The sequence below is a fragment of the Oncorhynchus tshawytscha genome, linkage group LG04, assembly GCF_018296145.1.
Source record: "Oncorhynchus tshawytscha isolate Ot180627B linkage group LG04, Otsh_v2.0, whole genome shotgun sequence".
NCBI lineage: Eukaryota > Metazoa > Chordata > Actinopteri > Salmoniformes > Salmonidae > Oncorhynchus > Oncorhynchus tshawytscha.
Genome location: NC_056432.1, coordinates 16,543,854 through 16,615,942, shown reverse-complemented (window position 1 = coordinate 16,615,942; position 72,089 = coordinate 16,543,854). Strand labels below are relative to the sequence as shown.

The window sequence follows — 72,089 nt, the reverse complement described above, 5'->3', positions numbered from 1 at the left end:
TGTGTGTGTCTCCTCAAAGTCTGCGTTATTCCATAAGGTGTAGTCTTACCTGTTTTTACTGCTTGCATGAGTTACTTGATGTGCAATAGAGTTCCATGAAATCGTGGCTCTGTGTAGTATTGTGCATTTCCGGGAGTTTTTCCTGGACTTGGGAACTGTGAAGGGACCCCTGGTGGCATGACGGCCTAGAAACAGTGGGTTAACTGCCTTGTTCAGGGGCAGAATGACAGATTTGTACTTTGTCAGCTCGGGGATTTGCTCTCACAACCTTTTGGTTACTAGTCCAATGCTCTAACCACTAGGCTACTTCCCACGAGCTGGGTTGTGACAAACTCACACTCGTTCTTATATTTAATAAATGTATTGCATAGTGTGTGTGGCAGGCTTACAATGACGGCAGAAACAACATTTGAGAGTGTGCTGAATCTGGTGCTAGAGGAGGTACGCAGCTGGAACTTTCAAAAGTTTGGGAACCACTGATCTAGGCTATAGATTAAGGGTTAGGAATAAGGTTAGGGTTAAGTTTAGGAGTTAGGTTAAAGGGTTAAGGTTAAAGTTAAAGTTAGGGAGAGGATTAGATTAAAGGGTTAGGGGAAGGGTTAGCTAACCTGCTAAGTAGTTGCAAAGTAGCTAAAAAAATTAGTATGATGTTGAAAAATAGCTAATTAGCTAAAATGCTAAAGTTGTCCCTGATGAGATTCAAACTTACAACCTTTGGGTTGCTAGGCATTCATGTTATATGCCCACTCTACCTGGATTATGTTGGAGAGGCTTCCATTAAAGAACCCCCTGTGTGTTCTCTTAGACAGGTAACTCTCGATCCACGATTTAGCAGGGAATGTAAAGCCATAGCACCTATGTTTTTCCAGCAGCAGATAATGATCGATAATGTTAAAAGCTGCACTGAAGTCTAACAGCTCCCTCAATCTTCTTATTATCAATTTCTTTCAGCCAATCATCAGTCATTTGTGTAAGTGCTGTACATGTTGAGTGCCCTTCCCTATAAGCATGCTGAAAGTCAGATGTTAATTTGGTTACTGGAAAAGAGTATTGTATCTGGTCAAACACAATTGGTAGCAGGCTGGTTGGTTGACTGCTTGAGCCAGTAAAGGGTGCTTTGCTTTTATTGCATATCGGAATTACTTTTGCTTCCCTCCAGGCCTGAGGATACACTTTGCTGTAAGCTTAGATTGAAGAGATAGAAAATAGGAGTGGAAATCTAGTCAATTTCAGACCCAATCATTTTTTCACCTCTTCCACACTTGCTTTACATGATAAAAAATGACAATGCTCGTCTTTCATAATTTGGTCAGTTATGAATAGATGTGTAGATTCAGAGTTGTTGTTGTCATGTCTAAGGTTACTAATCTGTCCAATTAAAAAATTAAAGTTTTTTTTAGTGAATGTGCCATCTGATTCAATAAAGCACGGAATTGAGTTTGCCTTTTTGGCCAACAAATCATTTAAGGTGCTACAAAACTTTTTACTATCATTCATCTTTGTTTCATAGTGTCACGATCGTCGTTGTAATCATACTCAGACCAAAGCGTAGGGTGGAATGGGTTCGACATCTTTTTATTATAAGAGAGAACCAAACAAAAAAAACAAAAAAGAATAAACGATACGTGAAGCTCAAGCAGTGCTCACAGGCAACTACACAGAAGCAAGATCCCACAAAACACAGTGGTGAAGTGGCTGCCTAAATATGATCCCCAATCAGAGACAACGATAAACAGCTGTCTCTGATTGGGAATCATACCAGGCCAACATAGAAATCAACACACTAGATCACCCACCCTAGTCACACCCCAACCTACCCAAAATAGAGAATAAAAGGCTCTCTATGGTCAGGGCGTGAAACATGGTACAGTTTCTTCTTCTTTTTGTTTTGTTTAGTCACATGATTTCTCAATTTACAGTATGTTTGATGATCCGCTGTGCAGCCAGACTTATTTGCCATTCCTTTTTGACTCGACCCACTCAACCATAACATTTTTTCAATTCCTCATCAAACCACAGGGATTTAACAGTTTTTACACTCAATTTCTTAATGGGTGAATGCTTATTAGTAACTGGAATAAGCAATTTCATAAATGTGTCAAGTGCAGTGTCTGGTTTGTCCTCATTACACACAACAGATCAGCAAATATTCTTTACATCTTCAACATAGGAATCCCTACAAAACCTAATCTATGATCTCTTATGCACCATTTTAGGCCCAGCCTTAGGAACTATGGTTTTCCTAGATATGGCTACTATAGTATGATCACTACATCCGATGGATTTGGATACCGCTTTACAGCAGATTTCTGGAGCATTAGTGAAGATGTGATCAATACATGTGGATGATTTCAATCCTGTGCTGTTTGTAAATACCCTGGTAGGTTGAATGATAACCTGAACCAGATTGGAGGTGCTGGTTATAGTTTTAAGCTTTTTTCATGAAACCTGTCAATATTTAGGTCAGCCAGAAAATATACCTCTCTGTTGCTATCACATACGTACATTATCAAGCCTTTCACAAATATTATCCAAATACTGACTGTTAACACTTGGTGGTCTATAGCAACTTCCCACAAGTATAGGCTTTAGGTGAGGCAGGTGAACCTGTAGCCATATTACTTCAACAGCATTTGACATGAGATCCTCACTAAGCTTACAGGAATATGACTCTAAATATTAACAGCAATACCTCATCCAGTGGCAATTCTGTCTCTTCTGTAGATGTTATAAACATATATTGCTACCACTGTACAGTATCATCAAAATAATTATCTAAGTGATATTCAGAGATAGCCTGTATATGAATGCTTTCTGTTTCTAGCAAGTTATCGATTTCATAAACCTGGTTTCTTAGGCTACATATGTTAATGTGGGCTATTTTTTGCACTTCTCTATTGGGAGGCTTATCAGAAGTAGACGTGACAGTGATATTTATAATTGAGCCGATAGTGCAGGGTGAATTGTTCACAGTGGGATTCCTACTAGGGCAATCCTTCTCAGTGCTAAAAGTATAATGACTGTACGCCTGTTTACTCCATGTGGAACTCTGTGCTTTGCTTTATCTTGGCCAGGTCACAGTTGTAAATGAGTACTTGTTCTCAACTAGCCTACCTGGTTAAATAAAGGTGAAATAAAAAAATAAAAACTCAGGTTCATAGACACATGATTACTGAGGATGGTAGGTTAACAGAGGCAGTTAGAGGAACATAAATTAGGTTACTTACATTATGACTGACCGTTAAGTACAATTTAGTACAATACATTATAATATAACGAAGTACAATGTATTGTAGTACAATACATTATACAGTACCTACACTGCAATCATGTACGCTGCACTAGTTCCAATGTAAATACATACAGTAGGTATTAGGACATCCTTATGTGAAGTGTGTCCATTATTTAGAAAAGCACCTCTTACAAGCGTCTAAATGATGAATATAACAATTAAATTAGTGATATAATAGTCCTACTACACATCAGAGGCAATGTGGAGGAAAACTGATTTGTATGCAGTCAGATGATTTCACCTTTGAGTCATCACTTTGCCAAACACAGAAGTGAAGAAGTGTGTGCGTGTGTGTGTGCCCGTGTGCATGTGTGTGTGTGTGTATATGCCTGTTGCTAGTCAAGAAACACTGCAGCCACAAGCAGCTCATCGAATTTAGACATGTCATATCTGACCTCTTCTGGACAGTTGATGGTACTGCCTCCATTTATTCTGTATCATTTCACCACAGAAAACCCTTGGAAAGGTATTTGCCTGTAAACGAAAATGGTTGGAACAGTCATTTTTACATGTTTAAAGAGTATATGTTTATATGTATGGTACTCTGTTTAAAGAGTATATGTTTATATGTATGGTACTCTGTTTAAAGAGTATATGTTTATATGTATGGTACTCTGTTTAAAGAGTATATGTTTATATGTATGGTACTCTGTTTAAAGAGTGCCATACAAATTGGGCTTTTCACACAATTCAACATGTGGTGTTTAGTGAGCAGGCAGGAGCAGACTGAGAGAGCTTATTGTCTTTGTGTTGTTGTTTGTCATGTTTCCCAACAGGATGACTCAGTAATTCTGCTCTTCAAGGGATCTGCTTTCCGGAGTTAGAACGAGGTAGGAAGGAAAACTAGAACAACAAAGTTGTGTTGTACAGAGGAGCTCACAGCAGGCAGTGTCAGACATTCTCACTCTTGACAGCAACAGAACAAGGCTAAAATCTGATGCAGCATGTCCTAAAGTTTCACGGCAGTTCAAGTTCTTTTCACTCGTGTTGGAAAAACAGACTCAGAAAATGTTTTCAACTTTCAATGAGTGAGTAGATTTAATGGTCCCTGTCCCTCTCCCTGTCCTGTGTCCCTGTACTGTGTCCCTGCTACTTTTCCCTGTCCTCTGTTCCTGCCACCTTCCCTGTCCCTGTGCTGTGTCCTCTGTCCCTGTCCTCTTCCCTGTCCTCTGTCTCTGTGCTTTTCTTTGCCTCTACCACTGTCCCTGCTACTGTCCCTGACCCCTGTCTCCGACCCTGTCCTTGCCACAGTTTCCTGTCCTTGTCTCTGTCTCTATCCCTGTCTCCTCCATATCACACAAAACTGACACATCAAGGATCAGTCCCAGTGTGGTGCTGAAGTAGCCTGACCTCCACATCTAAAGAGGGAATTTCAAACCCCATGCAGTGCTATTGTGTCAAATATAGATTAGATAGGAGCTCATTTCCGTCAGGGAAAGACTCCCTTTAATTGATGTTCGCCTACTGAAACGATTCCTCGCCTTCTGGTTTCCATTTCTCTCTCAAAGCCAACATCTCAAGAATGTCACTTGAGTAATTTATTTTCTTCATATGATTCCTCTTTTCAATGCCAAACCCACCTCTGTTGTGTGGCCAAAGAGCTCTATGTTCAAGTCATCCAACAAATGTAAATTCCTGGAGTTTGCTAAATGGCATTGGCACCTGAATTGGAACCAGTGCTATGGTCAGACGACATGAAAATAGAACTCTTTGGCAACGCACACCGGTGGTGGGTTTGGTATGGAAAATAGAAATTATATGCAGAAAAGAACCCCCATATCTACTATAAAATGCACTCCCGGTCAAAAGTTTTAGAACACCTACACATTCAAGGGTTTTTCTTTATTTTTACTATTTTCTACATTGTATAATAATAGTGAAGATATCAAAACTATGAAATAACACATATGGAATCATGTAGTAACCAAAAACGTGTTAAACAAATCAAAATAACAGATGATCTCTGCATGAGTGGTTCCCACCGTGAAGCACGGAGGAGGAGGTGTTATGGTGTGTTGTTTTTTGCTGGTGACACTGCCTGTAATGTATTTAGAATTCAAAGCCTACTTAACCAGCATGGCTACCACAGCATTTTGCAGCGATACGCCATCCCATCTGGTTTGGGCTTAGTGGGACCATCATTTGTTTTTCAACAGGACAATGACCCAACAGAAGCACAGTATTTGTATTATTTATTTCATACAGTATTTTTTTATTTATCAAGGGTGCCAATAATTTTTGTTCTGACTGTATATTTTACATGGTAGAGGAATTTAACATTTGTGTCACATTTTTTAATATGATTGGTTTCCCACATTATCAAAATAGCTGGTAGTCTCTAGGTCACATGTATGCTTCAAGTTCAAGTATCCAGTTTCCAATGTACCTGCTATAATGTAATATACAGTTGAAGTCGGAAGTTTACATACACCTTAGCCAAATACATTTAAACTCAGTTTTTCACAATTCCTGACTTTAATCCTAGTAAAAAAAAATCCTGTCTTAGGTCAGTTAGGATCACAGGTTTATTTTAAGAATGTGAAATGTCAGAATAATAGTAGAGAGAATTATTTATTTCAGCTTTTATTTCTTTCATCACATTCCCAGTGGGTCAGAAGTTTACATACACTCAATTAGTATTTGGTAGCATTGCCTTTAAATTGTTTAACTTGGTCAAATGTTTTGGGTAACCTTCCACAAGCTTCCCACAATAAGTTGAGTGAATTTTGGCCCATTCCTCCTGACAGAGCTGGTGAAACCGAGTCAGGTTTGTAGGCCTCCTTGCTCTCACACGCTTTTTCATTTCTTCCCACACATATTCTATAGGATTGAGGTCAGGGCTTTGTGATGACCACTCCAATACCTTGACTTTGTTGTCCTTAAGCCATTTTGCCACAACTTTGGAAGTATGCTTGGGGTCATTGTCCATTTGGAAGACTCATTTGCGACCAAGCTTTAACTCCATGACTGATGTCTTGAGATGTTGCTTCAATATATCCACATCATTTTCCTCCCTCATGATGCCATCTATTTTGTGAAGTGCATCAGTCCCCTCATGCAGCAAAGCACCCCACAACATGATGCTGCCACCCCCGTGCTTCACGGTTGGGATGGTGTTCTTCGGCTTGCAAGCCTCCTCCTTTTTCCTCCAAACATAACAATGGTAATTATGGCCAAACAGTTATATTTTTGTTTCATCAGACCAGAGTACATTTCTCCATAAAGTAGGATCTTTGTCCCCATGTGCAGTTGCAAACCGTAGTCAGGCTTTTTTATGGCGGTTTTGGAGCAGTGGCTTCTTCCTTGCTGAGTGGCCTTTCAGGTTATGTCGATATAGGACTCGTTTTACTGTGGATATAGATACTTTTGTACCAGTTTCCTCTAGCATCTTCACAAGGTCCTTTGCTGTTGTTCTGGAATTGATTTGCACTTTTCTCACCAAAGTACATTCATCTCTGGGAGACAGAACACGTTTCCTTCCTGAGCTGTATGACAGCTGTGTGGTCGTATGGTGTTTATACTTGCATACTATTGTTTATACAGATGAATGTGGTACCTTCGGGCGTTTGGAAATTGCTCCCAAGGATGAACCAGACTTGTGGAGGTCTACAATTATTTTTCTGAGGTCTTGGCTGATTTCTTTTGATTTCCCCATGACGTCAAGCAAAGAGGCACTGAGTTTGAAGGTAGGCCTTGAAATACATTCACAGGTACACCTCTAATTAACTCAAAGGATGTCAATTAGCCTATCAGAAGCTTCTAAAGCCAAGCCATCATTTTCTGGAATTTTCCAAGCTGGTTAAAGGCACAGTCAACTTAGTGTATGTAAACTTCTGACCCACTGGAATTGATATAAGTGAAATAATCTGTCTGTAAACAATTGTTGGAACATTTACTTGTGTCATGCACAAAGTAGATGTTCTAACTGACTCGCCAAAACTATAGTTTGTTTAACAAAAAATGTGTGGAGTGGTTGAAAAACAAGATTTAATGTCTCCAAACTAAGTGTATGTAAACTTCTGACTTCAACTGTATACCTGTACATTGAAACTTTTACTCACCAGAGCTCTCACAATAAAACAGCATTACTTTATCATGTGACTATGAATGAAAATGTGGATGTGAATGCTGGTTCCTTAGCCACTCCAATTAGATCTACCATTACACACCACCCAGTGCAATGCTGTGGGGGGGGTTCTGAGAGAAGTGGTTTATGTCTTAAGTTTCCAGAGAGACTTACTAGAGGGACTTACTCTCCAGGGTATTACGGGTGAGCAGCGGCCTTTTCTCTCTCTTGCTCTCTCACCACTCAGCTCACAGTTCTGTCTAACCATTGACAGGACAGCACCCATGACTCAACTAACCGGGCTAGTGCATGGATTTGGACTGTGCTATTTGTTAACACTGCCTCTAATATTTTCACATGGTAAGTGTGTACCGGAAAGTGTGTAGAACGTTTAGAGAGTGTGTGTGTGTGTGTGTGTGTGTGTGTGTGTGTGAGCAAAAGAGAGAGAGAGAGAGAGATACAGAAACACAGATAGAAAGACAGACAGAACACTAGCATGTGTCTGTGAGCAACATTGAGAACATAAGACAGTTGATCTTAGTATTGATGTTACAATTTCTTTAAAAGTTTGCTCTACGACTGAAAATGAAAAGTCATATTTTATATGTAAATAATGTTATATATAACAATACCGCTTTTTAAAATTGTGAATACAGTATTTACACAGAGCTACATCCTATTTCTAATTTCAACAGTTTTTCTGTTGCTTACCTTTCTCACTGCCATCCTCAGGCTTGTTGAGTTAAAAAACATTCCTCTTAACCTTATTTCTTTCTATAATTTATAACGTTTTATCCCAGCCTTAATGTTAATGATGAGAAGAAGTGGGAAGCCCAGTCCAGTTTGGAGTCATAAAACATTCAACACAGGAGTGAGGCATCATGAAGTCCATGAATTGGAATATTCTCACAAGGGGATTGATAGTGTTATCCTTGCTGAACTCAGGTTATTTTCTTGCAGCATGTTATTACAATGTTGTGCTAATGTTCCTTATGTGTTGTGGAAGGCGAGGCGCTGCAGTGCTACGGCTGTAACATCCTCCAGGGCCAGAAGTACGTGGACGTGGGCTGCTCCAGCCCAGAGGTCATCACTTGCTCCCACTCCCACAAAGGCTTCAAGCACCGCTTCTGCATTAGGACTGAGAGCAGTGAGTACACTCCTCCTCACCCTCTCCCCCTTGACCTCTCCCTCACTTATATGGTCTACCCCACGGTCATTCACTATCACGTGTTCATTTAGAATACACCCTACATGCATAGAGTTCCAGACCTGGGTTAAAATAGTAGAATAATTACATTCTATAGCTCTCCTCTGTCATGACATCTTCGTTTTTTAACGTTTTTATTTGACCTTTATTTAACCAGGTAGGCCAGTCGAGAGCAAGTTCTCATTTACAACTGCGACATGGCCAAGATAGAGCAAAGCAGTGCGACACAAACAACACAGAGTTACACATGGGATAAACAAACGTACAGTCAATAACACAATAGAAAAGTCTATATACAGTGTGTGCAAATGTTGTAAGATTAGGGAGGTAAGGCAATAAATAGGCCATAGTGGCAAAATAATTACAATCTGGGTCAAGGAATCTTAATCTGGGTAAAGGAATCTTAATCTGAATCAAGCTGTCTTAATCGGTGTCAAATAATCTCAATCTGGGTCAAGGAACTTAATCTGGGTCAAGGAATCTTAATCTGGGTCAAGGAATCTTATTCTGGGTCAAGAAATCTTAATCTGGGTCAATGACAATAACATAGACCATGATAACAAGATTGCAGTGACACAGAAATCCCCCATCTGATTGAGATTTTTCCAGGGAGACCTGGGGTCATGGATAAGTAAGGGGCTGTGATATGATAAATCCTGGACTGTGTTAAACAGGAAGCATTGCTGGAGAGATTAGAGGGGATTGCTCCCTGAGTCCCAGGTCTAATCCTGCACAGTAACTCTCTCATCCCTGTCCTGGCAGCTGCTCTCTCATAATATGTTTATAGCATCCCTCCCGTCTCCTTCTACCTATCCACTATCTCTCCTCCTCAGTGCCCAGTACTCAGTTCAGTGTGTCCCCTGCTTGTCTCAAATACCTGTCTTTTTCAGTTACAGAATCTCTCACTGTCTGTACAACTTTATTATGTGTATGTATGTGCATGCGTGTTATCACTGCAGGTGCCCTGGGCATCGTGCTGACCAGTGGTTGTGCCACGTCTCGACACTGCCAACAACAGGAGCTACCTGGGGTGCTGATCCATTGCTGTGGCTCAGACCTCTGCAACAACACCCCCGACTGGAGCAGAACGACATTACACTGGCTGTGCTCGGTTGCTACACTGCTGCTCATACTCTGGCTGCAATTGTGAGAGAGAGTCGCTGAGCAGAATCACACTGACTAGGGCCCACTTCTGCCCTACTGGTCAATCCTGTGGCTGTGTCCTGGATCAGTGGTTTCCAACCAGGGGAACTAGGCGCCTGGGGGTACTTGGCTATCCACAGGGTGTACTTGAGAAGACTCATTAGACAGTAGGTCTACTGGTAAAATGTACTTCAGAGGTACTCCAGAGCAGAGCAACATTTGGTTGGTGGTACGGTAACCAAAAAGGGTTGGAAACCATTGTCCTAGAGAAAAGCTAAGGCTAAAATGAGATTATGAAGGTAGCTAGCCAAATAAGGGTTTTTGTGGTGAATAGGTGACAGTAATGATGTGGATCATATGCTGGGGGGGAGGGGTCATGGGGTAGGGGTGGGGTGGGGTAGACAGAATGGAATGGAGATTGGGAGATGTCTTGGAGAAAAATGTAATGTTGAAAGGGCTAAATATTATGTTTCTCTTGGCAAGAAGTACATGATTCGTTAGATGATGTTGTTAATTTTTATTGTTTAAGACGTTTAAGCCAGTTAGGTATGCTGTGTCTCCACTACGCTGTGTCTCCACTAGAGGGCAGCATCTTCTAATTATTTGACATATACTACATGACCAAAAGTATGTGGACACCTGCTTGTGCAAAATCATAGGTATTACTATGGAATTTGTCCCCCCTTTGCTGCTATAACAGCCTCCACTCTTCTGGGAAGGCTTTCCACAAGATGTTGTAACATTGCTGCAGGGAATTGCTTCCATTCAGCCACAAGAGCATTAGTGAGGTAAAGCACGATTAGGCCTGGCTTGCAGTCGGCATTCTAATTCATCTCTAAGGTGTTTGATGTGGTTGAGGTCAGGGCTTTGTGCAGGCTAGTCAAGTTCTTTCACACCGATCTTCACAACCCATTTCTGTATGGACCTTGCTTTGTGGACAGGGGCATAGTCATGTTGAAACAGGAAACAGGAAATGGCCTTCCACAAACTGTTGCCACAAAGTTGGAAGCACAGAATCATCTAGAATGTCATTGTATGCTGTAGCGTTAAGAGCCCCAGACCATTATTCCTCCTCCATCAAACTTTACAGTTGGCACTATGCATTCAGGCAGGTAGAGGTCTCCTGGCATCTACCAAACCCAGATTTGTCCGTCGGACTGCCAGATGGTGAAGAGTTATTCATCACTCCAGAGAACGCGTTTCCACTGCTCCAGAGTCCAATGGCGGCAAGCTTTACACCACACCACTCTGATCGTATGCTTGTGTGCGGCTGCTCGGCTATGGAAACCCATTTCACGAAGCTCCCGAAAAACAGTGGGACAGCTTTAAATTATGAACAGTATTTTGAAAGCCTGAGCTGTACAGTATGTATTAAATATAGTAACAGTTCCTGATATTCCGTAGCAGATGGGATGCATCAGTGAAATTAGGAGGATGCATTGTTGAAATTATGGGTTAATGCATTGTTTTAAACAAATTGACAACTTAGGTTAACAAGAAGACAACCTCTTGAGTTTCTTGATACTGATTTGATGTTAAAAAGTTACATTTTCCTCTTCAGAAAGGTCTTCTAAATGCATACAAATGTCTAAAATGAGCTTGTCTTTGGCTTTTCTCTCTTTTGTTTTAGTTTTTTCTTTTGTCTGGCAAATCAGGTTTCAATGGGAAAAACAGAGAGAGAGAGGGGTGAGTGAGAGAGAGACGTGGGGGGAGGAGAAAAAGGGAGAGAGGTGGGAGAGCCTCTTCTACACAGTATAGGAAAAAGCTTTGCACTCTCATCCATTTCCTCACACGCTGCCTGTCTCATCTTGAATCCATCCAGTCTGATGCCATCAAAACCATAGGCCAAAAAAACGGAGGAAACAGACAACTTAACATGCCTTCATTAATAAGGAGAAGTGAAAAATATTTTCAAATAATATCCCAACTGAAGTGCTCTTCTGGCTGACTGTCAGACATGGATGTTCTACATACTGTACATAACTAACCTAATGAGTAGAGTCGTGGCTGGCGGAGTGCAGCTCAATTATGAATGGTGACACATGTCACTCTGAGTCAGCTTGTGTGTGGAGTCCCGTTCCTATGTGGTTTCCGCATTAATGATGGTCAGGCAGCTCTGCGAGAAGGTGAAAAGTTGCAACCTTATTCCCTATACCAGGGTCCCCATTTTCATTGAGCCGTGGGCAGATTTTTCCTTGAGCGCAAGAATACTATATAAGATTAGAATATATAAGAATAGTATGTAAGATTAGAATATATAAGAATAGTATGTAAGAATAGTATATAAGATTAGAATATATAAGAATAGTATGTAAGAATAGTATATAAGATTAGAATATATAAGAATAGTATGTAAGAATAGTATATAAGATTAGAATATATAAGAATAGTATGTAAGAATAGTATAGAATAGTATGTAAGAATAGTATAGAATAGTATATAAGATTAGAATATATAAGAATAGTATATAAGAATAGTATGTAAGATTAGAATATATAAGAATGTAAGAATAGTATAGAATAGTATGTAAGAATAGTATAGAATAGTATTTGACAAAAACATAATTATTTCAAACCTTGATTCAATTTGGATGCGATCACATAGGCCTATGCCTCTCTATTAATGCATGGGAATGATTGGGAACAGATTTCTTGAATTAAAATAACTTTGAGCTGATTTATTGATGATTTTGGAGTCTTTTATGTCCAACAACGAAATGTTGTAATTTTTTTCTCAGGAAGCTGGGTATCAAATAAAATGGAATTTGGCCCGACGGCCGCATATTAGGGAACCATGCCCTATAGAAGGCACTACCTTCGGGCCCTGGTTAGAAGTAGTGCACTATACTGCATAGGGAACAATGTGCCATTTCAGACGCAGCCAGGCAGGGTGTTCATTCATGGTTTATTTGAGTTACATGAGAGGCATGAAAGAACCGTGTGAGAAGAAGGGAGGTAGTGGCGAGCACAGAGCCAAACCTGTTGGCAGCAGGCAGGCAGGCCCCAGAGCATTCTGGGAGCCCGAGCAGCCATATTATAAATCACAGCAAGATGTTGAAAAGGTATCATTGTGGAGGGTCATAAAAATGATGCAGGTGTGTTATTGTGAACTTCATGTCTCTATTTCCCAGGGATCTGTAACAGGTTTTATGTTGGGCCAGCAGTTCAAGCCCAGGCACTATGTGATTACAGTCATGCTCAAGCCCTAATTGTTTTTCTTCCTTTTATTGGAGCCCTATTCCAAGACTGTGGCACCACTCAAATAACTTACAGCTTAATACTGTATCAAGGTTAGGTTGTGTGGGCTGGGAAAGAGTGGACATGAGGTGAGGGGATTATCGTGGGCCTCTTTTACAGGTTTTACCGTAATGCTGTGTAGGACTTGGTAAATGCACTGGATCAACCTCACTGTTGGTAAAGCGTTCAATACTACAGCAATGACAGTCTATCATATGGATGAAAGGTACATTGTATTGTCCTGTGAAGATACAATGAGAACTCAGTGTAATTGTTTTACATTAACCCATATTTACTATAGTTGCAAGTTGTAGGATATTCAAGTCTACCCGATTTTTAGCCTAAATGACAACAAAGGGCTGAATATGAAAAGCTGATTATGGCAAACTGCACCTTGACAAACACTGTACTTTCCCCTACTTTGGTCTGTCACGACACACACAAAACAAATGAACTAATCTAGACAAGATCGAATTGACTAGTCAGAAATAACAGTAGAGAGAAAAGGAGGTAGGGATTGGATGGAGCGATTACTGTACCAATCAGGCTATCTATATGTTGATGTAGATTACAGGAGTGTCTGGTTTCACACTGTTGGGAGGGAGAGGCCTTTCATGTAGCCGGGCTGGGCCTGAGATAATCAAAGCCCCAGGCTTCAGACACATGAGTCAAACAGGCAGGAACCACAGGAGCTGTCACTCCTAATCAAGCTGAAGTCAAGGCTCCACACAGGCATGCACACGCGCCGACACACACGCGTACACACACGCGTACACACACGCGTACACACACACACACACACACACACACACACACACACACACACACACACACACACACACACACACACACTGTTCTGAAGGCAAAATAATTCACAGCTTCAGGAGGGCAGTTTCATAATGTGTGAAACAGTGTCTGAAAAAAGCAATGAGCATAGAAACCCGGAATAATGTCTTGCCCCATGGACGGAGAGGCTTGACCATCTGCAATGACACTTAGGAACAGGCACAGCTTTTATATCAACTTAAATAAGGGCACCAACAGGCATGGAGGCCATCACACAAATAAACAAACACAAACTTGGCCAGCATCATATGTATACCTCACCAGGGGTGCAACTTTGGTTTTTATTTATAATTGTTTATTTTTTTAAATCTAGTCGGATAAACACTCCAAACATCCTACCCGACTGCTCGGGGGCGTCCGCATGGTCCTAAAGCACACCGTTACCTCGTTTTGTATCACATTCCAATGATAACACTGGTGGGACAAAAATGTAATTTCAGAATGTGGTGAGGGGGTGACATGTCCCCCCGTCCCTAGTGAAAGTTGCGCCCCTGTACCTCACCACCACTTCTTGTGGTGTGCATGCCTTCCCTTGAGCAGGGCAATGCCCCAGGGCATTGATTGGGGACACTGCCCTGTGTAGGGTGCCATCTTTTGGATGGGATGTTAAACGGGTGTCCTGACGCTCTGAGGTCATTAAAGATCCCATGGCACTTATTGTAAGAGTAGGGGTATTAACCCCGGTGTCCTGGCTAAATTCCCATCTGGCTCTCAAACCATCATGGTCACCTAATAATCCCCAGTTTACAATTGGCTCATTCATCCCGCTCCTCTCCCCTGTAACTATTCCCCAGGTCCTTGCTGCAAATGAGAACATGTTCTCAGTCAATTTAACTGGCAAAATAATGGATAAATAAAAAATCAATTAATTAATTTGCCAATGTCAATAACGCATTTCTCGCATAAAGGGAACTGTTATATTCTCGGATCCTACCCTTACTTAGCTACATATGACAAGGATTTTGATTTCATTCAGCAGACTAATTGGTATGTACAGTCCATTCATGAAGGATTTGTAGAACAAAGTCCACTCAGTATTGAACTGCCTGTCACTACAGTAGGGACTGGCCTCTTGATCAGTGGTGGTGACTAGATGGAGTACAGCTACGACTGGAACAAAGTCCCCTCAGTATTGAACTGCCTGTCACTACAGTAGGGACTGGCCTCTTGATCAGTGGTTGTGACTAGATGGAGTACAGCTACGACCGGAACAAAGTCCACTCAGTATTGAACTGCCTGTCACTACAGTAGGGAATGGCGTCCTGATCAGTGCTGGTGACTAGATGGAGTACAGCTACGACCGGAACAAAGTCCACTCAGTATTGAACTGCCTGTCACTTCAGTAGGGAATGGCGTCCTGATCAGTGATGGTGAATATATGGAGTACAGCTACGACTGGTAGTGACTTTTCGTAGCAGGTTAGGAGAGCATTTTAGCTAACACTAACCATGACCCTTTTCCAAACCTAATTCTCCTAACCTGCTATGTTAATTCTCCCAACTGGAAGTAAAAATTAACTTCTAGTCTTAGCTGTATGTCAGCAGAGTATGATCCCAGCAGGGCTGATTACCTCCGTGATTACGGACATGCCAATTCCAGTCATTGATTACAGACATGCCAATTCAAGACATTGATTACAAACATGCCAATTCAAGTCATTGATTACAGACATGCCAATTCAAGTCATTGATTACAGACATGCCAATTCAAGTCATTGATTACAGACATGCCAATTCAAGTCATTGATTACAGACATGCCAATTCAAGTCATTGATTATGGACATGCCAATTCAAGTCATTGATTACAGACATGCCAATTCAAGTCATTGATTACAGACATGCCAATTCAAGTCATTGATTACAGACATGCCAATTCAAATCATTGATTACAGACATGCCAATTCAAGTAATTGATTACAGACATGCCAATTCAAGTCATTGATTACAGACATGCCAATTCAAGTCATTGATTACAGACATGCCAATTCAAGTCATTGATTACAGACATGCCAATTCAAGTCATTGATTACAGACATGCCAATTCAAGTCATTGATTACAGACATGCCAATTCAAGTCATTGATTACAGACATGCCAATTCAAATCATTGATTACAGACATGCCAATTCAAGTCATTGATTACAGACATGCCAATTCAAGTCATTGATTACAGACATGCCAATTCAAGTCATTGATTACAGACATGCCAATTCAAGTCATTGATTACAGACATGCCAATTCAAGTCATTGATTACAGACATGCCAATTCAAGACATTGATTACAAACATGCCAATTCAAGTCATTGATTACAGACATGCCAATTCAAGTCATTGATTACAGACATGCCAATTCAAGTCATTGATTACAGACATGCCAATTCAAGTCATTGATTACAGACATGCCAATTCAAGTCATTGATTATGGACATGCCAATTCAAGTCATTGATTACAGACATGCCAATTCAAGTCATTGATTACAGACATGCCAATTCAAGTCATTGATTACAGACATGCCAATTCAAATCATTGATTACAGACATGCCAATTCAAGTAATTGATTACAGACATGCCAATTCAAGTCATTGATTACAGACATGCCAATTCAAGTCATTGATTACAGACATGCCAATTCAAGTCATTGATTACAGACATGCCAATTCAAGTCATTGATTACAGACATGCCAATTCAAGTCATTGATTACAGACATGCCAATTCAAGTCATTGATTACAGACATGCCAATTCAAATCATTGATTACAGACATGCCAATTCAAGTCATTGATTACAGACATGCCAATTCAAGTCATTGATTACAGACATGCCAATTCAAGTCATTGATTACAGACATGCCAATTCAAGTCATTGATTACAGACATGCCAATTCAAGTCATTGATTACAGACATGCCAATTCAAATCATTGATTACGGACATGCCAATTCAAGTCATTGATTACAGACATGCCAATTCAAGTCATTGATTACAGACATGCCAATTCAAGTCATTGATTACAGACATGCCAATTCAAGTCATTGATTACAGACATGCCAATTCAAGTCATTGATTACAGACATGCCAATTCAAGTCATTGATTACAGACATGCCTATTCAAGTCATTGATTACAGACATGTCTATTCAAGTCATTGATTACAGACATGCCAATTCAAGTCATTGATTACAGACATGCCAATTCAAGTCATTGATTACAGACATGCCAATTCAAGTCATTGATTACAGACATGCCAATTCAAATCATTGATTACAGACATGCCAATTCAAGTCATTGATTACAGACATGCCTATTCAAGTCATTGATTACAGACATGCCTATTTAAGTCATTGATTACAGACATGCCTATTCAAGTCATTGTTTCATGATGGTTGGCATCAATGGACTTATTTTTCTTGATCTTCTTGTGATTATGGCAGCACCTTAACTCTTGTTGGTCGAGCGCTGTGTACTCCCCTCTTAAAAATTATAGTAAAAAAATACAAGTAATTATGTGTTTAGCATTGATAGTTAGGAAAACTTATGAAAGCAGAAAGCTGCTTGTTAACTCTGCTGGTTACTTACGTTTTTCACACTGAGACGATCCGAGCACCATAGTTGTTGTAACCGTGCCAGAACGGATCATGTGAAAACAAATGATCAGAGTTAGCACAACCCTGCTCGGTTAAGCACTGTATTGTGAAAATTGCATTGGTGTGAATTTGCAGAATTAAACATCAGAAGCTTAAGAGTTCAAGTGTATTTGATATGGCCATGAAACTGTTGGGATCAGAGGAAAGGCAAGCATCCCATCGATTTTCAGTAATCTAAGTATTTGATCAGCCTAGTAGCTGACCTCAGGAATGGTGGGTTTTCCTATCCCTATTAGTCTAGTGGTTTTAAGTGACTACAACTGCAAGCAATGAACCAAAAGCTGTTTTCTGTTTTCAGAATGTACCACTGCTCCACTATATTTTAGATAATTCCAACTACCGTGTGTTGAGTGAACCTACAGGTGTAAGATTTGAATTGGATTACTCTTTTGTTGCTGAGAATTTTCCTGCACAACAGGAAATGCAGATGAACCTTGTAATTAAGATCAATTCACTTAAAACCCAAATTAACACATGGTTATATTAACAGTACTGCACTTTTCATGTAGCCTACTTTTGGCCAAGCTAATAGCCTAACCACCGATCAAACAACATTATGGAATAAACATTCAAATCCTGTTACTGTAGGATTATTTCGCTGTGACAATAGTGGTCAAATGAAGATCCTACATCTGTAATCCACATCTGGTTTTTCTCTCAGGTTTATTCTAGATTGTTTGAATCTTACAAAAAAGTCAGTAAAGGAAAACAGACTGAGTGCTACTCCTGGTTGTTTCCTCTCACTGAAAAAGATCCATTCATCCAAACCACCAGGGAAACTCCAGCTGAGGCGTTGTCTATTTCCATCTCAGAATAATGCTTCTCTCTATACATTCAGGAAACAGAGAACAGCAGGAATATGGTAGGTATGCAAATCCTCAGTTTAAAACAGACACATCCAAGAGAGGGGAAGAAGGAGGGATTACATTTTCAAAATGTAAATATAAAAAAGACTGTGTGGAAAAACAATACTTATAAACTGATTTCAATTGCGAAATTGCAATTATCACAGTTCGCACTCCTATATTTGATTACACTCCAAAGTGCTAGAGGCGAAAGAAACGCACATCTGTCTAGGCATGGTGCTGGCTAGCGGAGTAGAACACTTAAAAAATAAAGGAGAGCCGCACACTAGGAGCTCAGATGCAAAAATATAATACCCTAATGTCCAACGTTTCAACAGACAAGCTGTCTTCATCAGGATATAATGACAAACACTGCGGGGTGACTCATTAATATAGTTTCAAAAGACACTCACAGGTGTCTGTAGTCATGGCCGGGTGTGGCCTGATATCATTGGTTAAGTCTCATATATTAAAATAGCATACCAAAAAAATAAATGGATAGCATGCGATCATAGATACAATTTGGCTACACAAGCCTACAAAAATTTGCAATAGCAGAATCACAATAATCACAAGAATGGCTTCAGATCAAAGTCTACGTTGAGATCAAAGGGAGCAAGGGTCTTTAAATTAAAGATCCAGGCAGCCTCTCGTTTTAACAATAAATTATTGAGGCCACCCTCTCTCCTAGGGAGGGTGACATGTCCGATGCCAATATAACGTAGAGACGAAATCGAGTAGTTTGCTTCCAAAAGGTGGGCCGCATCTAGGGTAAGTCCAGTTTTTGCACCAAATGGTGCTACGATGCTCCGATATTCGTACTTTTACTTCGCGCTCCAAAGTGCACCTTCTTAAGATAACCAATCTGGTACAGTAGTAGGGCAATTCGTCTGAGTTTTATCTTGACAGTATTACCTCTGCCTCTCCGAGGAATGATTACATGCATAGACGTCTACTTACATTGGGATTGCTTTGTTAACGGCTTTTGGAATACACAGGGACAGTAATCATACCTTGGTTGTTTGGTGTGCTGGACAGTATCAGTGAAAGCCTTCGAGTGATACTGCTGCCTTCGTTTGTCTATTCCTAAATGGAATGTTTTGGGCACTAATCTGTGCTCAAAAAGTGAGTGTAATATTTTGTGATATCACCCAGAAAATATTATTTAATATCCCCAAAAGACAGAAACTGATCATGGACTGCATAGCTATAGGAAAGTTGCAAGTCCAGTGTTATTCAAGGCTGGAGTGACTTTGAGACTTAAAGATGCAGTCCGGGATCTTAAGCACTTAAAAATTCGTAACATATTGTGAAAATTCGAATTCTTAACATATCATACGAAACAGACTACGTAGTGCACAATTATTTGGAGCAAGCATTTCACTGTAAAATCTACACCAATTGTATTTTGCGCATGTGATGAATAAAATCTAATATTATTTGATTGTGCACAATTTTTGGGGACCCGTTTTGGCTCGTGAACACCAAATTCAAAACTACTGGCTGAAATTTTACCAAACCTTCGGAACATCAAATTAAAGCAGCTCACAGATCACTGCACCTGTACATAGCCCATCTGTAAATAGCCCATCCAACTACCTCATCCCCATACTGTTATTTATTTTGTTCCTTTGCACCCCAGTATCTCTACTTGCACACTCATCTTCTGCACATCGATCAGTGTTTAATTGCTATATTTGAATTATTTCGACCACTATGGCCTATTTATTGCCTTACCTCCCTTATCCTACCTCATTTGCACACATTGTATATAGACATTTCCTATTATATTATTGACTGTATGTTTGTTTATTCCATGTGTAATTCTGTGTTGTTGTTTGTGTCGTACTGCTTTGCTTTATCTTGTCCAGGTTCCAGTTGTAAATGAGAACTTGTTCTCAACTAGCCTACCTGGTTAAATAAAGGTGAAATAAAATAAATAAAAAGACTCAATTTTGGCTCTTAAAGCATTTAACTCCCTAGGGATTAATGCTTGGCTAGTCTTCCATCACAGTGTGCCGTTCATCATCACAGGGAAACATTCATCGGATTATGACAGGCAGGCAGGGAGAGGGAATGAAACATCCCTTCATTCAGCTAGCTTTAATTATGCACAGTGCCACAGACAGAGTTGACACAGTCAGCAGCATGTAGGTCCTCAACTAATGAATTTCACCGTAATGGATTAGAGGAGTCACAGTGGGGTTAATTTTGTTCAGAAAGCCATACGGGGTCGGTTCTGACATAACTGGCGGTGTGATGACATCTGTGTGAAATGACTGTAGTATAGTTGTGGTGGATTAGAATGGGGATATCTGAAGCAACCACTTCAAGACTCGACTGTACAGTAGGACTACATTTGAAGTGTAGCAACTGAACATGCACCCATTGATTGGTAGCCGGTGGCTAAAGTTAACTGAAGTTTGTAGTGGCTGTTTAGAGAGAACCAAACCATGTATTACAGTTTCTTCTGGCCCATAGATTACTTTCAGGGAGAGGAACCATCTCTCAAGCTGTAACATCCTGAACTTTCCCTTTAACATTTCCCCCTGCTATGTAAAGTTTAAAATAAATAAACACACCTCCTTATTAATGGTGAGAGGTTAGCATGCTTTGGGGCCATGATCTCTGTGCATCTGTACCTTTATCCCTTATGAATATTTACCATTCATTCATGATTATCCGTAATCATGGCAGCATCCACATTAATGTAGAAGTGTACAGAAACATTATATTCCCCATTTACAATAAAAGTGACTCCAAAGATCCATTATTTAGCATTCATTTATATTGGGCACATTATAATCTGAAACACAATCAAATTGCAAATGCATCCAACAAGTTTGATGTAATCATTTGTTGCTAGGAATATGGGTTCAAATACTAAACTTTTTACAAAAAGGTAAGTGAATTCGTCCAAACATTTATGATACCTTCAAACAGGGGAACCAAATACATGAAATGCATCCCTTTCTAAATGGTAAAACTGATTTGCATGAAAATACCTCAAATAAAAGGTGAAATTCTGTTCTGTCACCTACTAAAATATTTGATCTCAAATCCAAATTGCTGGAGTATCGAGCCAAATGAAAAGTTTTAGCTTCACTGTCTAAATAACGGTAGTGGTATGTGCATTTCAATAACACAGTGAGGGGAAGCTGTTTAAAATGTTTCTTCTCTACTTTACATCCCACTGTAGAAAATGAGATTAATCTTGTTTCTAAAATCCTGCTGGACATAACTAATGTCTTAACCAAAAATGAAAAACCCAAGTTCAACTAAAATCAAACCAAATGTTTTGGACCAGAAGGTCTAAGTTAGGTCAGACAGACCCCTTGACTTTTTACACATTACGGCCTTATTAAATTACAGCCTTATTCAAATTGATTAAATAATTTTTTACCCTCCTCAATTTATAAACAATACCCCCATAATGACAAAGCAAGCACAGGTTTAGATTTTTTTTCTAATTTATTTTAAAAAACTGAAATATCACGTTTACATACTTTGTTTAAGCATCTTTGTCAGCGTTTACAGCCTCAAGTCTTCTTGGGTATGGCGCTATAAGCTTGGCATACCTGTACACATGCATTCTTCTCTGCAGATCCTCTCAAGCTCTGTCAGGTTGGATGGGGAGCGTCACTGCACAGCTATTTTCAGGTCTCTCCAGAGATGTTCGATTGGGTTCAAGTCCGGGCTCTGGCTGGGCTAGACATTCAGAGACTTGTCCCGAAGCCACTGCTGTGTTGTCTTGGCTATGTGCTTAGGGTCATTATCCTGTTTGAAGGTGAACATTGGCCCCAGTCTGAGCGCTCTGGAGCAGGTTTCCATCAAGGGTCTCTCTGTACTTTGCTCTGTTCATCTTTCCCTCTATCCTGACTAGTCTCCCAATCCCTGCTGCTGAAAAACATCCAAAGAGTTCAATCTTGGTTTCATCAGGCCAGATAATCTTGTTTATCATGGTCTGAGATCGTTTAGGGGCCTTTTGGCAAACCCCAAGTGGGTTGTCATGTGTATTTTACTGAGGAGTGGCTTCCATCTGGCCAAGCTACCATAAAGGCCTGATTGGTGGAGTGCTGCATAGATGGTTGTCCTTCTGGAAGGTTCTCCCATCTCCACAGAGGAACTCTGGAGATATCGGGTTCTTGGTCACCTCCATGACCAAAGCCCTTCTCCACTGATTGCTCAGTTTGGCCGGGCGGCCAGCTCTAGGAAGAGTCTTGGTGGTTCCAAACTTCATCAGTTTATGAATAATGGAGGCCACTGTGTTGGCCCCAATGCTGCAGAAATGTTTTGGTAGCCTTCCCCAGATCTGTGCCTTGACACAATCCTGACTCAGGGCTCTACAGGGCTTTGACATGCACTGTCAACTGTGGGACCTTATATAGACAGGTGTGTGCCTTTCCAAATAATGTCCAATCAATTGAATTTACCACAGGTGGACTCCAATCAAGTTGTAGAAACACCTCAAGGATGATGAATGGAAACAGGATGCACCTCAGCTCAATTTCAAGTCTCAAAGCAAAGGTTCTGAATACTTATGTAAACAAGTTTGTTTTTATTTTTTAATACAAACATTCTAAAACCCTTTTTTCACTTAGTCATTATGGGGTATTGTGTGTAGATTGCTGAGAATTATTATTTTTTTCATTAATTTTAGAATAAGGCTGTAACGTAACAAAATCAGGGGGTCTGAGTTCTTTCCGAAGGAACTTTATGTTATTTTTCTCTAAGAACACCTTGGAGGCAGTATGACATTTTGCAGGGTTACTTCATTTTTATGGAGAATGATACCCATTATGTCTGAATTTCTAATGTCTCACAGTGCCACCTACAACAGAACAGTTCTACTCATGGCCTTTCCCTTTTTAGCTCTGTGTCTCCGTCACTGGTGAGCTTACTGCGCCCTGCCAGGTCACTAAAGGCCAACTCCAGGCCTCATGTCAGTGGGGTGGCTGCTTTAGAGTTGACTTGACTGTGACCCAACAACAAACCCCACCATGGAGTTAGCCTGTCGGTGATGTTCTGGAGGGGCCCCACTGTAGCCTGAGACGGACACACAGTCATGACAGCAGGGAGATGTGTGATGAGGCCATAACAAAGTAAGCTCAAGATGTTACCAATCATTACTTCTGCTGTCTCCCTATTCACTTTGTGGTAGAGGCAATACAGCAGGTGTTCTGAGCTCTAAGGGGTGAGTAGTATGACTTTGTCCGTTTATTGAATGGTTCATTTGTATAAAATATGGAAATCAGTAATCGTTTAATTCAGTTTAGACTGTTGTGCTAGTGTTTTCCTTGTGAATGGTTTGCTGGTGTACTGTATGTGTAGTACATATAGAGTTTGACATATTTGTGAGTTTGCTAAGTTCTATCAGGAATCCAGGTAAGACCCAGATGCAGACACATTGAATAAACAATGGTTTAATAGTCCAAGGGGCAAGAGACAGGTCAAGGCAGGCAGAGGTCAATAATCCAGAGAAGGGGCAAGGGTACCGGTCGGCGGGCAGGCAGGCTCAGGGTCAGGGGCAGGTAGAGTGGTCAGGCAGGCGGGTACAGAGACAGGACAGGCGAGGGTCAAAACCAGAAAGGCGAGAAAAAGAGAAGCTGGGAAAAACAGGAGTTGAAAGGACAAACACTGGTCAGGTTGACAAACAAGACGAACTGGCAACAGACTAACAGAGAACACAGGTATAAGTACACAGGGGATAATGGGGAAGATGGGCGACACATGGAGGGGGGTGGAGACAATCACAAAGACAGGTGAAACAGATCAGAGTTCTGTTCATTATGGTGTCCTTCTGTTAACCTTGACGTTTGACATCTTGAGAATGTCTTGGCTTGAACAACTCTATTTGAGTCAGAGGATGACTATCTGATGGCTATGGTTATTGTGTTTGTGTGTGTGTGTGTCTGGACTTGTTTTCCTGTCTTGTCGACAAGAATGTCCTGACAAGATATGAAACAATAGAAAGTATTTAAAAAGTCAGGACATTTAAAAATGCTATTTTAGGTTTAATTAAGGGATAGATTTAGTGTTTGGGGTTAGGGTTAGGGTAAAGGTTAGGGTTAGGGGTTTGGGAAAATAGGATTTTGAATGGGAATACATTGTTACTACCCAAAAAGTCCTGACACATAACAAAAACATGTCTGTGTGTGTGTGTGTGTGCGTAGACTATTTGTGTGTGTGCACGCGTGTGTGTGTATGTCCCTAAGCATTAACGAGCAGATGTACTTTTTGAGATGTATCAGCCATTGCTCATGTTACTGCAGAACCGCTGGGTGTTTGTTGTCTCTCAGGCTACTACATCTGTAAGTAAACAATACAGTCCCCAGTTACAGCTTTCCCTGGGAGTTCATGCTGGGTGTACCGTCTGGATTATCCTTGAGACGACAGCTGGAAGGATGGCCCCTCTAGACGTCTTCTGGAGGAACAATAAGTATCAGTGTAAAGAAAGGTATGCCAGGTGTAACATTGTTGCATCAAGCAAGGAACAATTATGACTTGTTCCTTCTCCAAGCTGTCTACTATGACAGAAATGAACAATTATGACTTGTTCCTTCTCCAAGCTGTCTACTATGACAGAAATGAACAATTATGACTTGTTCCTTCTCCAAGCTGTCTACTATGACAGAAATGAACAATTATGATTTGTTCCTTCTCCAAGCGGTCCAATATGACAGTGGAGCAGGTCTAGGGTTGAAGGAGGGAGGGGAGCGGGTCTAGGAAGTGAGGGAGGGAGTGGAGCAGGTCTAGAAAGTGAGGGAGGGAGGGAGTGGAGCAGGTCTATGGGTGATGGATGGAGGGAGTAGAGCAGGTCTAGGGCTGAAGGAGTGAGTGAGGGAGGGAGTGGAGCAGGTCTAGGATCGAGGGAGGGAAGGGAGCAGGTCTAGGATCGAGGGAGGGGAGTGGAGCAGGTCTAGGATCGAGGGAGGGAAGGGAGCAGGTCTAGGATCGAGGGAGGGAGTGGAGCAGGTATAGGATCGAGGGTGGGAAGGGATATGTTTGACAGCAAATGCATTGCACACTTATTTGTTATTTTTTTGTCAGGACTCTGGTCAAAAGTAGCACACTATATGCGGAATAGGGTGCCATTTTGGACACAAGGTAAGTGTTAGGGAGTTGATCTGTTTTTTTGCTAAAACATACTCCACTCAACACGGACTCCAACAGCTAATGGATTGCCTGGCTAGGTGTCTGTGGAGAGAGTTAAACACAACAGGAAAAGTCATCATTCTGCTGGAGCATTTTTCCCTGAGAGGAGGGTGTCTGAACCGTGAAGCTCAGATCTCACTATCTCAGCCCTCAGCCTGTTATTTTACCAAATGCTTTCCCTCGTTCGTATTCGCTGGAAACACTTCACCAATAAAGTATACGCTGTCCCCAAGTTTGTTGAACATTGAGCATTTTAAAAACATATAATCACTAAAATAATATACTAGACAACGGTATTTAAAACAACAATGCACAATTGTTTCCTTTTTCAAAGTTAAATATCATTGTAAAATATGTTATATATACTAGGCCTATGTGAATGTAATAGCCTACTCAATATTGTGTAGAGGAAAATAAAGTTATTGTACTATGATTAAGCTATGGCCAATATACCGCCGCTAATGGGTGTTCTTAGCACCACGCAACGCAGACTACCTGGACATAGCCCTTTACAGTGGTATATTGGCAAAATACCACAAACCCCTGAGGTGCCTTATTGCTATTATAAACTGGTTACCAGCCTAATTACAGCAGTAAAAATAAATGTTTGGTCATACCAGTGGTACACGGTCTTATATACAACAGCTTTCCGACAATCAGCATTTAGGGCTCAAGGATGGGGGCACAATAATAGGTCCACACAATAGGCTGTCGCTGATTCTTTAAGCCATACTGGGAATCCCCCTTGGAGGGTCCCCTTCATAGGTTGTGGTAAGCACACGAGCAATGGTGGTGGGACAAAACACAGTAAGCGGAAGGTATTGTGAATCTGAATTCACGTCCGGATTTCACAAAGTCGGCGGTGACATCGCTGGATTTCGACCAAGGCTAGAACTGTCACTTTCACTAGAGCATACTTTTGGCTTCTTGATCTGTGATAGGCCGGTATTGCTATCGGGAAGATCCGCTGGTATGACCTAACATGGAAACCAAACCATTCCTTTCTTTTGGTAAGTTTCATCCGATATAAAAATGTGACATCACAATTTGTAATTGCCACTGGTCCTTCCATTGCAAAGACCTCTGGAACACTGTTGTTGTGGTATGTTTGAAAACAGCAGTCATCATGACATAGAGAAAGTAGCCTAATAGGCAAGTCTATTATCGTTCAAGGAGATACTTTTACGCGGGATACTTTGTAACCAATTTGTAATACATTATGGTATGAACTGTTGATGATGATTACAACATAGAGGACACATTGAAACATTTAAATAATACATGCTCGGCAGGGAGACCTTTCAATCCAAGGACGTGCAATAATAACGCGTGAATATGAAGATTTGGCAAACTGATTATTGCTCAAACCAACAATGATCATTCAGCATTTCGTTTTTTCAGGCTACCTTTATTTTGATAATCCATTCAGAAAAACTTACCCTGTTATAATGCATTCTCAATTATACAAAATAAAAAAATCTCAATAGCTTGATATATACATATATATCTTGTTTTTATTTCAGAATATTTAGGAAGGTTATTAACTGGAATTCTGATACACGCTCCGGTGATAAGTTGTTTGTTGTTGTTGCTGTTGTTGAGAGATGTTCACTCCCCAGCTATCATTTTAGAAACAGTATACTCTAGGCTATACTATTTCCCTCGAAATATGAACTTATTCTACAAGTACAATATTGTTTCATCACCACTATTCTCTTTTATGTCTATTAATTCAGCTGTTTGTGTGTGTCAGATGTTTTTCTCGAACCCTCTTCCCCGTTGACTGGACAGAGCTTATCTTTCACAGTGTTGCCTACATGGAAGACCATTCCTAGATGGACTCCATGTTATAGCTATTTAACTTTTGCAGGCTGCGAGAGCACTAGCTAGATTTCCACAAATAAGCCTCACACCTAGTCCATATCCTCCCAAGTCCATGCCTTCAACCTGGAAGGGGGTATTTAGTCAGTCAAGACCCCACCATTTAAAGAGAACAATTATGTTTTACAGCATGTCAGGTCTGTGTCTAAGGTGAGGTTTGGTCCATTGTGAAGGTCTGCAGCTGTCCCTTTTATTTTGTTGAGGTTTAAAGGGGAACTTAATTGCTTTAGGTCAATGTTTCACAGACAACCCCAAGTCCCAGGCCAGTCCGTGTACAAAACCAATGCCAGCACCAGCAGCATGCTCCTCATTGCACTGTAACCTACAGTATACTCAGAGGCAAACTACAGATGATGGATGGTTTGCTGGTACTTTCAAAATAAGAGCTTGAATAAGATATCTGAGTTCTGTTTTATTATGGGCGCATTTTGTCATGAAGTTTACCGGTAAACTGCACAATGTATGTGATGAACATGATATTGCAAGTGGATTGCAAGTGGCAGTATTGGGGACTCACATTGGAACTCACCTTCCTGAATATGAATTGCTATATTCTGATTATTTTGCGCATTGCTCACTGCATTTTGCTCGTTTATTGTCAACCTATATAAACAAGAGACCGTTGAACAGCTAGTTGAGGTGATATATGTGTCTGACATCAGTGCAGTGAGTATTCCTCTGTCAGTGACTGACTGCACAGACTAGATGGTTTTCTCCATCTCTGGTAAAAGTGAGTGAGGACCAGCCAGGCTCAGCCGACAGATATTAACCTGGTTGTTCTTCTGAAATGGCCTCAGGATGAAAGCACTACTGTGGTGATTGGGTATGGTGATTGGGTGTGGTGATTGGGTGTGGTGATTGGGTGTGGTGATTGGGTATGGTGATTGGGTGTGGTGATTGGGTGTGGTGATTGGGTATGGTGATTGGGTATGGTGATTGGGTGTGGTGATTGGGTATGGTGATTGGGTATGGTGATTGGGTATGGTGATTGGGTATGGTGATTGGGTGTGGTGATTGGGTATGGTGATTGGGTATGGTGATTGGGTGTGGTGATTGGGTATGGTGATTGGGTATGGTGATTGGGTATGGTGATTGGGTGTGGTGATTGGGTGTGGTGATTGGGTGTGGTGATTGGGTATGGTGATTGGGTATGGTGATTGGGTATGGTGATTGGGTATGGTGATTGGGTGTGGTGATTGGGTATGGTGATTGGGTATGCTCTGAGATCCCTTGTCAAGATATTCGATCATGAGCTCAGAGCTCAATATTTCAGGTTCAACCTGTGATGGAATCTGGCTCAGGGAATACGCACTGTACAACAATCAACTGTGTGTCTGTGTGTGTGTGTGCAATTGCTTGTGTTCCTGTTTTAGAATTATTGTTATTGTTCCGTATTTACCAAAGAGAGTCAAATTGATATACTCTCATGAGGTAGATTTGTTATCCAATGGTATAAGCTGCTTTGCTACAGTATGTATTAACTGTAAATGAGCTGTATTACTGTAAATGAGCTAACAGCTTCTCCCTAATATTGTACTAGAAGGCAACAGAAGGGGAATTGTTTTGGCCATGAAATTCATTAATGAGTGGATCAGGAGAGAGGGAAGTCTGGACACTGTGTATTAAATTATTTCCTGTCTCAGTCTATGTCAAAGGAACTTTGTGTCTTTAAAAAATTGAAATCTCACTCATTTGATTACGTTGTTTGGCAAAAAACATTTTCTTTAGAAGAGAACATTGTCTCTGAGAGACTTGTGTCTTACATAAGGCATGGCCGAAACCTCGGATCTGTTTGGCCTTTTATATCATAATGAATAAGATTATACAGTATGTACAGGGTGGAACCTGATCAACACTCCTTCCATTAGATGCCTTGTGTATACGGGTCAGGCCCTGAGAAAGGCAGAGAGGACGGGGCTATTCAGAGCAGAGCTGACTCGAAGAATGAGTTGAGGAATAAACCCTGACCATGAAGTTGAACCTGGGGTCAAAACTTCCCCTGCCTGGATCACATGCTATGGGGTATAGACACGCACACACCATTTTTTCCACTGTCTTCTCTCTCATGCTGCATCAGCTCAGATTTCACAGCTTGGATATAGTGCCTCCAATGTCATTCTAGAGAATTTGGCAGTACACTCTTAGAAAAAAAGGTGCTATCTAGAACCGAAATGGTATCTTTGGCTGTCCCCATAGAATAACCCTTTGAAGAACACTTTTTGGTTCCAAGTTCCACGACTGCGTGGCCACGCACGCCTCCAACTCAATCATCAAGTTTGCGGACGACACAACAGTGGTAGGCTTGATTACCAACAACGACGAGACGGCCTACAGGGAGGAGGTGAGGGCCCTCGGAGTGTGGTGTCAGGAAAATAACCTCACACTCAACGTCAACAAAACTAAGGAGATGATTGTGGACTTCAGGAAACAGCAGAGGGAACACCCCCCCATCCACATCGATGGAACAGTAGTGGAGAGGGTAGCAAGTTTTAAGTTCCTCGGCATACACATCACAGACAAACTGAATTGGTCCACTCACACAGACAGCATCGTGAGGAAGGCGCAGCAGCGCCTCTTCAACCTCAGGAGGCTGAAGAAATTCGGCTTGTCACCAAAAGCACTCACAAACTTCTACAGATGCACAATCGAGAGCATCCTGGCGGGCTGTATCACCGCCTGGTATGGCAACTGCACCGCCCTCAACCGTAAGGCTCTCCAGAGGGTAGTGAGGTCTGCACAACGCATCACCGGGGGCAAACTACCTGCCCTCCAGGACACCTACACCACCCGATGCTACAGGAAGGCCATAAAGATCATCAAGGACATCAACCACCGGAGCCACTGCCTGTTCACCCCGCTGTCATCCAGAAGGCGAGGTCAGTACAGGTGCATCAAAGCTGGGACCGAGAGACTGAAAAACAGCTTCTATCTCAAGGCCATCAGACTGTTAAACAGCCACCACTAACATTGAGTGGCTACTGCCAACACACTGTCAATGACACTGACTCTACTCCAGCCACTTTAATCATGGGAATTGATGGGAAATGATGTAAATATATCACTAGCCACTTTAAACAATGCTACCTTATATAATGTTACTTACCCTACATTATTCATCTCATATGCATACGTAGATACTGTACTCTATATCATCGACTGCATCCTTATGTAATACATGTATCACTAGCCACTTTAACTATGCCACTTGGTTTACATACTCATCTCATATGTATATACTGTACTCGATATCATCTACTGTATCTTGCCTATGCTGCTCTGTACCATCACTCATTCATATATCCTTATGTACATATTCTTTATCCCCTTAAACTGTGTATAAGACAGTAGTTTTTTTTGGAATTGTTAGTTAGATTACTTGTTCGTTATTACTGCATTGTCGGAACTAGAAGCACAAGCATTTCGCTACACTCGCATTAACATCTGCTAACCATGTGTATGTGACAAATAAAATTTGATTTGATTTGATTTTTAGAGCCAGTTTGGTTCCAGGAAGAACTTTATTGGATTCCATGTAAAACCGTTTCCCCAGAGGGTTCTACATGGAACCCAAAATAGTTCTACCTGGAACCAAAAAGGGTTTAACCTGGAACCAAATAGGGTTATCCTATGGGTACAGCCGAAGAACCGTTTGGGAATCCTTTTGCCTAAAATTGTAGATAGTATAGCATGAGGTTTAAAGCTGGTGAATGACCTATTACATTCAAAGAGCTGCATTGTCAGCATCACCAGTATGCACTCTGTCTTCACTGTGCCAAAGATACTTTTTTATTTTCTATAAGATAATTGTTTAAAGATGGGTATGGGTAATGCTCATTGTTGCGTCATTCTAATTAGGCCTTCAGACCAGAATATGGGTGCAAAGAGCTAACATAGTTTCTTGCAATTTTTCGGATGAGGACATCCAAAAATCCTTAATCTAATGTCTGCTTGCCAACACTTCTAAGTAAAGTTCAATACATCTGTACTCTCAAAAAGCCTACCTACAACACATAACGCAACACAATAGGTCACTTAATGAGTGGCATCTTGTGAAATGGAAGTGTCGGAGAGTCCTGCTTCCACTCTTCTCTAATGTAGCCATCGGCTCAACAAAAGACACTTGAAGGTGACTTCTTATCAAATAGTCACACAACGACAATAGATGACACTGCTGTAGGTCTGTCCCTCCAGCCTTACTCTGTTTATGACGTTCTTGATGTATTGGACTACACCGCTGAACTCTGACCCCCTGTCTTGATTACCTTGGAAACCAAATACAAATCCAGGCAGGATGATTCTGTTCCAAGAAAGCTACAATACAAGCAGAGGTCTCGTAAACCTGGCCCTTTAAAGGAAGGAAGTGTCACTGAAATCAATAAAATCAAACGGAGTGTTTTCCTTGGACTGTTTTCCTTGGATTGTTTTCCTTGGATTGTTTTCCTTGGAGTGTTGTCCTTGGAGTGTTGTCCTTGGAGTGTTGTCCTTGGTGGAAAAAGTACCCAATTGTCAGACTTGAGTAAAAGTAAAGATACCTTTTAATAGAAAATGACTCAGGTAAAAGTGAAAGTCACCAAGTAAATTACTACTTGAGTAAAAATCTAAAAGTATTTGGTTTTAAATATACTTAAGTATTAAGAGTAAAAGTATGAATAATTTAAAGCAAACCAGATGGCACAATTTTCTTATTTTTTTAAATTACAGATAGCCAGGGGCACACTCCAACAGTCAGACATCATTTACAAATGATGCATTTGTGTTTAGTGAGTGTGCCATATCAGAGGTAGTAGGAATGACCAGGGGGGTTCTGTTGATAAGTGTGTGAATTGGACCATTTTCTGTCCTGCTAAGCATTCAAAATGTAACAAGTACTTTTGGGTGTCAGGGAAAACATTTTTTTCTAGTAAAGTAAAAGTAGTCAAAAATATAAATAGTAATGTAAAGTACAGTTGTGCTTCAAAGTATTTTTACTTAGTACTTTACACCACTGAGTGTTTTCCTTGTGTCGTCTAGAGGCCATTTCAGTAGAACATCTTTGAAGTGCTTCCAATCCCTAGATCCCTATAAAAAAGGTTAGCTTTTTTACCTTTTTGTTTTGTTTTACTGCACCCACTGGTATTTGTTCTTGTTTTATTCTCAATGTATGGACTAAAGTATGTTACTTGAAATGTATGTAAATGTAATTGGCTTATGCATGATTGAACTACCTTCCACTTGATAAAGGTACTAGATTGGTGGACTCATCAGCTGTTGTGAGATTTCTGTTTTCATTGTGCATGTGAGCTCTGCTGTGTTCTAAAGAGAATTCCTCATCCAGTGGGTTTAACAGTCCTTTCCCATGTGATATGCCCGTACAGGCTTCCTCAAGAGCCAGTGCTCGGTAGCCACACCTCCTCAGCGATGGTGCCCGGGGGAGACGGGCGGCTCGCCCACAGCATGCTTGTGCTTCACAGGCATTTGCCCACTTCACCAGCACAGGAGACCCACAGGTAAAGGAACACACCTGTGATAAACCCCCTAGCAGGAACACACCTGTGATAAACCCCCTAGCAGGAACACACCTGTGATAAACCCCCTAGCAGGAACACACCTGTGAAAACCCCCCGAGCAGGAACACACCTGTGATAAACCCCCGAGCAGGAACACACCTGTGATAAACCCCCGAGCAGGAACACACCTGTGATAAACCCCCGAGCAGGAACACACCTGTGATAAACTCCCTAGCAGGAACACACCTGTGCATCACTTATGCAATTTCTGTTTGTCTCACCTGTATCAACCAGTTACAGTTTTATATACATGTACTGTATATGATATAATGTAAAATAGTGTCTGCATTGGGCATTTTTGGTTTCTTATTGTACATGGTTAATAATGACAACAGTATGTTAACATGATTGGAAACATAATCATTCAATTACTTTACAAGGAACTGACAATTGAGTCACTGTTAAAACAAAATCAATACAATTTTCCAGAAAAACAACACAAAAAACATGACTGGCAGGGTATTCTAGTGAAGCATGGTGGTATCAACTACCTTATATTTTTAGGACACCTGATTTTTAATATTCAACCTCTTGGTGGACATTTTCTTTTGTCTTTGCCTGAAAACTGTGTCAACTACAAATTATATTTTCCTATGTCAACATCCCAATGGGCACACACTAGTTGAATCAACATTTTTCCACACAATTTATTTGAAGTTACGTTGAACCAACGTGGAATAGATGTTGAATTGACATCTGTTCCCAGTGGGATGTTACAACACAGCCTGAGTTGAGTTCTCTTCCACAGCCCTCACAGTTCCCATCTGGTGTGTAATTACCTATCATATGCAACTGGTAGAATTTTGATTCAGTAAAACATATTCATCAACAAAACACTTATCTGACATCTAAATAACAGATAAAACTAGTCATGTGCCTTGATTAGAGTTTCACCTAATCATTGGTTTGTTGAACTGCGTTTAAACGGCTTGTACAGAACTGAAGCGCTTCTATTGCCTTGTGAAAGTTCCCGAGGTGTTCATTTGCTATGGAAAGTCCCAATGATAACATGCTATCTGCGGTTCAGAATAGACAAGAGGATGATTGGAACCTTCAGAGGGCATGCAGATGACTTTAACACTTCTCTGTGTTGTGGTGGGTTGACATGTCTCACACACAGCCTGGAGAGGATTCTGTCTCCGAGGACTGAGAATAGTGCAACAATCCAAACTTGGAAGTACTTTTGTCACCTGAAACCAAACAAAGCCACGGGGAGGGGAGACTACATTACATGCACATGTATAAAAACTACACATGAGAAAGGTCTGCACAAACCAGAAGGTTTAATGCAATGTTTCAGTACTGGGTAAAGCAGATTGGCCGAATGGAAGAGATTATCCTGTGGAATATCTGGGCTGACCTACAGTGCATTCGGAAACTATTCAGACGCCTTGACTTTTTCCACATTTTGTTACGTTACAGCTTTATTCTAAAGCTCCGAGATGGGATTGTGTCGAAGCAAAGATCTGGGAAATGGTACCCACAAATGTCTGTGGCATTGAAGGTCCCCAAGAACACAGTGGCCTCCATCATTCTTAAATGGAAGACGTTTGGAACCATTAAGAATCTTCCTATAGCTGACCGCACGGCCAAACTGAGCAATCGGGGGAGGTGACCAATAACCCGATGGTCACTCTGACAGAGGTCCAGAGATCCTCTGGGGAAATGGGAGAACCTTCTGGAAGGTCAACCACCTCTGCAGCACTCCACCAATCAGGCCTTTATGGTAGAGTGGCCATAAGGAAGCCACCCCTCAGTATAAGGCACATGACAGCCCGTTTGGAGTTTGCCAAAAGTCACCTAAAGGACTCTGACCATGAGAAACAAGATTCCATCCCTATGGTGAAGCATGGTGGTGTCAGAATCATGCTGTGGGGATGTTTTTCAGCGGCAGGGACTGGGAGACTAGTCAGGATCAAGGGAAAGATGAACGAAGCAAATTACAGAGAGATCCTTGATGAAAATCTGTTCCAAAGCGCTCAGGACCTCAAACTGGGGTGAAGGTTAACCTTCCAACAGGACAACAACCTTAACCACACAGCCTAGACAATGCAGGAGTGGCTTCAGGAAAAGTCTCTGAATGTCCTTGAGTGGCCCAGCCAGAGCTCGGACTTGAACCTGTTCAAACATCTCTGGAGAGACCTGACAATAGCTGTGCAGCAACGCTCCCATCCAATTTGACAGAGTTTGAGAGGATCTGCAGAAAAACATGGAGAAACTCCCCAAATACAGGTGTGCCAAGCATGTAGCATCATACCCAAGAAGACTCAATGTTGTAATCACTGCCAAAAGAGCTTCAACAAAGTACTGAGTGAAGTGTCTGAATACTTCTTTTTTTTTATACATTTGCAAAAAAAAATTGATTTTTTTTTTTGCTTCTTCATTATGAGGTATTGTGTGTAGATTGATGAGGCAAAAAACGATTTAATACATTTTAGAATAAGGCTGTAACGTAACAACATTTGGAAAAAGTGAAGGTGTCTGAATACTTCCCAAATGCACTGTATGATTGGATGGGAGAGGAAGCCAATGGAAGAGGGTTTCTTCCCAGTACTGGGCTTATGTTTTCCTGATGATGAGTGCCGCTGCCTGGGCTATAGTGAAAGCAGACTGGCAGCGCGGGGATAGCTTTCTACATGCCTTCACATGTAGAAAGCTACACATGCCTTCACATGTAGAAAGCTACACATGCCTTCACATGTAGAAAGCTACACATGCCTTCACATGTAGAAAGCTACACATGCCTTCACATGTAGAAAGCTACACATGCCTTCACATGTAGAAAGCTACACATGCCTTCACATGTAGAAAGCTACACATGCCTTCACATGTAGAAAGCTACACATGCCTTCACATGTAGAAAGCTACACATGCCTTCACATGTAGAAAGCTACACATGCCTTCACATGTAGAAAGCTACACATGCCTTCACATGTAGAAAGCTACACATGCCTTCACATGTAGAAAGCTACACATGCCTTCACATGTAGAAAGCTACACAAGCCTTCACATGTAGAAAGCTACACAAGCCTTCACATGTAGAAAGCTACACATGCCTTCACATGTAGAAAGCTACACATGCCTTCACATGTAGAAAGCTACACAAGCCTTCACATGTAGAAAGCTACACAAGCCTTCACATGTAGAAAGCTACACATGCCTTCACATGTAGAAAGCTACACATGCCTTCACATGTAGAAAGCTACACATGCCTTCACATGTAGAAAGCTACACATGCCTTCACATGTAGAAAGCTACACATGCCTTCACATGTAGAAAGCTACACATGCCTTCACATGTAGAAAGCTACACATGCCTTCACATGTAGAAAGCTACACATGCCTTCACATGTAGAAAGCTACACATGCCTTCACATGTAGAAAGCTACACATGCCTTCACATGTAGAAAGCTACACAAGCCTTCTTAGAGAAACACATCTTTACAGGAGAGGGAGACAAGTGATTTTGTGAGACAGTGTTTCCCCTATATGCATTTAGCAGAGGCTCACCGTCGCTGCTAAAACGTGGTCGCCACTGCAAAAAGTTACATAAATAATAATCATCAATATTATTATTTGTTTATATATAATTTTTGGGATGGTAAATAGTTTTCAGTGTAAACTTAAAAGACTAAAAGCAGATATAAAGTATGTAGAAAAGATAGTGGACCTATATATTTTTTAATAAGAGAATCTTTGAGAACTAACAATCTCCAAAATAACAACTAGACAGTCAGGGAGAATCTAAAATTCAAAAAATGGCATGGCATTGGGCTCCCATTGATTTTGGCAAAAAGTGTACAATTGCAGGAAATTAGCTTTAAAACAGAAGCATTTTGTCTCTCGGCGGCCAAGAGGGCCTCTACAACTGCAGCATTGCCAACCCCCACCCCCACACTAATGTTTCCAAGGGGAAACACTGAGGCAAGTGTATGTGGTATAAGCGTCATATAACAATAGATGTTCTATTGGATTATGTGGGTACAACAACAATTACAGTACAATGTCCCTCTTTAGACTGCTATGGTGATGTCAGGGGGTCAGGATTCATGTTGTAGTGTCTGCCTGTGCTGCTTACAGCAGAGGGTGGTTGGAGAGATGCACGTGCAGTGGAGATGCTTCTACTGTATCTATCCCAGGTCTTTATCAGACTCATGTTCATTAGGGCACACAACGTATTTGTATTTTTTTTACTGTTTTGCAACATATTGGATAAGTTCATGTAGTCCCTCCCTATTTTCAGTCCCAGGAGTCATTAGGGATGAATCATGTCACAGTTAAGCTCAATCTCTCCACTGACATTATATCTCTTTCAAAACCATCCACTGGCTGCCATCTCTCCCTTTTAGTACATTATTCAATGAAATAGGTTATTTATCCACATTTTGGATAAACACATTTTGGATAAACACATTTCTGCCATGCCCATTTATTCAACTCCTTTTGGGTCCATTCATGTTTTTTCTAGGAACATATCATTAAAGTCCCCATGCATTCTTTGTGATTGTAATAAATCACTGTGTGTGTTTGTATGTGTTTGTTTAATGAAAATAACTCCAAAATATATTTTGTGTAGTTTATTTCCCTGAGCCTCCTTTGGCCTTTTAAATGTCCAGTCTTATCATGTGGTCATTAGGAAACAAATTTGAAGATATTTACATACACAGCACTGATTGGTTGATAGGAGGGCCCACCCCTTACCCAGAAGAACAGTCATAAGTCTAATATAATCAGATCACATTGTGATGGCATGATGTGGGCCAACATGTCCATCCCACCTAAACAGGCTGAAATTCCAGGCATTTTTTTTACCAACAGCTCTTACACAAAAAGAGCATTATGATAATTTTCACCATTTCACAATGTTCTTTCGACCTCGTAGTGTGGATTTTAATATATTTGTGCCAAATCATGATTTTTAACTGCACTGCCTCTTTAATGACTTGCTTTCATAATTTGAGGTATTATGTTGTATGGTATATATTTCAAAACCTTGTCCTCCCGGTTCCCACGACTTAATCAGAATAACTGCTTAAAAACTGATATTTTAGACTACAGTATAGAGACTAAGGGAGTTGAAGAGGTGATGGTTGCTGATGCTTTTCAAAGTAGGTTATTTCTTCTGCAAGTTGATAACTTTCATAGTATGGGTGTAACTGTAGCATGTGACTCCATGTTCATATAATGGAGGCAGGTGATAAGGACACCCTCCCACATCACACCCACAGTGGCCTAGTGAAAATACATTTGGACTGAGCGGAGGTTAGTAACGATGACAGTAATGCGGACATTTAGTACATTTCCTTCACAACTCCCTTCAAGTGTTGTTTGTTGGTTGCCACAGGCTTATGTTGTGGACCCCAGGGGATCCTAATAAAATACTAAAATCTTCTTGACATCACATGAGATAGATGTTCAGATACTGTACTGAGCTGTACACTGAGAGAAAGAGGAGGGAATCCTTTCTATAGCGATTTCCTTATTGAGCACACACGTCAGGGAAATCAACTTTAAAATAGGGATGGGAATTGCTAGGGACCTCACCATAAGATATTATCACAGTACTTAGGTACCGATACGATATCTATTGCGATTCTCACAATTCTATATGTATTGCGTTTAGATGTTCCAAACATATTTCTCACCATATGTCTGCTGCAGAGGGAAGTAGAGGGAGCCATTCAGAAAACATAATGGAAATAAAATGGCTGAAAACAAATTGTCTCCCTATTTGAAAAGAAGATGGAGGACAAGCTATGAAAGAAAAATACTGGAGTTTTGGTGCAGCTACAGCAAACTACCTCACAAATTAATATTGCGATATTCTCAAAACACGATACGATATATCGTCAAAAATAATATGTAACCGTATCGATTTTCCCCTCATCACTACTTTAAAAGTCAAGTCCAGTGGGATGTTGGCGTATTATGTTTTGTTTGAATCCCAGCCTAGACTATACTACACAAAGACAGCACTCTACTTCCTTCCCTCCTTCCCTCCATCCCATCATCCCTCCTAGAATAGCCCATAGCCCCAAGTCCTGGATGCACATTGAAATGAAGTCATAAATTCCTCAACAGTGTTAACATTAAAGTAACAAGACTTGGCATAAATAACTAAATAAATCAGATCTGTGGACTCAGCGACTATATCATATTTACTGGTGATCCAGAATGCATAGTTGCCATGGGATCCATCTGCCCACATCATACTGAATCTCTAATGATAGAGGAACGTAGTATTAGACTGTCACAGCATTGAATTTGTATTGTAGTGCAATTTCTCTCAAATACGGGTCATTAGATATGTTGCAGTTGTTGCAATTCTATGAAGGTTTTGGTTGCACTTGCAGTTGGTCCCACCATTGCCTTCCCACCCTGACTCTGTTTGCCTACCCAGGTTTACGTGTGTGTGCATGTCCTGGCAGCCTAGCGGTTAGAGCACTGGGCCAGTAACCAAAAGGTGTTTGTTTCAAATATCCTAGCCAACCAATGTGTTTTTTTTTTAATGTGCCCTTGAGCAATGCACTTAACCATCATTTGCTTCAGGGGTGCTGTACTACTATGGCTGACCCTGTAAAACAACACATTTCACTGCACCTATCGTACTACTATGGCTGACCCTGTAAAACAACACATTTCACTGCACCTATCGTACTACTATGGCTGACCCTGTAAAACAACACATTTCACTGCACCTATCCGTGTAACGGTTCTCTTGTGGTGAAGGAGAGGAGGACCAAAACGCAGCATGGTGGTTATTCATGTTTCTTTAATGAAGACGCTATACATGAATAAACTAACAAAAACAATAAACGTGAGAACTCAAACCAGCCCTATCTGGTGCAAAACACAAAGACAGGAACAATCACCCACAAACACACAGTGAAACCCAGGCTACCTAAATATGGTTCCCAATCAGAGACAATGACTAACACCTGCCTCTGATTGAGAACCATATCAGGCCAAACACAGAAACAGACAAACTAGACACACAACATAGAATGCCCACTCAGATCACACCCTGACCAAACAAACATAGAAACATACAAAGCAAACTATGGTCAGGGTGTGACAATCCGGTGTATGTAATGACTTATTTTTCTTTACCTGTGCCTACATAGAGTAGTGCTGATTGCAGGCCTATGCTGGACAGACCTGGGTTTAAATAGTATTATTATTTTAAATTGGTTGAGCGTTTGATTGAGCCTACCTGTAAGTGCCAGATGTGCAGTCTTTGCACTTCTGGGACATTTCCATTGGTTTCATTTATTCACGCATGTGCAGTTGAAGTATTTGAGAAGGACACCAATGCTATTTGCAGCCAGCTGTGATGCTGGCAGAGAGCCAGGGCAGTGCCATAGGGGAATGAATACAGAGATGGAGAATAGGATCCAGTTGCTGAACTGCCAGGTATTCACAGGGTCTCACAATTCCAGCTCCCACATCTCCCACACTGAATAACTGGGGAATGTAGTGAGGGTGGGGAAACCCAGCCCAAACCTGTCTGTCACACATGGGCACCATGCCAAGCTGGACAACTCAAACCAACCACAGAATTCTCACAGAAGGACACTCCCAGTTACATAACACTCAGTCTTACTAAAAAGGACCAGGGACACTCTAGCTTGTAAACTCTCTTAACACAGTGATTTATGTGACCAAAGTTCATGTTGACACAAATTACATTTATGCTGTTTGTCTACCCATGTTTTATTGTTTTTGTAAAGCTCATGTTGTTTTTTATGTTAGTGTGTATAGCATTTGTGCCATGAATTTAACAAATGTAACAGAGCCTATTAAATTAACTTTGAATTGAGGTGTTGACATTTCTATTTGATGGATTGGAATTTCAATAGGTTTGGACTGGTTGGTTTTTGCAGTACAAATGGTGGTTTTATTAACTACAGGTTAAATTGATACTCTGAGTATGTATAATAAATGTGTCAATTTATTGTTTTAAGATTACACACACATATAGATTTGCCTTTCACTAAATCCTGCTTAAGAATGTTTAAAATCAGGGATGGGCAACTGGCAGCCCACAACCCTCTTTTGAAGGCCCTTGGATAAAAAAATATAAAAACATTTAGGGGGGGGTTCTCAGTCGTGGTCTCAATTTTCTGTTCCGAGTTCGAATAATAGAATCCACAAGGTGCAATTTTGAAATTTGGTTGTGCGTCACAGTTTTTCCTCTTGTTATGTCAGTCACTGAGAGTAGGTAAATTAGCCAATTTTTTAGATAGCTAAATTTGTTTAGAGCCAGTTACAGTATCTATCTACCCTGTTATCATTGTCAAATTGCCGGCAGGGGGCCTCCCATTGATTTTGTTGGTCGGTATCACTCAGATATCCCTTTGAAAGCTCTTGGATAAATACAATAATATAAACCAATTATTATTATTATTAAAACATTTATGGGGTAAAATTATTTTTGTCAATCTCGCTCAGAAATCATTTAAAAAACTGCAAACATTTTACACCACACAGATAATATAATGTTGAAAGTGTAGCCCTGTCCATACCTGTCCTCTTGTCTGTTTGTCCTCTTTTTAGAATGATTTAACACAACCAGCTCAGGACACACTTTACGCTAATTTCCCCCTTGCGTATCAGCAATGTAAGGCTTTGAATATACATTTCAGACCAGATTTAAAATACAGAAACCATTTGAGCCCTGTGTTTTCATGGGATCAAATAATATGAGTGGATTCATGTTTGTTATACAATATAATGATTAATTAAATGTTGGTTCACCAGCATGTCCACCCGAAGAGGGCTGCTTTGAATTTAGCGACACTGATGACAATATGTTGGAGATGTGTGTATCAGGTGTACATCAACCTTGTTCCTGTCCTCCCTCTCTCTCACAGACCCCTCCGGTCAGCTGTCCTCACCATCGCTCCACTCACACCACGCCCATAGGGGAATGGGTGCTCACCGATTGCACCCATCTCTGCTCATCCCATCGTCTGTGAGCTCCTCAGGACCTCCACCCTCACCCATCTGCACCCTGAGCTCGCCCATCACCAGCCTGGCCTTGCCCTTTTCTGTCAGCAGCCGTCCAGCAGGACACCACTCTACCTCCTCCAGCATGGGCTTCAGCCCGCAGGTAAGGCCTCCAACGCAACCTACAACCCCCAGACACCACACTCAATCACCTGCTCCTTGGACTTGGTTTTCCTTCCTTAGTTGGGGTCTTGAGAAGAGCTGACTAGGTGTATGGCTGGCCTGCTAGGTTTCCATTATAGATTCAGTGAAACCAAATGTTGCCAAATGAAACTCTTTACAAGCTCGTCTGTTAGGATTCAGGATGGCAACGTGTGTTGTGTAAAAGAACGGCCAAATGTGAGGATAACCTTTTCACAAACCACAAGCTGAGGCCTGGGTGCTTTTATGTGAAACTGAGAAATGCCAGGGTTGCCCATTTATATTTGAAAAGGTCTCACGAGGTTTTGTGGCATGCAAATTCATATGATATAGTAATGGGCTTGACAACTGGATGAAAAGGCTTTTTGTTTCTAGACGGCTATTTTCTATTTTTCATCCGTGTAATCAACTAAACCCCGAGTTATTCCTTTTGAAGAATAGTTGAACAGAACATAGAGCTACATTTAGATATCTTTTTCCACTTAAGCTGATGTACTGTACTGTACTGTTGCATAACACAGAGCTCTGTGCTATACTGTGCTAGTGCATACAGTAGCATTAGGTTGTTAGCACTATACACTGTTCTGATGGCCTTCTCTGCCTGTGCAAATTGGAAGTTTATAGGCGTGTACTTCACTGTTACTTATTAAAGGCCTGGAAGCTTTTTAATTGTAAAACATTTCTTATGATACTTATTTAAATAGAGGACTCTTCTTCTTGAAGTTGTTATGGAAAATGCCAATGTTTGTCATTTAACTTTAGTTATGAATTAAGTCTTAAATCTGATGCAAGTCATGTTTTATACTCAAATTTGTCACGTTCTGACCTTAGTTCCTTTGTTTTGTCTTTGTTTTAGTATGGTCAGGGCGTGAGTTGGGGTGGGCAGTCTATGTTCTTTTTTTCTATGATTTGGGATTTCTGTGTTTGGCCTGGTATGGTTCTCAATCGTTGTCCCTGATTGAGAACTATACTTAGGTAGCCTGTTTTCACCCTTGATTTGTGGGTGATTATTTTTCCGTTTCAGTGTTTGCACCATTCAGGACCGTTTCGGTTTTCATTTGGATTCTCTTGTTATTTTGTATTTTGTATTCCTTTTCCATTAAATTACATTATGGATACATACCTCGCTGCATTTTGGTCCTCCGATCCTTCCCACTACTCCTCCTCAGAGGAGGAAGAAGAAACCCGTTACAAAATTGTATAGTCTACTTGTTGTTATTATTGTAATTTTGGTCTCCAGCACCTGGGTTATGTTTTGCAGTCTGTATATGGGTTATGTTTTGCAGGCTGTATATGGGTTATGTTTTGCAGGCTGTATATGGGTTATGTTTTGCAGGCTGTATATGGGTTATGTTACTGTGGTCTAACTCAGTCACTGTTAAAATAAACCTCTAAGGTCAAAGTTGGATGACATCACTCTGACCATGCTGGAATGGGGAACAATATATGTAATGTACTGTATGTACTGTAGGGGAGACCAGGGTTGATTGTCTCAGGGGTTGGTTGTCACATGGAATGTGGGGTTGGTTGTCACAGTACTGTCCTCTAAGGTACAGTACTGTTCTTTACTGTATTGAACTCTACTCTACTGTACTGAACTCTACTCTACTGTACTGTACTGTACTGTACTGTACTCTACAGAACTCTGCTCTACTGTACTGTATTTAACTGAACTCTACTGTACTCCACTGAGCTACACCCTACTGTACTGTACAGTACTGTACTTAACTCTAGTCTACTGTACTGTACTGAACTATACTTTTAAGTACAGTACTGCTCTTTACTGTATCGAACTCTACTGTACAGTACTGAACTCTACTCTACTCTATTTAACTGAACTCTACTGTACAGTACTGAACTCTATTCTACTCTACTGTACAGTACTGAACTCTACTGTACTGTACTCTAAGGTAGAATACACTCCCTCATGATGCCATCTATTTTGTGAAGCTTTCCTGCAGTCCCTCCTACAGGAAAGCCCCTGCACAGCATGATGCTGTCCTCCCCGGGCTTCACGGTTGGAATGGTGTTCTTCGGCCTCCCCATTTAACCTCCAAACATAACGATGGTCATTATGGCCAAATAGTTATATTTTTGTTTCATCAGACCAGAGGACATTTTCTTTCTTTTCTCCAAAAAGTACGATCTTTGTCCCCATGTGCAGTTGCAAACCATAGTCTGGCTTTTTTATGCCGTTTTTGGAGCAGTGGCTTGTTGCTTGCTGAGCGGCCTTTCAGTTTATGTCGATATAGGTCTCGTTCTTACTGTGGATATAGATATTTTTGTACCTGTTTCCTCCAGCATCTTCACAAGGTCCTTTGCTGTTGTTCTGGGATTGATTTGCACTTTTCGCATCAAAGTACGTTCATCTCTAGGAGACAGAATGCATCTCCTTCTTCAGCGGTATGACGGCTGTTTGGTCCCATGGTGTTTATACTTGCATACTATTGTTTGTACAGATGAACATGGTACCTGCTCCCAAGCATGAACCAGACATGTGGAGGTCTACAATTTTTTCTGAGGTCTTGGCTGATTTATTTTGATTTTTCCATGATGTCAAGCAAAGAGGCACTGAGTTTGAAGGTAGGCCTTGAAATACATCCACAGGTACACCTCCAATTGACTCAAATTATGTCAGAAGCTTCTAAAGCCATGACATCATTTTCTGGAATTTTCCAAGCTGTTTAAAGGCACAGTCAACTTAGTGTATGTAAACTTCTGACCCACTGGAATTGTTATACAGTGAATTATAAGTGAAATAATCTGTCTGTCAACAATTGTTGGAAAAATGACTTGTTTCATGGGCAAAGTAGATGTCCTAACCAACTTGCCAAAACTAGTTTCTTAACAAAAAAATGGTGGAGTTGTTCTAAAATGAGTTTTAATGACTCCAACGTCAGTGTATGTAAAGTTCCGACTTCAACTGTATATATATATAGCCTCTTAGCTTCCATTTAACACCAATTTGTATGTGCACATATATTAGTGCTCATGGAGTCTTTTACATGAAAACGCCCTTGTCACACTCCAACCCATTGTAACCATATTGTTTGGGGACATTGCCACTGCCACTGTACAATAAATCCCCAGCTCTTTTGTGCTTTGTGCTGTAAAGAGCTCCCTTTGTTGCCTCCCTCTCACACACATATTTTTTCTGTCACACCCACACACGCACACATGCATGTGCAAACACACGCATACACACACCAATTTACTCAACATGTCATTTGTTATTGTCACAGTGTTAAATGTTGATTTTTTTTAGGAATATGGTAGCCTAGTGGTTAGAGTGTTGGGCCAGTAACTGAAAGGTTGCTGGGTTGAATCCCTGAGCTGACATGGTAAAAAATCTGTTGTTCTGAACAAGGCAGTTAACCCACTGTTCCCTGGTAGGCTGTCATTGTAAATAACTGTCATTGTAAATAACTGTCATTGTTCTTAACTGACTTACCTAGTTAAATGAAGGTTACACAATCAAAGAAAGGCCATTTCTATGACTATATGCTTTGTTCTTTCATGTTATAAAAGGAATCTACTAGCAAACATTGTGACAACCAATCCCATGCTGTGTGACAACCAACCCTGCGATGCGGCTGGTGGACAGAGTGTGTTTGATGGCTTATAACTCCATGTAGGAATACGATCTGAGGATAAAAAGGGTCCCCATTTCAAACCAAAACCTTGGTTTTTCTCCTAATAATGAAAAGAGTCTTGTAAGATATAATGGTGCTGAGAAATACATAGAAGAGTAAAAAGTGTGACAACCAACCCCGGTCTACTCTGAGTGTTTTATTTACAGTTATATTTACGGTTATCATCACATAATATCATATAGGCCTAATTGTATACATTTATGTGACATATAAAGGACTCATTTAGATCCTCAACCATGGGGCTTTCCAACGGTATTGTCTACTCACTGCCACTAATATAACAGACCCTGTGGTTAATTCAAATTGGAGCTGGTATGCATGGAAACAATGGACTTATTTTTTGGGGACATATACAGTGTGTCCAATTTGGCTTCTGAATTGAGAGGGTGTGTATATTAAACCTGCAGATTTGGTCTTGTTGGCTTCCTTGTCAGCTAGTAAAGCAAGCTCTGTGGGTCGTCTGGTCTGTATCTCATACAGACTCATTATCCCCATCAGAGGCTTTGACCCCTGACCCCATGGTATCACCTATGATTTGAGTCTGCCACATGGGTTGAATGCTCTTTATTAGCCACCTAAATGGGCTTAGCAGACGTCTGTCAGAGAGGAAACTAGTGACAGTTGAAAGTAGCAAAAGCTTGACCACATGGTGTATGTCCAGATCTAAGTTACAACACTATATAGTGGCCCATGGTGAACCCTCCTCTCCCAATGTGTGAAGGTGAAGTTAGAAACTTTCAGAGGAAGGATGAGTAGTTCTGTCATATAAACCATGAGCAGGGCTGTTGATCTGTCTTGTGATGAGGCATACAGTCTAGTGTGTACAGGACAGTGAATTTAGAAAGATCCTGCGGTCCCAGTTTCAGCCTTTGGGCGCGTCTGAAATGTACTGCATTATGGACCCTGATAAAAGGTAGTGAGTGTTCTGAATAGGGAATAGAGTGCCATTTCAGAGGCTGTCTCAGTCTACCTCCAACACTACACCAGAGGAGTTGGTTAACTAGCTTCTCCATGGCAGCCAGATGGAGAGTGACCGACATGTACAGATCTCTGACTTGGCCCCAGAAGACAACCTCGTCCATGTGGTCCATATGAAATAAACAACAGACACGGTTTCAGTTTCTTTAACACTGAGCCTCTGCCGATGACCTTCTATGTTTTCATTACATTTCCAAGTGTATACACGCACAAACAAAGCACTTCAATTTTCTAAGGGATTGAGGTCAGGGCTTTGTGATGGCCACTCCAATACCTTGACTTTGTTGTCCTTGAGCCATTTTGCCACAACTTTGAAAGTATGCTTTGTCCCCATGTGCAGTTGCAGACCGTAGTCAGGCTTTTTTATGGCGGTTTTGGAGCAGTGACTTCTTCCTTGCTGAGCGGCCTTTCAGGTTATATCGATATAGGACTCGTTTTACTGTGGTTATAGATACTTTTGTACCTGCATCCTCCAGCATCTTCACAAGGTCCTTCCACGCACAAACAAAGCACTTCAATATGTCCAACCTCTCCCCCAAAATCCAAGACATCCGAAAACAAATGTCCATATTTGGCATCTAAGGTCTAAGAGGAGGTCTGAATAAACCCTCATTACAAATAATTGAGTTGGGTTTATGTATGTGGTTGTTCTTTCTACCTGTTAAGAGTTGGACTCATATTCTCCATATTATTCTCCAGTCTAAGATTAGGATGTTGGCAACGTGGGGATGCAATGTGAATCACCACAACACAGTTTTGTCTGAAGGGTGTTTGTCGATCACTGTGGTACAAGATCTCGAGACTGTGTGTGTGTGTGTGTGTGTGTGTGTGTGTGTGTGTGTGAAGAATGAGAGAGATGAGCGTCTTTGTCTCCACTTTGACAGTCTAATCCTCTTGTCTGTTTGTTCTCTCTGTTGCTTGTTTCCAGCTCAGCTTCCCAGTGATCCCCAGTAGCAGCATCATTATCAGCACAGAGGACATCAAACCCCCACTGGGCCAAAACAGAGTGCTAAAGGTTCCTTCTCAGCCCACATGCACCTGTCTCTCCTTTAACAAACACATCTGTGCCATCTGTGGAGACCGCGCCTCAGGTCAGCACCCCAAACATCCCCACAACAGCCCCACAACGTCTCCCTGATCCCCAATACAGGGCCCTACAGGCTGGGGGGTCCCTCATCTCAAAATGCAGATCATTGTCATTCTACTGTACAAGCATGAAGGGAAGAACTAAACCGTTGTATGTATTGTTCTGGCAGGTAAACACTATGGAGTATATAGCTGTGAAGGTTGCAAGGGCTTCTTCAAGAGAACAGTGAGGAAAGAGCTGACGTATACCTGTCGAGACAACAAGGACTGTCTGATTGACAAGCGCCAACGCAACCGATGTCAGTACTGCCGCTACCAGAAGTGTCTGGCCATGGGCATGAAGAGAGAAGGTATGCTCCAGGAAATGACCTGAAAGAGTGAGCACAGACAGACACTCATGTGAAACCAACGTCAGAATGCTGCTTTGCTTCCTCCACTGTCCCTGTCCCCTCGCAAACACACGCGACTGACTTCCTCCACAATGTACCAACCAAAAGGATATCCTACGAAGCAGGTTTGAGGAGATTGCAAGGTAGCATTGATCAACTCTGAGTTCAACTCGGGATAGCCAGTCATGTACTGTACATTTTTGTCAGGTAGATGTCTATGGCAATGAATCCTTAAGAACTAACTTGATCCAGGGAAGGCTAACTCAGGGCTAACTCCATTTATCCTGAATGAAGTGTCTGAACCACAGGTTAAGGACCAATGAAATCAGATTCTCTCTCTCTCTCAAAGATTGCGACATCATCCCCTTCATTTGATGAAGAAGACTGATATAAATATTTTATTAATCAAATGCTTTTAAAAAATGTAATTAATCAAATGCTTTTCTGTGTGTTAATTTTTTTTTAAAGTGACTTGCCCATAGATTGATGTTTCAGCATTGTCTCAATGAAGAGTTCGGCATTTGACTAGCCACGTGCGACATGCATGCGCAGTTACAAGCCTGCTAGAACTTGCTGCAGGCGGATGGCAATATCCACCGTCACAGTACGGATGAAAACTGAGCTGGACTGTGAAGCTAACGGAAGCTAATTAGCTTTAGAAAACCCTGAGGAGATTTAGCTTGCTCCATAGGATACTCCTCTGCTGTGCTCCCGAATAGGAACCCACCACACACACACACACACACACACACACACACACACACACACACACACACACACACACACACAGCATACTTTATAGGATACACCATCTATCAGAGTGTCTAGGGTACACCTCCTGTCACCACAGTGTCTAGGGTACACCTTCTGTCACCACAGTATCTAGGGTACACCGTCTGTCACCACAGTGTCTAGGGTACACCGTCTGTCACCACAGTGTCTAGGGTACACCTTCTGTCACCACAGTATCTAGGGTACACCTTCTGTCACCACGGTGTCTAGGGTACACCTTCTGTTACCACGGTGTCTAGGGTACACCGTCTGTCACCACAGTGTCTAGGGTACACCTTCTGTCACCACAGTGTCTAGGGTACACCTTCTGTCACCACAGTGTCTAGGGTACACCTTCTGTCACCACAGTGTCTAGGGTACACCTTCTGTCACCACAGTGTCTAGGGTACACCTTCTGTCACCACAGTGTCTAGGGTACACCTTCTGTCACCACAGTGTCTAGGGTACTGCCTCTATCACCACATTGTCTAGGATACACCTTCTGTCACCACAGTGTCTAGGATACACCGCCTGTCACCACAGTGTCTAGGATATAACGCCTGTCACCACAGTGTCTAGGATATACCGTCTGTCACCACAGTGTCTAGGAGACAGTGTCTGTTATCACGGTGTCTAGGGTTCAGTGTCTGTCAGCAGAGTTCCTGTATCTACCCTCAGGGCATGGCTCGTGAAGAAATGAGCTCTCGTTGTGGAATACGGACGCTTTCCCTGCTTATTGTACTGTTTATCATGTTTGATGTTTAATTGGATCTTAGCCAATAGTTTCATATACTGAGACACCACTGATTAACACTTTGGTCCCACTGTAAACAAAATATAACTTTTAAAGCTTACTGAACCCTTCATAAACTCTTCATGAGGCCATTCATATCAAATGTCATGCTATAAAAGGAGATCTTCCCCTTGGTGGAGTAGGCTAAGAGCATTCCCCACTTCTCTGAGCTGGCCCTGGACAGTGTTGTATGAGGCTGGCTATAACAGAAGCTACATTCAATGCTTTCACCCCAGCTGTGCAGGACGAGCGCCAGAGAGCCAAGGAGAGGCGCGAGAGTGAGGCGGACTCGTTAGGTTGTGCTAACGAAGACATGCCTGTGGAGAGGATAGAGGAGGCGGAGCTCGCTGTGGAGCTAAAGACCAAGACATGCATCAAGGGGAGCCTGGGCGTGCCCACCAACTCAGTGAGTTCACTGCACACTATATAACTTATTACTGATCACTTACTATACTCTATGACTATATAGTAGCATACACTGTATATCACATACTGGCAAAACAACCTCATTCCCCCATCTTATGCTAACTGCCTAGGGGGAGGTATAGCTGAGACACAAGCTGAATGTTCTTCAAATTTGCTTTAGAAACCACCACAGAAAAGTCCCCTTGGTAGAGGCCATATTTAACTCAAGCTCATTGTATCCCTCTAGCTCAGGTCTCTGAACTCTTGACCCCCTGACTTCCACTCTGTCTCCCCAGCCCAACCACCCTGTGACCAATACATGCCAGGCAACAGACAAGCAGCTCTTTAACTTGGTGGAGTGGGCCAAGATGATCCCCCACTTCTCAGAGCTGGCCCTGGACGACCAGGTCATCCTCCTAAGAGCAGGTATCGTCTGATCTCGTCTGCTGTGGTCAATCCTGTAAGGGGAAATCAAAACTGAGCAGCTCTGACAACTGGGATTTACTCGCCTTTTACTTGATGTCCCACCATTTACCAAGGCCATATTCATTAGGCTCCAAACGGACCTGAACAAGGAGGGGATGTTTGAACTTATCCAATAAGAAATGCTCATTTACATTTTCCATAGGAAAATGTTTTGTAACGTTTCCCATTGCATGCCTTAATGAATATGACCCAGTTAGATGTTTCCCTCTCTACCCCTCAGGGTGGAATGAGCTCCTCATAGCTTCTTTCTCCCATCGCTCCATCACTGTGAACGACAGCATTCTGCTGGCAAACGGACTCCAACTGCATCGCAACAGCGCCCACAGTGCAGGGGTGGGGTCCATCTTTGACAGGTAAACACTTACAGCCTGGCTCACAGATCCTCATCATCACAGTTAGTCCATTCATTGGTACCACTGGATACTTGTATAATCTACCTTATAGTGGATTGAGTACTATCATATAATTACAGTTAAAGTAAGATTTAAAGTGTTATTGTTAACAAACTCAATTTTCCTCAATTCCTGATAAATATTCCATGGGTTTTTCAAGCTCATTACATGCTCATTGCTCATTGCCTTATTATCGCAAAATCTGGCCTAATTATGCTTGCATGCTTTCGAATCCAAACCTTTTGAGAAGGTTTGATGTAGGATCATGAATATTTCCCTCAGATTTCATCTGACATGCAACATTTTGTGCATTTGTGATGCTTGCAGAGTGATGAATTAATCTATGAATATTTTGTCTCGGAAGAGTTGTTGGGGCCATGAATTCTAAACAGCGATACATCCAAGGCTATCAGAGGAATGTTGTCAGTATATTAAAGTAGCTTGTTTTACCTGCACAGAGTGCTGACTGAGCTTGTGTCGAAAATGCGAGACATGCAGATGGACAAGTCTGAGTTAGGGTGCCTTCGAGCCATCGTTCTCTTCAACCCAGGTAGGTCTACTGTACATCACATACTCCATCCTGGATAGCAACTCATCAAGCTGTACTGTACATGAATGGGACAAAGACTGTTTTTTCAGGCCTATTCTTAGTCAAGGTTGTTTTGCGTTGTTTACATACAGTAGTAATACTGATATAGTACTGTATATACCTGTTCAATGCATATTCATTTGTAAATGTGAAGGGGAGGAATTTGAAGACAGTATGATAGTGTTACAGAGCACTATATAAAATATATAAAGCACTATATAAAATATATAAAGCACTATAAAATATATAAATCACTATATAAAATATATAAAGCACCATATAAAATGAGGTGAATAGAGCAGGGTTATATTTAATGTTAATTCACCACACCAACATCCTAGTATAAACCAGGCTCTCTCTAATACAATTCCAGTAGCCCTGTGTGTGCCCTGTGTGTGTGTGTGTGTGTGTGTGTGTGTGTGTGTGTGTGTGTGTGTGTGTGTGTGTGTGTGTGTGTGTGTGTGTGTGTGTGTGTGTGTGTGTGTGTGTGTGTGTGTGTGTGTGTGCTTATATGAAGTAAATGCCTGGTCTCTGTTTAACACATTTTAATCAGGTTGTTAAGAGGAATAGATTTTGATGGCCTACTTTCCAAATGTAGTGTGTGATGTAAAGCCTGAACCACTTTAATGTTTTGCTTTCCTCCTAAACTATCAACAATACAGTGCATTCAGAAAGTATTCAGATCCCTTGACTTTTTCCACATTTTGTTACTTTACAGCCTTATTCTAAAATGGATTTAACAAATGTTTTTCCTCTTCAATCTACACAAAATACCCCATAATGACAAACTGAAAGCAAGTTTTTAGACATTTTTGCAAATGTATTAAAAATAAAAAACAGAAATACCATATTTACATAAGTATTCAGACACTTTGATATGAGACTCGAAATTGAACTCGGGTGCTTCCTGTTTCCATTGATCATCCTTGAGATGTTTCTACAACTTGATTGGAGTCCATCTTTGGTAAATTCAATTGATTGGACATGATTTGGAAAGGCACACACCTGTCAATATAAGGTCCCACAGTTGCCAGTGCATGTCAGAGCTAAAAAACAAAGTGATGAGGTTGAAGGAATTGTCCGTAGAGCTCCGAGACAGGATTGTGTCGAGGCACACATCTGGGAAAGGGTACCAAAACATTTCAGCAGCATTGGAGGGCCCCAAGAACACAATGACCTCCATCATTCTTAAATGGAAGAAGTTTGGAACCACCAACACTCTTCTTAGAGCTGGCCGCCCGGCCAAACTGATTAATCGGGGGAGAAGGGCCTTGGTCAGGGAGGTGACCAAGAACTCGATGGTCGCTCTGACAGAGCTCCAGAGTTCCTCTGTGGAGATGGGAGAACCTTCCAGAAGGACAACCATCTTTGCAGCATTCCACCAATCAGGCCTTTATGGTAGAGTGGCCAGATAGAAGCCACTCCTCAGTAAAAGGCACATGACAGCCCGCTTGTGAGTTTGCCAAAAGATACCTAAAGGACTCTCAGACCATGAGAAACAAGATTCTCTGGTCTGATGAAACCAAGATTGAACTCTTTGGCCTGAATGCCAAGCGTCACTTCTGTAGGAAACCTGGCACCATCCCTACGGGGAAGCATGGTGGTGACAGCATCAGGCTGTGGGGATGTTTTTCCAGCTGCAGGGACTGGGAGACTAGTTAGGATCGTGAGAAAGATGAACGGAGCAAAGTACAGAGATACTTGATGAAAATCTGCTCCAGAGTGCTCAGGACCTCAGGGCGAAGGTTCACCTTCCAACAGGACAACTACCCTAAGCACATAGCCAAGACAACTCAGGAGTGGCTTCGGGACAAGTCTTTGAATGTCCTTGAGTGGCTCAGCCAGAGCCCGGACTTGAAATCGATCGATCATCTCTGGAGAGACCTGATAATAGCTGTGCAGCGACGCTCCCCATCCAACCTGACAGAGCTTAAGAGAATCTGCAGAGAAGAATGGGAGAAACTCCCCAAATACAGGTGTGCCAAGCTTGTAGAGTCATACCCAAGAATACTCGAGGCTGTAATCGCTGCCAAAGTTGCTTCAAAAAAGTAAAGGGTCTGAATACTTATGTAAGTGTGATATTTAAGTTTATTATTTCTATACATTTACACTCATTAAAAAAAATGTTTTTTTGCTTTGTCATTATAGGGTATTGTGTGTAGATTGGTGAGGTAATCCATTTTAGAATAAGGCTGTAACGTAACAATGTGGAAAAAGTCAAGGGGTCTGAATACTTTCCGAATGCACTCTATAGGCCATCATTAGTATGTGTGTGAAAGGCAACCGTTTTCTAAGATACTGTATTCAGTTCAGTACGTAAGACTTGATATCAATGACTTTACACCTCAAATGGTTTGGATTAATATAAACAGAAGCCTATAGTGACTCCCCATCCCGCATGAGGGAGCGTAATCATCGACTGACACTAATTAGCATAACACAACGGACATAAATATTCCTAGAAAATCTTCCTATTCATGAAAATCACAAGTGAAATATATTGAGACACAGCTTAGCCTTTTGTTCATCACCCTGTCATCTCAGATTTTCAAAATATGCTTTACAGCCAAAGTTAGACAAGCATTTGTGTAAGTTTATCGATAGCCTAGCATAGCATTTTGTCCAGCTAGCAGCAGGTAACTTGGTGACGGAAATCAGAAAAGCAATCAAATTAAATTGTTTACCTTTCATGAGCTTCGGATGTTTTCACTCACGGGACTCCCAGTTAGATAGCCAATGTTCCTTTTTTCCAAAAAGATGATTTTTGTAGGCAAAATAGCTCGGTTTGTTCTTCACGTTTGGCTGAGAAATCACCCGGAAATTGCAGTCACGAAAACAACGAAAAATATTCCAAATTAGCTCCATAATATCGACAGAAACATGGCAAACAAATCAATCCTCAAGGTGTTTTTCAAATATCTATTTGATAATATATCCACCGGGACAACGATTGGAATAATGGCTACCTACTAATGGCGAGAATCACTCTGGGAGCCATTAGGTGACCAGTTGCGCAATGTAGCCGCTTACGGGTATTCTTCAGCATAAATGCGTAAAACTATGTCACAATGCTGTAGACACCTTGGGGAATACGGAGAAAAAGTTATCTGGTTGATAGCCCACTCACTGCTCAATAGGAGACGCATTGGAACGCAGTGCTTTCAAAACATGAGGCACTTCCAGATTGGATTTTTCTCAGGCTTTCGCCTGCAATATCAGTTCTGTTATACTCACAGACAATATTTTTACAGTTTTGGAAACTTTAGAGTGTTTTCTATCTGAAGCTGTCAATTATATGCATATTCTAGCATCTTGTCCTGAAAAAATATCCCGTTCTCTACGGGAACGTTATTTTTCCAAAAATGAAAATACTGCCCCCTAGTCACTCAGTTTAGTTGCTGTGATGCATTCATTTATAGGCCATTGTCAAACGAAAATCTTCCGTTTAAATCTTTTTGCTGGTTTCTCTGTACATAAGACTGTTCATAAGTCTGATAATATTTGCCTTCAAAGTCCACGTCATTGACCTCAAACGCTACACGCTCAGTGTGCATATTTTCAACCAAACCTTAAAGCTAACATCAGTTTGGAAAAAAGACTGAACATTTCAATGTACAAAGGGGCAACACAATGCCAGAGAATGCAAGAAGCCATTCAAATGTAATGTACTAACACACAAGGCATCTCCCCACAAGATGTGAAAAGCGAGCATTTGAGGGTCTATTCTGTCCCTCTTGGGTTGGACCAGTACAATGTTAAGTAGTTTACTACTGCCCTCTCCTGGGCAGACATTTCTATTACACAATAGTTTTAATGTGTGTTGTGTGTTGGTCTAAAAGTGATGGAACACAGAGTTGGTGTCGTTGTCACCAGTAACACGTTCTGTTTTGTTTCCATATGTGTAGACTCAAAAGGCTTGTCAAACCCAGGGGAGGTTGAGGCTCTCAGAGAAGGGGTGTATGCTTCACTGGAGGCATACTGTAAACACAAATACCCCGGCCAACCAGGAAGGTATTGGTCATTGTTTGGTCATCACCAAATATTTGATGAACCTACTTCTTAGTGACATAATGTCATTTCATCCAGATGTATAATAGTTTTGTTATCATCATAGTCACTCTTTACATGTTCTTGTCTTATACAGATTTGCCAAACTGTTACTTCGATTGCCAGCCCTACGTTCCATTGGCCTCAGGTTTCTGGAGCACCGGTTCTTCTTCAAACTGATAGGGGATACACCCGTTCACACATTCCTCACGGAAATGTTGGAAGCTCCACGCCAAATGACGAAACAGCACTGCAGTTGAAGACTGTCTGTCCAATACTTGCATCAAAATGGAGAGAACTGGTAATTTGCCTGATTGACAGACTGTAAGTTTGAACACAAGAACTAGTGGACAGCAAACCTATGGCTTTGTTTAATGTACAGTAGATGTATTTATCATAGTTTTGTGTCAAAGTGAAATGTCTTGAAGGGCCAGAGTCTGAAACAACCGAAAGCATGAGACCTTTTTCACAATGAATGATAATGTCTTCTCGCTTCAGATTCAACACGGAACATTGTCATAACAGATCAAGACTCCGTGCCACAAACCAGCGACCTCATCATCCTCCTGCCTTAGACAGGTCTACCTCTTGTAGTCATTCTCATATTCTGTGATAATAACAACATGGTCCGGCCAAACTCGTTGTCTAGGATGATCTCCTGCTATACATGTAACCCCCACCTCAGGCTCTCGTAGTTGGTCTTCTCCTCCTTAATGAAAATGTTCTCATGTGACTATATACGGCAGATGAGGTTAATGCATTTAAACTGGAACCCCTTGACAGGGATAATGGTTCAGGTAACTTCAGCTCAAAACCAAGGCTATTTTTTCTACTCCCAGCACTTAACTTTGTCAAGCAGAGAAAGGCTCCAGTCAGTAGCTCACTGTGAGGACAGAGGAGGCTGATAGGAGGAGCTATAGGAGGACGGGCTCATTGTAATGGCTGGAATGGAATAAATGGAACGGTATCAAACACATCAACCATATAGAAACCTCATGTTTGACTCAGTTCCATTTACATTCTATTACAATGAGCCCATCCTCCTATAGCTCATCTCACCAGCCTCCACTGTATGACTAGCATGCAACTGTAGTGGGGAGGATCAATAAGGTCTTCACTAATGATAATTCACATATCAACATGTAGTGCTCATTTCTGTATTGCTATGGGGTTTTTATGCTGCTGCTGTTTGCTTTGTGTTGGTATGTCCAAAGAGTAGCAGTGGTAAACATCTTCCAATGTATAGAATGATGCGTCAGTGTGTAGGTCAGTGTTTCCCAACACCAGTCCACGAGTACCCCCAACAGCAAACATTTTTGTTGTAGGCCCAGACAAACTCACCTGATTCAACTCATTGATGGCCTGATGATTAGTTGACAAGTAGAATCAGGTGTGCTTGTTTGGGGCAACAAGAGGGTTTACTGGTGGGGGTACTGGAGGAATGGAGTAGGGAACCCCTGGTGTAGGGGACTGTCTGTAAGTGACTCTCTGTAGTATCTGATAGATATAATGCACACATAAGGTCTCTGACGCCAACTGGTGCATCACACAAAAGTAATGCAACTGTCCAAGTACATTAGGACATGAGAAGAGAGCAGTGTTGTAATTACTCATTGCTACAATGTGTTACAATGTTACTTACAGCAGTAACCCTATCCATAACTCCTAAACCTAACCAATCCTATCGTACGTTATTCAAGTGTAATACTGGGTAAGTGCAATACATGTTACACTGTAATACCAGGAATAATTAGACTGTGATAAGGGCACTGTAATTTAAATTCTAACCCACATTTCCCAGCCCATGCATAACAGAAGACAGACAAGAGAATAATGATTGAGGAGATCAAAAGATGGCAGAGAATTTTAAAGAATTGTTTCAGTCAGAAGGACAATATTCAGGTTGAGCAGCCAGGACTACTTTTGGAACCTCATATGTATTTTAATTGTATTTATTTGAACCTTTATTTGATCAGGGAGTCACGCTGAAACCAAGAGCCCTGAATAACAGAAATGACAGAAATTCAAGCAGAAAGAAGATACAGTTATAACAAACAGTTCATTTAAAAATGAAATAACCACCAACCAATGAACAATAGCAGCAAACAGAGCCTGCATCTCGTTCAACCACCTTTTTTTAAGCAGATCTATTAGTTCGTATTTTAGCGTCATCATTGCTTACTGAGCCACTCAGGACTAGTGTATTTTAGGATGAACAATAATCTTGTTTTTTGTTTTTCCTCATTTAAAACATGGCAACATGTCGTTTAAAGTGGTAATCTACATTCATTTTTGGTATTTAACAATAATTATATATAGACATTGAATATTGAAGAATATGGGTTATAAATGTCTCATGAGCTACGTTCAACTGTCTTACTCCACCAAACTGTTGTTTACTGGGAAGTAAACCAAGAACAAATGTAGTACACTGTCTTTATTTGACGTGTTCTGTTTAGAGAGCATGTTGTCTTACGCTGGCTCCATTTACACATGCTGCTCCAGGCCAGACCATGCTCCAGGCCAGACCATGCTCCAGGCCAGACCATGCTCCAGGCCAGACCATGCTCTAGGCCAGTTATAGCTGATGTCACATTTTGCAATGCACCCATGCACCAATTCAACCCAATGAACCCATGATGTCGATTCCCCAATGATGTATAGTTTTAAATCATGTGTTTGCCATGTCTTGTACAACTTGTTCGTTTTTATAATGTAATACAAATATTAATAGTGTTAGCTATAAAGGTGGCAAGGTGTGTATACACGATTCTGATGGCCTTCTCTGCTTGTGCAAATAGGAAGTTTATCATCAGCTTGTACTTCACTGTTACTTATTAAAGGCCTGGAAGCTTTTCAACAGTAAAACATTTCTTATGATACTTATTTAAACAGAGGACCCAATCATGTGTAGGGTACAGCCTCTGTCAGCACAGTGTCTAGGGTACACTGTTTAAATAAGTATCATAAGAAATGTTTTACTATTGAAAAGCTATATGCCAACTATCTGTAATATGCTATGCGTATGTGTGATGATGAGGGCAATATGTAGACTGTTATGTTACATGCATACCTCTAGAGGGAGACATTGCTGTTTTGCAAAGTGGCATTGACAAAACTCGTACAGGAGGAGCATAGTGAATTGGGGGATATCACAGCCAAGACAGCCAAAGACGTGGCACATTTTTAATAAGGCATATCCTGCTTTTCCGAAAGCTCAAAGCACTAATAACTCTACCCCTAATTATTACTGATTGAATCTGACATTAATATTTCTTAAAAATAATAATAATAATACTCCTTAAAAATGTTTTTGCTGATCATAAGTTACTGGTGTTGGCAGTCCAATAAGCAGTTCTGCCAGTTCTGGTAGTCTGGATTGAATTTAGAGGTAATGTTAAACATGGCTCAGTCTCACTCAGGTTGAAGTGATGTGTGTTGACATGACTAATCATATCCATGGGAGTATTTGTCTCCGTTGCCCAAAGAAAAAGGTGATTAGTGTTATTTTTAAGTTGATAAGGCTGTTATGAAATGGTGATTGGGGAAGAGGCAAAGCATCTTTGCAGAACAATGTTGTCAAAGAAACCTAACTGTGACTTTGGTCAGCTCACTTAATATGACTGAGAATGTTTAGCCGGATTACCTCTCAAAGTCAAGAATTTTGTTTGAGAGGACGACTAAAGACATTTGCTCACATTTCTAGTACAGTAGGTTGTGTAGTTCTTCTGTTTTAACCCTAACCACAACCATACAGAGGAAATACCGAAATGTAACCCCTGAGGATGTTGTGTCCTAGAAGTTAAGAGTTAGAGTTCATTTCATAATTTTGGTGAGTGAATGACAGCACTGACGTTGCCGCAATTTCGGACAATTTGAATGACGTTTGCAGCAGCTTCCTGAAACGATGCATAAGAAAGATTGACAGGTTGTGTTGACAGGACGTTTTTCAAAATGTCAACCTGGCCGGTCCTAATTCTGGAGTTTATGCTGGGCATATTGTCTCATGCCTCATCGGCCGCCATCTCTCTGGTCTCGTTGATGTCCTCATAGAGAGTTGGACTGCGATGTCTCTTTGAATTAAGAGGAGCTATAGGGAGCCCCTAACTAATGTGCCAGTCTTTGTCAAGTTTCCTCAGTCCCCATGGCTGTTTTCCCCCTCAGAGCTTCTTCACAAACAAAACATCATAGCCCAGGGTAAAGAGACGAATGTCTGATGTATCTCTGCCGGGATCCCCGGCTCTCTGACATCCAGTCCCTCCTACAATTATCTGCTAATTGACAGGCCCTATCAGCCTGCTGGTGGCCACAGCTGACAAGTGTGAGAAGGCTGAGGTGAGGTGGTGGGGAAATGCCAGTCATTGCAGGATTATCAGCGCAAAGGCCAACGACATAGCAGTAATCTGACCTGGCTGTAGCTAGCTGGTGGGACACACTCTCTTTCCGGTGCAGCAGATCTCACACACACACACACACACACACACACCCTTGTTGCTTCTTCTTTCTCTGCCTCCACTGTCTGATCATTTCATACTCCACAATGACATTTTGTGATTAATTAAGATAGGTGTGAAATTGGCTGAAGACCGATACCCCCTCCTCTTATTGCCCCCATAACATGTCTGGGAAAGACAGGGTCACCCTATGCCCCACAATACCCACTGTACACACACACACACACACACACACACACACACACACACACACACACACACACACACACACACACACACACACTTCAGGTCCCATGGCTGTTGACTGTCCAGCCAGTGTGCCTGAGGCCTGCCTGTCCTGTCTGAATCCTTCTCAGCATTGTTAAGTTCAGCCTCAGTGTTCACGCACTCTATGAACTAAAAAGAGACGTCTGGCTAAGCCCAGACTGACCATGCTGCTCTCGCCTTCCTTTCCCCTGCCTCTGTACGGTAAGGAGAGTGTTGGGTAAACAGACGTCATATCAAGTCACATTAGGTTATGATAACATTATTATATTGACCAACAGTTTCTATTTGACTGTACAATTCAAAACAAGTAGTTTCTTGTAGCACTTGAACTCTTGTTGAAATGGACACTGAGAATAGGCCTTGATACTGAGATGATTACAGCTTACAGATGATTCCAAACCATTTTTGTCTGCCATTATAAATCAGCTTTAGATGATCATCTTGTGTAAGTCTTGATTAAACTTTTTCCTTTTAACAATCTCACTAGCTCTTGATATTGCGCTTTTTCCTTTAAGACATAATCTTTAAAACCACTGAAATAGATAACCCTAATAGTCAGCAGCCTGGTGTTCCAGCTAAGATTTTACTGTCAACATAGTAGAAACCGGCCCGTTAACTTCTGAAACCTTCTCTGGCAAAGCTCACTGTCCCCACCACCGCCATCAAAAAGTCATTTCCCCATAGGAGTCCCACACACGGCCTAACAATGGGAGCAGAGGATTAGAACAGCGCTCTGTCTCAGAGCAAAGGGGGGGGGAAATCTGTTCCAATCACTGGAGAAGAGTCTGACTAGTTGGCCACATTTCTTCCTCTGGATTTTTCCCATGAAGCGGTTTTGTTTTTATGCTATTATCTTTCTTTGCCATCAGACAGTGTGTGGCATTGTGATCAGATCATTGGATTGTTCATCTGCTGAATGGTTAAATCTGCTCGCTGATGTGGAGGAATCTTCAAAGTGGAGAAACCCACAGGGGGACGTTGCTAGTTGATAATTAATGTAGTCAACTGCATTGCCAATTTTAGATTTGCAAGATGAGAAACTGAAATATTTCTGCTTTGAATCTAGCAACAAGCACTACCAAATGTCTTACCTCATCTTCAAAATGCTTCCTTGGAAAACTGTTCCCACAAAATATGAATTCTAGATCTTTTTTTGAAAACCAAAAGAGATTTAGCTCTTTATTAACTCTTATGTGGTTCCAGTAGAAATGATTCTCTATGGTTTCGTTTTATTGGATTTTTATTCGTACCCCAATTCTTTACATTTCCACTCAGTAAGGGACTGTACGTTATTTATAATGAGGCACACCTGGAGTGAAATATATTTTTATTCGACTTTCCTTGAACACTTGAAAAAAACAAGTGATCCTCCCCTATACCCAAAACAATAATTAAAACATAAAGTGGATAGCAATGAACATGCCTACATTTACCCTCACTCCTAGGACAGACCAGATATGGCCTTTTAGAAACAGGTCTTTGTTTTGTAAGCATTTAGTGACAAAGTAGCCAGAAGGTGTTGGATTTGCAGAACACTGCAGACAAGGGTAGGGGTGAAAAGATTTCCAATTTAATAAAAGCACTGCAGGAATATATCTTTTTTTGCGGTTGTAGACAAAAATGGTCTTTTTATAAACGCATTAAATGCAATTCTACGTCATTTCACATGACTGGAGGCAAGCAGCATCTTTTTTAATCCCACAACAGAGCATGACAACGAATGAGCGCATGTTGCAGCACCAGAGACCTTTTGATTTCTGTACAGGCTTTTGTTAAAAAAGAGGATAATCTAAGTTTGGAACAGTGATAAAGTTGTCTATCAACTGTAAAAAATTGAGCTCAACAGAACCAGTTACAACTGGAGTATCTGATCATCAATGAATTAGAGAAAAAGCCATTTGTTGTTTAACACAACAGTCACATATCATTGGGTAGGCCTACTGTTTATGCACTTGTAACCTTTTTTCCTTAGGGAACCTTATCATTTTCTAATTTATTCTATTTTATTCCATGATGTTGTTGTTACAAAATAGATTTGTGTTGACTCTGATCAGGGCATGGGAATATGAGTGCATCTGCTAGGCTAAATTAACAAACTAGGCATGCATAGCTCAGCGCATGAGCCAAACTCGTGTTTTAAAAGTAAATTCAAAGGCACTGTAGAATGAGTGCATAGCCTTTATGGACTTTTATTCGTACCCCAATCCTTTACATTTCCTCTTAGTATTGACATAAAATTTGATTTGTTTAGCAAAAATGTGCTTTTTATCTGGTCTTCATGGATGTTATTGAAAAAGAAACAGGACATCAGTAAGGTCCTACACGATCAAACACTGTCCATATTATAGCTTCACATTTTTATCATAGCCAGGTAGAATATAATATGAGGCAAACAATACAATGTACATCTGACATTTTGTCTCGCAAAGACAGTCTCTGAAGTCATCTTCTGAGGTCCTATCACTAACCCTCAGGGAGACTGATGTAATGACCCCTGACCCCTTGTGACACATAGAAGAGGCCTTTAGCAGCAATATCACTGTGCCAGATGCTGCAGTCGCTTCCTCTCAAACAGACACATTTCACAAGTGGCTCTGATGGGGGGATGCCCATGGTGATGTCTCTAAGAGGGACAAACATCAGATCCCAGTGCCTGATGCCATAGTGGGGCCCTCGGACACCAGCCATGATAATGTGAGATGTGTTCTCACACAGTCTTAGGCTGGGCCTTTGGTGACAAATGTTTTTCATATGTCATGATGATACAGGGAAGGGATGTGCCAAGCCGTAAGACAAATCCAACTATTTCACATCTTTGTAAGACCTTGTTTTTATACTTCATATCTGCAGAAATGATCCATTCTATAGATTGCACCTGAGGTCTTGGATGGATTTCCTGTTTTTATCTGCCACTGTGCTGTGATAGTAGCCGTGGTGAGATGACGTACTATAGTTTAGACACACAGACCAGCCAGGACTTTGACAGCAGCACTGGGCTTGGCTGCCGTCTCAGATAGAGGACAAACCGTTTCTAATGAATACCCTGACTACACACGGAGGCAAAGGAAACACAGGGAGCCAGTCTTCACATGGACCAAGGCCGATAGCACCTACACCCAGATCCACACCCAGACAGATAGCATCAAGACAACCTGTCCCTCATCCCCTCCCCCTCAAAATTTGCTTCACGGTGGAGGATCGGGTCAGATAAATAAAGGTAATTTATAGCAGTGTTTCAGGTTAACAAGGCTTACAATACAGGGATTAGAGCCTATCTCCTGTAACAGCCCAGCCAAGTGTGTTTGAGGGTTTGTTTGCATAGCTAACAGAGTAGTGCTTTGGGGAATAAGGTGTGATTATCAGGGCTACAGAGCTTTGTATGAGTGTGGTGAAGGGCCTACAGCTGGCAAAAGACCATTGAGCCAAAGATTGTGGAAACAGTGACCACAGCACACAGATCAATACACATACTATACAACGGACAGGTAATGTCAGTCAGTGCTGATGCTCAAATAAAACAGGTCCAGCTTTTAGAAATGCCCCTTACATACTGCATTTCTAAAAATAAACTAATTGTTGGCCTCAATTGAACCTTGTCTAAGGTTTTTAGATGCTTCCAAAATAGACAGTCTGTCTGGTATTCCTGTCTTCATTAAACAAGCTTGCAGTGGAGGTTTGAAAACAAGTTTGCTAACCAACTAATAAAAAGTACCTTCCACTTGTTGGGCTGATAATTCAAAGGCCCAAAAATCTCACCCCAAATGTATTTTCTGCTCTAACAATACCAGCAGGACCCCCCTGTGCATTCACGGATAAAACATCCCCGTCATTCAGTCATTACCAAGCCGCACAGTAGGATAACATTATAAAAACGTCATGGTCACCCTTATTAGCAGGGAGAGCAGCCCTTTTGATTGGTTTGTGCATGAAGTCTGCAATGGTTTCCATATGGAACCCGCTTCATTTTTTAATAAACAGCATGGCATTACCCAGGGCCGAGGTGATCCCCATTTCTCTACAACCTCAAGTATTTTTCTAATGGGCTCTACATGTCCAGGATTTCCTTCCATTTGAAGGCATGCAGCATGCAGCGCTGCAGTGTTTCCACTGTAATTCTTTCAGTGTGGCCTGCCTGCCCAGACCTCTCGGTGTAGTGGTGTTAGGGGGATGCCAACCACGATGGGGCCCAGGGCCCACGGCCACATCCTCCCCCTCCACACCGCGCCGTAGTTTCCATTACCCCAGTGGAAGGAAGAATAAAGGGCTGATGTGTGGATGTGTGGTCCAAAGGCCTGGACAGTCTGGGCCAGGTTTAGGCTGAGCTGGGCTGCCTGACGACAGCTTGTCAGAAACAGAGGCTCAGCAGGATAGCGCTCATTCTACAACTACAGTCAGAACCTATGGGTTCTTACAATAGAAACTACTCTCTGTGGAATTTCAACATCAATTCTGACCAAACGTTCTACATGTGAATTTACAAGCCCTTCCCGTGAGCCTCTGGATCATTGGATCGTTCCTACTCTGGCTGGTAAAAAACAGACATTTCATCCACCTCCTTACTTATTTGATGCTATGTGTAAATCAAGTTGTTCCAGTAGCTGTGACAGCTGAAATAAGTTTATAGTAGGTGTCTTTCTTTTGTTCCTTTGTTTGACGAGAGCAAGACACACTTGGTTCTGTCATGTTTTCAGATGTCAGTCTAGCCACCCTCCACCAGTGAGACAGTACATAGCCTGAGGGGCTGAGTATCATGGGTGCCATGGCACAGGGAGAAGGGGGAGGAGGGTTTGCAGTGGGTACACCGTGGGGGGCAGAGCAACACCATGTCAGAGCGTTAGCAGACGATGCCCATTTCAGACACATTAATTCAAACAGTCAGACCAGCCATGAAACCATTTCCACCCACCATATCCATCCTACTGTCGTCAATACTGTTGCGAATACAGTTATTATACTGTAGTTTTTACAGTTTACTTTGGTATAAATACTGTAGTATGAAAACACTGTAGTATATACTATAGTAATTACTGTAGTGTTTTTGCTGACTGTAGTGTTTTTGATGACATTACTGTAGTATTTACTGTAGTGTTTTTGTTGTCTATATTAAACTGTAATATTTACTATAGTATTCTACAGTATACTACAACATTCTATAGTAAGTACTACACATTAACAAGGTATATAACGGTGTGTAATATAGTTTTCTACAGTATACTACAGAAAGCTACAGTAAGACCTGTAAAATTCTTTAGTAACTATAGTATTTTTTCATGTGGGTCTCCTTATCTCCATCTCTCCCTCTCTTCTCTCTGAAGTTACAGCCTTACCTGAGATATAGACATCATGTGTGTGGGTAGCCTATCAACAATGGTGGTCACAGGGGAAACACGGAGATAAGGTGTGTGTAGGCATGGCAACACTGTGCAGAGTGTATCTACACCATACATCAAAGAGGACACTACAGCTACGCTAAGCTCTGTATGATGGATATTAAGATACAGTTGAAGTCGGAAGTTTACATACACCTTAGCTAAATACATTTAAACTCAGTTTTTCACAATTCCTGACATTTAATCCTAGTAAAAATTCCCTGTCTTAGGTCAGTTAGGATCATCACTTTATTTTAAGAATGTGAAATGTCAGAGAGAATGAATGTAGAGAGAAATGTAAAGAGAATGATTTATTTAAGCTTTTATTTCTTTCATCACATTCCCAGAGGGTAAGAAGTTTACATACACTCAATTAGAATTTGGTAGCATTGCCTTTAAATGGTTTAATTTGGGTCAAACATTTTGGGTAACCTTCCACAAGCTTCCCACAATAAGTTGGGTGAAATTTGGCCCACCCCTCCTGACAGAGCTGGTGTAACTGAGTCAGATTTGTAGACCTCTTGCTCACACATGCTTTTTCAGTTCTGCCCACACATTTTCTATGGGATTGAGGTCAGGGCTTTGTGATGGCCAATCCAATACCTTGACTTTGTTGTCCTTAAGCCATTTTGCCACAACTTTAGAAGTATGCTTGGGGTCATTGTCCATTTGGAAGACCCATTTGCGCCATGTTTTAACTCCCTGACTGATGTCTTGAGATGTTGCCTCAATATGTCCACATAATTGTTCCTCCTCATGATGCTATCTATTTTGTGAAGTGCACCAGTTCCTCCTGCAGCAAAGCACCCTCACAACATGATGCGGCCACCACCATTCTTTACGGTCGGGATGGTGTTCTTCGGCTTGCAAGCCACCCCCATTCCCTCCAACATAACAATGGTCATTATGGCCAAACAGTTCTATTTTTGTTTCATCAGACAAGAGGACTTTTCTCCAAAAAGTACAGTCTTTGTCCCCATGTGCAGTTGCAAACCGTAGTCTGGCTTTTTTATGGCGGTTTTGGAGCAGTGGCTTCTTCCTTTCTGAGCGGCCTTTCAGGTTATGTCGATATAGGGCTCGTTTTACTGTGGATATAGATACTTTTGTACCTGTTTCCTCCAGCATCTTCATAAGGTCCTTTGCTGTTGTTCTGGGATTGATTTGCACTTTTCACACCAAAGTACATTCATCTCTAAGAGACAGAACGCGTCTCTTTCCTGAGGGGTTTGACGGCTGCGTGGTCCCATGGTGTTTATACTTCCGTATTATTGTTTGTACAGATGAATGTGGTACCTTCAGGCATTTGGAAATTGCTCCCAAGGATGTACCAGACTTGTGGAAGTCTATAATTATTTTTCTGAGATCTTGGCTGATTTCTTTTGATTTTCCCACGATGTCAAGCAAAGAGGCACTGAGTTTGAAGAAAGGCCTTGAAATACATCCACAGGTATATCTCCAATTGATCAAATTATGTCAATTAGCCTATCAGAAGCTTCTAAAGCCATGACATTTTCTGGAATTTTCCAAGCTGTTTAAAGGCACAGTCAATTTAGTGTATGTAAACCTCTGACCCACTGGAATTGTGATACAGTAAATTATAAGTGAAATAATCTGTCTATAAACAACTGTTGGAAAAATTATTTGTGTCCTAACCGACTTGCCAAAATTATAGTTTGTTAACAAGAAATTTGTGGAGTGGTTGAAAAGGGAGTTTTAATGACTCCAACCTAAGTGTATGTAAACTTCCGACTTCAACTGTACTTCTTTCTTATTGTCAAGGAGGAATGGAACAATAGCGAGTCATAGCTTAACAGAACATATTCAATCAAAGAACATGAATAAGCGCTATGGACATGCAGACATCTAGAAATATTCACCTCTGTGGAAATGATTTGTCCTTTTAAAGGCCAGGGATTCAAGTACAGCCTGCTTTAGAATCTATGTCCTTTGAACTCTGGCAGACACATGGGTAACTTATGATTTACCATCATTCAATGCAGTCTTCTCTTCAGTCTGAATGTCTATGTTCACGTCAAAAACAGATTTTGAAGAATAACATTTTCTGGAGTCATGAGGGCTTTGGTTGAGTATAAAGGTTGAGTCACAAAGTGACAATAAGCAGCGCTGCTAAGATGGCTTCTCTCTCTCAGACACTGAGCAGCTCCCCTTTGGCATGGCCTGTTTGCTTGTGCTGGTCTCGCTTCTGTTGTTCTACCCCAAGTCTGGCTCCTAACCTATTACACTAACTGTCTGTTAGATTAACCAGCTTGGCCGATGGCGCCAACACGGCTACCATTTTACCATTAACATCTACATACTACACGCATGTTGGATTTAGCCAGGAGGAACCAATGCTATGGACCGTATCTTTCCAAATTGATGGCTAAACTTAATGCACAGAAAATTACCTCCTCGATGGTGTTGTTTATTTCCATGCCCCTGATACATGTTTTCATTGAAGACCCTCTCATTTTCCTTTGTGAAGCAGCAGCTTAGGAACAGAGATCGAAATGGTAAACGACAGCATGCTAGTATTAATGAACACGTCATTGCCATGGTAGCAATGATATGAAATAAATAAATGACCAGGCCTAGTGTAATTGCCCATTAGAGACTGGAACATTGCAAGAATATGAGATCTGCCCAACAAAGGCCCATTCTATAGCTTTTAAAACGGAGAGCAATCATATTACATACAGTATGGAAATTCTGATGGCTTCATGTGAAGATATGAATAGTAGGCCCATAATAGTTGTGGCTTTGCTTGAATGATCCCTTTTGAACCGATGGTTAGAGCATTGCCTTCAAATGGCTTTAGCTGTCCCACCACTGTCAGACATAACGAAGACAAAAAAGAATACCACCTAGTTTCAGTGTTTGGGTCAAGTTAATGTGTTTCACAGGTGTAGACTTGGGGTATTAGGTAATGGTCGGTGGCCAGCGTTCTCTGTGTGCCACCTGAAGAACACTGCTCTCACTCACGGCTGGGTGCTCTGAGTAGAAGGATGTTCCTTGGATCTGAAATACAGAAAACTGGCACGATATGAATCACAGGAAGCTGCTGAGGGGAGGACGGCTCATAATAATGGCTGGAATGGAGCGAATGGAATGGCATCAAACACATAGAAACCATGGAAACCATGTAAATGATGTATTTGATACCATTTCACTGATTCCGCTCCAGGCATTACAACTAGCACGTCCTCCCCAATTAAGGTGCCACCAACCTCCTGTGATATAAATACACTACGTGACCAAAAGTATCATCGAACATCTCATTCCAAAATCATGGGCATTAATACGGAGTTGGTCCCCCCTTTGCTGCTATAACAGCCTCCACTCTTCTGGGAAAGCTTTCCACTAGATGTTGGAACATTGCTGCGGGGACTTGCTTCCATTCAGCCACAAGAGCATTAGTGAGGTAAAGCACTGACGTAGGGCGATTAGACCTGGCTCGCAATCGGCATTCCAATTCATCCCTAAGGTGTTCAATGGGGTTGAGGTCAGGGTTCTGTGCAGGCTAGTCAAGTTCTTCCACACCGATCTCGCCAAACCATTTCTGTATGGACCTCGCTTTGTGCATGGGGGCATTGTGATGCTAAAACAGGAAACTGTTGCCACAAAGTTGGAAGCACAGAACCGTTGTTAGGATTGTGTATTGGAGGCAAAGTCAGGTGCAGGAGAGCAGAGTGTAGTGAACAGGCGCACTTTTTATTCCGGTCAAAATGACAGCACAAATAACATAAAATGTGCCCAAAACATGGAACATAGACAAGAAATAATGCCTGTAACAACATCCACAATATCAAAATACACAATAACACAGTGTCCCGGGTGGCGCAGTGGTCTAGGGCACTGCATCGCAGTGCTAGCTGTGCCACCAGACACTCTGGGTTTGCACCCTGGCTCTGTCGCAGCCGGTCGCATTGGTGCGGCTTGCTTCAGGGTTGGATGCACGCTGTGTTAAGAAGCAGTGTGGCTTGGTTGGGTTGTGTTTCGGAGGACGCATGGCTTTTGACCTTCGTCTCTCCTGAGCCCGTACGGGAGTTGTAGCGATGAGACAAGATAGTAACTACTAGCAATTGGACACCACGAAATTGGGGAGAAAAGGGGGTAAAATTCAAATATATATATTTTTTAAATACACATAACACAAAACAATCCTACACAAAGACATAATGAGGAACAGAGGAATAAATTCATATGAATTGATTGGGGAATGAAAACCAGGTGTGCAGGGAACAAGACAAAACAAATGGATACATTAAATATGGAGCGGCGATGGTTAGAAAGCCGGTGACGTCGAACACCGCCCGAACAAGGAGAGGAGCCGACTTCGGCGGAAGTCGTGACAATCGTCTAGAATGTCATTGTATGCTGTTGCGTTAAGATTTCCTTTCACTGGAACTAGACCATTAGCCCCAGACCATTATTCCTCCTCCACCAAACTTTACAGTTGGCACTATGCATTCGGGCAGGTAGTGTTTTCCTGGCATCCAACAAACCCAGATTTGTCCGTTGGACTGACCGATGTTGAAGCGCGATTAATCACTCCAGAGAACGCGTTTCCACTGCTCCATAGTCCAAAAGCAGTGAGCTAGGCGTTCCCTGTTCTGTGAGCTTCTGTGGCCTACCACTTCGCAGCTGAGCTGTTGTTGCTCCTAGATGTGACTGGGGAAGCTCTAAGCAGGGCAGAAATTTGGCAAACTGACTTGTTGGAAAGGTGGCATCCTATGATGGTGCCACGTTGAATGTCACTGACCTCTTCAGTAAGTCCATTCTACTGCCAATGTTTGTCTTTGGAGATTGCATAGCTGTGTGTTTGATTTTACACACCTATCAGCAATGGGTGTGGCTGAAACAGCCTAATCCACTAATTTGAAGGGGTGAACACATACTTTTGTATATATAGTGTGCATCACATTGAACAACATTAACTATTTTGGCCTAATTGCTGTGGAGGAACAGCTTGGGTGAGGTAGCACTTGAACAAGCGTTGCAGAGATTTTTACGAGGGGTTTGGCAAGAACAGTTGCACCTGGCTGAGAGAGAGAGAGAGAGAGAGAGAGAGAGAGAGAGAGAGACACGCAGCAGTGCAGACGGCATGGTACTGTGTGTTGTGTAGTAAGGGAACACCTGGACTTGATGAGAGACAGATGTTTCGGCCAGTTAAGCCTGTTGTAAAGTGGAAAACAAAGAGCCTGATGGGAAACACAAGACGAGCCATAAAGCAGACAGTTTATCAGTAATTTTATTCAAATGGATAGTTTCGGCCCCTTATGCCAGTGGCACTTGCCAAAAGGCTGGATTTACTCTGACTAAACAGATCCACTGTGACTGATAAATCGTTAATAATTATCTAGGATTTTGTTAAACAGAGGAAGCAATACAGGCTACCCTCTTCGGGGCTGTCTTGGGCTATGTGAACTGTCCAAGCCAGTTTGAGGACACCTTTACTGTAGGTTTTAGGACCACTTTAGGTATCAAAGAAATATATAAAAAATATATATAAATTATTAATATGTTAAAATAAAATGTTAATGACACCTTGAATTTGGCCTTACTGCTATTAGCCCATAGAAACGCATTGAATAACAGTATACATGGAAAAAAACAAAAAATAAATCAAGTTTGTTTTAAAGTGTCTGTCCTTTTATCCATATTTAACCTATTTTTGGTATTAAGCCCATTCCATATACACTCACAAGCCAGTTTATTAGGTACACCAAACTATTACCGGGTCATACCCCTCTTTGCCTCCAGAACAACCTGAATTCTTTGGGGCATGGATTCTACAAGTTGGAAAAATTCCACGGGGATGTTGGTCCATGCAGAATCGATGACATCACATCACCGCCACCAACCACCAGCCTGTACCGTTGACACCAGGCAGAATGGGTCCATTGAATCATGCTGCTTATGCCAAATCCTGAGTCTGCCATCAGCATGACGCAATGTTTTTCCACTCCTCAACTGTCCAGTGTTGGTGATCGCGTGCCCACTGGAGCTGCTTCTTCTTGTTTTTAGCTGATAGGTGTGGAATACGGTGTGGTTGTCTGCTGCAATAGCCCATCCGTGACATGGATTGATGAGTTGGGCGTTCAGAGATGCCGTTCTGCACACCACTGTTGTTCTGCGCCGTTATACGTCTGTTTGTGGCCCGCCTGTTAGCTTACAAATTCTTGCCATTCTCCTTTGACCTCTCTCATCAATGAGCTTTTTCACCCACAGGACTGCTGATGACTGAATATCTTTTGTTATCGCACCATTCTCAGTAAACCCGAGATACTGTCATGTGTGAAAAGCCCAGGAGGGTGCCCGTTCTTGAGATACTGGATCCGGCGTACCTGGCACAGATGATCATACCACACTCAAAGTCGCTTAGGTCATTCAGCAGTAACTG

General features: G+C 41.5%; 1 protein-coding gene across 3 annotated transcripts; it reads left to right on the top strand.

Annotated features, from left to right (window-relative positions):
• Positions 1–26,196: 26,196 nt before the first annotated feature.
• Positions 26,197–61,089, top strand: LOC112248208 (retinoic acid receptor RXR-alpha-B-like). Of its 3 annotated transcripts, none has more exons than XR_002953200.2 (12): positions 26,197–26,441; positions 32,667–32,798; positions 41,731–41,969; positions 47,567–47,729; positions 47,895–48,074; positions 49,914–50,083; positions 50,379–50,508; positions 50,789–50,921; positions 51,419–51,510; positions 55,455–55,560; positions 55,694–55,920; positions 56,095–61,089. XR_002953200.2 is itself a non-coding variant. In XM_024417051.2 (12 exons), the coding sequence occupies exons 1-11, from the start codon at positions 26,414–26,416 to the stop codon at positions 55,854–55,856; spliced, it is 1,536 nt and encodes a 511-aa protein (XP_024272819.1). In that variant the 5' UTR covers positions 26,197–26,413; the 3' UTR covers positions 55,857–55,897; positions 56,095–61,089. The 3 variants fall into 3 exon arrangements, 2 of the variants coding, with proteins under 2 accessions (XP_024272819.1, XP_024272818.1); XM_024417051.2 differs by having other exon boundaries at positions 55,694–55,897; XM_024417050.2 differs by having other exon boundaries at positions 55,694–61,089.
• The last annotated feature ends 11,000 nt before the right edge of the window (positions 61,090–72,089 follow it).

Excerpts from the sequence above, each read along its gene's own strand:
- LOC112248208 (XM_024417051.2), top strand. The coding sequence starts at position 26,414 with ATGGAAACCAAACCATTCCTTTCTTTTG. Across the intron at positions 47,730-47,894 it reads CTGTGGAGACCGCGCCTCAG|GTAAACACTATGGAGTATAT; the intron begins GTCAGCACCCCA and ends TTGTTCTGGCAG. Across the intron at positions 50,084-50,378 it reads TGGGCGTGCCCACCAACTCA|CCCAACCACCCTGTGACCAA; the intron begins GTGAGTTCACTG and ends CTGTCTCCCCAG.